This window comes from Ochotona curzoniae, unplaced genomic scaffold (assembly GCF_017591425.1).
Source record: "Ochotona curzoniae isolate NIBS_2020 unplaced genomic scaffold, NIBS_Ocur_1.0 contig_2754, whole genome shotgun sequence".
Classification (NCBI taxonomy): domain Eukaryota; kingdom Metazoa; phylum Chordata; class Mammalia; order Lagomorpha; family Ochotonidae; genus Ochotona; species Ochotona curzoniae.
Genome location: NW_024465582.1, coordinates 19,111,780 through 19,172,727, shown reverse-complemented (window position 1 = coordinate 19,172,727; position 60,948 = coordinate 19,111,780). Strand labels below are relative to the sequence as shown.

Below are 60,948 nucleotides of genomic sequence, written 5' to 3'. Positions count from 1 at the left end.
AAAAATGTATGTACAAACCCTAGACCTCCTAATTCAGAAACTGTGTTCCCATAAATTCTCTAATTACTGATGTGTGTGAGAGGCAATGATCTAGAGCGATCGCAAGTAGGAAGGACCAAGAGCTAAGGCTAAGTTCTTCCAGTAATTACCTGGATTTTTGACCTGCAACACGTGAGGCATAATACTGTCTCCCCCACCCCTTAAACAAGTGATGTCCTTGAGTACCCTTCGTTTCTGGATTTGGACTCATCATTACCGTTTTCCATGTAAGTGGTTCCAAGCCTTTGCACTATTCTTGCAATTTTAAAAAACTACATTTTCAAAATATTTTAACACATCAGGATATTGAAGGTGGTCTGATACACATAAAAAACAGAAATGAGGTTATGGAACTCAGATTGAAACTATTTATTATAATCTCTAAAATAATTTCAGTTGGCACAACTGCTGCTTAAAACCATATCAGTATCAGGCTCAGAATTTAATGACAACCAAGCAGTTCACAAAAACACCTTGAGCAATAAAACATGCTTAATATTTCTTTGAGAAATGTCCTTCAACAACATGCATAACACAGCGGGAGTTCCACAAAACTGTTAGAAGGCGACGCTTGAGGGCCTAGGTTCTGCATTCCCACTCATATTGCTGAGCATTTCCGACATCTGTGAAAGGCTAATTTAGCCACGTTTCATATCCTTCCCCATTGCAAAGGCCTTTAGGTTGCAACTTGCCTTCTTAAGGAACGTTCTGGGTCATTTCTTAGGAAAATAAAACCATGCACACTTTTGGGGGGGAAATCAAGCTGCTGCGACCTTTAGTTTTTACTTAATATACTCCAATGAAGAGTCACTAAAATTTTTGGAAATTTATGTTACATTTTTAAAAGTACAAATTACTAGGGGAAGGAGTTGAAGTTATTTACCAAGTGCTGGGTTCTCTTAAAGTCACAGTTTTCTGAATAAATACATGTAACACCACTACATTTTTTTTTAACTCTATTATAGCCAGCCTGAAGAGAACTTTATTTTGGGTTGTCACTTCAACATCTTAAATAGTATTTTTCCTTTGCTATTATTAAACTCTTTCTTTCAAAACATTTCTAATTGTTTTTATAGATATTGGTTTCACTGTGAATGTTACAATACCTCAGCCTGAGTTTGGTTTTGAAAAAAAAAAAAATTAACATTTGAAACTTCAGCTGGTCAAATCAGAAGGAGAGGGGTTACTGTAATTTTATTATACCTTGTATTAACAATAAACCTTCTCACAGAGAAGAACATACTTTAAATACCTTACGTCATATTTACAACAATAAAAATTCACATTTCATGCTTAGTGAGACACTTCAGTCACCCATCAAGTAGTCTTCATGGTTACCCGAGACAGAGCCCTTTTAGTATCTGGGCCTCTCCTGTGCTCCAGATAAAAAACTCTTCATCAACCCTTCCACCTTCCTGGTCTGCTTGGAAATGGGAGAGTTGGTCCCCCTAGCCATCAACTTGTGACCACAATCCAATGTGCTGTAGGCTTTGGGACGTGTGCTGATACCAAGTTGCTGGAAAGTGCTCAGGAGCCAGGGTGTTCTCCAGCCACAGGATGAGAGTTCTGCCGAGCACAGTTAAATGCTTCCTTTATGTGTCTATTGCACAGATTTTTTTTTTTCTTAAGGTCCCAGAAATAGTGCTGCATTTCTTTCATTGCTATATACATTTTTCTGATAAGTTCAGTGTTTCACTGGGAAATGTGACTTGTAAGGAGTTCCCCTTAGGGGCAGGCCCAGCCCTGTTACCCCCACCAACTTCATCCACCAGTAAGACACTCTCTGAGTCCTGACCCTGTGAGGACTCCGAGGTCTCTGATATTCGCAAAGTCCTCAGGGAGGTGGTGTCTGCTTGGGCCAGGCCCACCCCAGGCACACCTGGAAGCAAATTCCTGCCTCCAAGGCTGCTTTCGCTGAGCTCTGGCAGGTAGAGGAGGGTCTGGGATGTGCTGCTGATCTCCTTCAACTCTCTGGAGAGGAAGGAGCGAGAGTGACTGGACATGGCAGAAGATGTCCTTCGGCTGTCTGTGCAGTGCGGTCCTGAATGGTCCCTGCGGGAGCCACCAATGCGGCAGAAGAGGCATTTGATCTTCTCTATGGCTTTGCTCAGCACTGTCTTCCGCAGGAGGATGTATATCCAGGGATCCAGGATGGGGTTCACAGAGGCAATTCGGATGGCCTGCAGATCGGGGTTCTGGCTGATTTCTCGCACCAATTCTGGCTGATATAGCTGGTTGATGAACACTCGCACCTGCAAAAATGAGATTCCATGTTTAAATTTTATCGTTCTTTAGTTAGGAAAACATGGCAATACTGTTAGCTACCTCAGGATTGGTAGGCAGTTGGCCTGTTTTCTGGTAATAAATATTGAGAAAAGAATCACAGAAACCAGCAATTACAAAAATGTGATATTTATGTTTAGAGTTAGTATAACTTGAAATATTTTTGTAACTATCTGATGGGTGTCTTCCTCAGATCAAAGAGTATGAAAAGGCAGTGTCTGTGTGTATTGTGTATGCATCACATCTGCTTCAGAAGCACTACTTTCTGCGAGCGCTGTGAGCTTGTTATGAAATAGCTTTTTGTTTCCAGAATCACTGATTTCTCTCATTCCAACTGACATTTTTTATGTTTCAAATAAAATTCATCTTTAAGTCAACTATCCATCTGATCATCACAGAAAGGCTGAGATCCCAGATCCTAGAAAGAAACTTTAAACCCATGTTATGATTTCCTATCATGATCATAGAACAGTTTTTTTTTTTCTCTAGCTCTGTTCCCCAATTATATTCATCTGGTATCTGTGCCTCTTCCTGGAGTCAAAGCCTTCCAGTCTTTCCCCTCTAGTTGCATTTCTTACTGCCATCAGTCACCAACTTGGCCTTCACACCTGCAGTTCCTCTGCTCTGCGTTCCATCTTCCAGACTGCCACCAGGGAGATGATTTCTATAGTAGGTATCTGGGTATGCGACTCAGCTGCCTAGCTATAGAAGGCCTGCTTACAAACTATAGTTTTTCAAGGCCGGCCTTAACTGCTACTCACAGGATCCATCCTTCAATCAGAATCCGTGCAGCTTTGAACTAAAACCTAGTCAAGGACTGCAAGTGCACCGTGGACACCAGCCAACAGGGATGACAACTTAACTGCAGCACACATTGAGCTCTGAAGTAAGGGTCCTTTGTCAGCACGTTACATGTCAGGTATGGCATAAGTGAATTAAATGCAAGAAGACTTTGGCAATCTTGCTGACATTTCGAAGTCTTATTTTTGTCAGCGAAGAAAACCTGCTGTTACTATAAACAGCTGTTATCATTCTTTCCTGTGTTTTGCCATTTAGCAATAAGAGCTTACTACATCTTAGGCAACACGATAGGTTCTGTGGACCACAAGTTGCTTTAGATTGTAAACTTCTTGAAGACTGAGATAATAGTGCAGTGAGCTCATTTCAGGGCGATGAAATGAAATGGGAGACAAGCTCATCTGTGGGGCCAATCCAGGTTGATGGAAGATGAAACTAAAAATGGGCTTCTTTTGTTGTGGACTCCTTGAAATCCGTGCATTGTTCTTCACCAGCTGCATTTCCCTGTCACCTTTTGGAAATACCTCAAGGGGTGCATTGCTGCTAACCCAGGGCCTCAGGAGACACTGCCTGGATTTGAAACTTGCTGGGTTTTGATGGATGTTTATGAGTTTGCTAAATTTAGAGTAAGGAAAATACATTTCAGATGGAAGTAGCTGCATGTGCAAAGTCATGAAAGAATGAAACGGTAAATTTTCTGGGAGCTCCAGATATGCAGCCAGAAAAGAGGAGAAAGGTGGGCCCTCTCTGTTCCTGGAGAAAAAGGCACTTGTTAAATGAGAAGTCTCAAATTCAGACTCCAGGTCTTTTTTTTTTTTTTTTTTTTTGACCTGGATCTTTTAGTCACTCCATCATCATTTGCATAAAAGTTTCTACTTTATATAAAATAATTGTTTAAGATAATTCATAATTTAGTAATTATCTCTTAGGAATTTTTTAAATTTTTGTGTTTTGTTTATTTTTATTTGAAAGGCAGATTTACAGAGAGAAGACGACAGTCTTCTGTCTACCAGTTTACTCCCCAAATGTCTGTGACAGCCAGAGCTAAACTGATGCAAAGCAGGAGCCAGGAGCTTCTTGTGGGTCTCCCAGGTGGCTGCAGGGTCCCAAGGACTTGGGTCATCCTCCACTGCCTTCCCAGGTCGTAAGCAGGAAGATGGACGAGAAGTGGAGCAATCAGGAATCCCATATGGGATGCTGGTGCTTCAAGTGGTGGATTAGCCTGTTATGCCACTGTGCTGGCTCCACTTTTAGTAATTCTTTTAGCTTACAAAAAGAGTTCAGAATCCCTGAGAAGCTCCATTAGAAACCTTAACAGGAAGAAAATCACTCACTGAACTAACGCCTGTATCTGTTAACCTGGAGCAGTGAGGACATTGCTCGATTCCCACAGTGTAATGATGAATCACCACCACAGGGAAGGGACGGCTTAGAAAGCGATGCTGCAGTTAGGATAAGAGCAGAGAGTTGCAAGCATGGCTGCAGAATCCATCTTTCAGCATTCTCGTGTGAAGCTGGATGAATGCTACAACTGTATCACTGCGTCTTCCTTCAGAGCAGTTTTTATTTTTATTTGTTTGCTCTCTGTGAGGAACTTAATTGACTGAAAAATCTGACCCAAATCTATTTTGGCCGCAATACCTGAACCGAACAAATGATGGTTTTATTTTGTTTCACTTAAATATTCTTTTGTTTCCCCTCAGGGATTACTGTTACTGTTTCTGATAGGAAAAAACATATTAAATAGTATATGGTTATTTTTTCTAAAAGCCAAGAAATCCTGAAAAACATCCAACCCTGTATGTTTTGGTAAGGGATTATGGCCCTGTAAATATCGGTGAATAAAATAATCTAATGGCTCTGAGATGAAATTAATAATTGGATCTCCAGGAGACAGCTAACTGAAGAATTAACTAGGGTGCACAGCAGTGTTAGGGACTTCCACAAAGGTCATGGAATATGGAACTAAAGCCTAAGCTGATGTTGGTGCAAACTATCTTTGAAATCCATGCATACTTGAGGTTTATGTGAACTTGAAAAAGTTCATGAAAAATGTATGTTATGACAAGCTGTATTGTACATTTCAAAACTTATCTGCACAAAGTTAATATTTAAAATTTTTTAATCAGTCATTTAAAAAATTTACTTGAGAGGCAGAGAGGTAGTGATAGAAGCAGACAGATCTTCCGTCCTTTGGTTCGCTCTCGGACAGGCTGCAGCAGTGGCTGCTGGGTAGAAGCAGGTCATTGGTGCTGTCTCTCAGGATGTGAGCAGCAGGCAGAGCGAAACCCACACCCGGCCACTCTGACATGCCATGTGGGTCAGTTGCCTTCTCCTAAACTTATCTTTTATTTCAATCTTCTAAGAATTTAATTTTTTTATTAATATAAAGAGAACAGATTTCATAGGTACAAATCCAAGAAAATAATCATACTTCACCCCTCTCCCTCTCCCTTCAAATTACCCTTCCTTCGTATCTTTTTGTTTAGGGTGTCTTCCCTTAGAAAGCTTTTTGGAAATTGTACTGGAACAAATGCCAATATCAAGACAAAGCAAGATTAATTTTTTTCTAAATCTTCACAAAAATACATGAGACAAGTAACCGTAGTTTTTCTTCTGTGAGTATATTGAGGTGCCCAGTGATGCTTGGGAAATGAGTAATTCTCTCAGACTCGAGACTTTTCTGACGAGTTTGTTCCTTAGATCTGGGCGTTTTGAAGCCTGTAACAGGTCCCTGGTGCTGCTGGAGGCCATCGGAAGCCCTAGGTGCCAGATGACCTCCTGGGAGCTTTTTCTGTGTTATGAAACTGGCTTTTGGGTTGACTTACAACTTCAGGAGATGCATGAGGTTTATAGTTTGCTCCCCTCACATGACGTGTTTCTGAAGGTAACAGATATAATGAATTTTTGCCTATTAGTGTCAAGTTCCAAGTGTCCTGCTAGCGTTTCTGTGAACTTGGAACGTCCAGCCTCTAGGTGGCAGTGTTGCTCCTCCGGGGGGTTTTGGTACCACAGTCTCCTTAAGCATTTTGCCAGCTATCTCCAAAACCCTTCCAGAACAGAATCTCAATTAAATCGGAACCTTACATTTCTGAGATTTTAAACATTGAAATGCTTTTTTGCTGATCACTTCTCCATTGCAGTCTCAAAGAAACCATAGTTACTACTGAAAGAATGGTAATTTTCGAACAGCTAAAATGGAATGGAATCAGTAGCTATTTAAGGAATGTACTAGAGATTACCATCATAATCAAAGGTGAGGAGGAAAGGGAAGACGTCTAACTGCCTCTGTGGTAGTGATTAATTTTGACGGCTAAAGAAGAGAATGAGAGGAAGCTGTAAGGAAAGGCATGCTGTGTTTTAGAGCTCCATGGGGAGAAAGCTTCCAGGCTGGGACAGGCCACGAACCTGGTCACTCCATTAGACCTTTTCTGTAAAGGGGAGCTCACAAGGTAGCCAGAGTGAAAAGAGGAAAATTCCAAATTCAAGTTAGAAAAATTGTTTAGAATTTGTTAAATAATATGAAAAGAAATCAATTTGAATGGCTTTCAGTTTGTGCCACTTTCTCCATGGAGATCTGCTTCAAGTAAAAAAAAAAAAGGATAAAAATGAATAAATCTCCATACTGTTGTGTAATAATTGAATAAATATAGCAACAACCTCTGCTTCCAACAAGGCTGCTGGATTTAGTCTTCCTAAAAGGAGAAAAATGCACAGCAAAACTTCAGTGTCATAGGAAGGTGAGAGAATTTTCTGGAAATCTTGTCCAATAGGCCCTATATTTTATACAAATAAACATATCCAGGCGGCTCGCAATGTTGGAGGCGAGTGCTGCTGATCAACAGAACCTTTGAGTCAGGGCAGGGAAACCTTGCATAAAATTAACTGACTATAAATATCCTATTTGCTTTCCACTTTTCCAATTTTGCAAGTTAGTCATTTTTCCTTGGCAGCTGCAGCTATGTGCATGTGATCATCATTAATATCGGCAGCTGGTATTTACCACTTCTGGAGGATTCATGGTTAGAGTGTAGAACTGTGGGAACTTAATGTGGAGAAGGTGTGATAATTGCAAAAGAGGATGGGATGGCAGGGCAACTGTGAGGGAAGCTGTTGGTGAAAAGCTTTGCAATCCAATTGTTCCCATCCTGCCTCTGCTTTTTTATTTATTAAACTACAGATTATTAAAGTTCTCACTGAGGTGCACAGCATAGCATAGTCGGTGCTTGTTATTTTTCTTATAACCCACAAGTTAAAGCTTGGCCACAGTGGACTATATTTGAACACTTCAGGTAGGGTAACTCTAGTCTAAGCGACATGTACTTCCAACTTAAAAGAATAATCTGTTTGCAGGGAACTGTCCAAACAGTAAGCCTTCCCATAAGCGACAGGCTGTATGACTGCATGTGTGAGCCCATGCTCCTGTTGTGGGTGCACAGGATGGATGGTATCTGTGTGTCCAGTTAGCACCTTGTGAAAAGTCCAGACTAGACATGGCTGTCAGCAGAAATGCTTACCACTCTTTTTCTTTTTAGATGTAGAGTTGTTGACAATATGGGGGCATGAAAGAGCTCTGTTCTTGTTTCTTCCAGGTTACTAACTGGCCACTTAGCGTGGGCAAGTTACTTAATGTCTCTATTGGTCAGTCTCCATATTGAAGTTTAAACTCTAACATCCTAACAGGAGAATGCAAGGAAAAGACTTTTGTTAGTAGATGTTTAATAAAACTAAGGTTTGACAGGTCAGTAAAGCATGGTGAAAAGATCATTAGATGAGAACTCAGCTGTAGCCAGCCCTCAAGTTGTAGAATTGTGTAAGTTCTTCCTCCCTGCTGCTGGCGGTGCTGAATGTTCTGGGCTGCCCTGTTTTCTTCCTAGTGCTGTTCAAGAGTCAAGTGAGACAGCTGCTGGATGTGGAAATACCTTGCTTTTATGTATTCCTCTGCAGGCTTGAAGGTATTGCCCCTGGATCAGCAATTTCCTGTTATTTCCAAAAGTTTGTTTCTAGGAACTGCTGCTTATTTATGTATTTTTGCAATTTAGCCAAATCAATTTGAAGCATAACAAATTCTTTAGATTATTCTGCAATTGTCTCAAGCATATGGCATTAGTCTTGTACCTGAAGCTACCACTTTGACTCAGCCGTTATTTCATAACCCCACTTCCAGTTTTCCTCTTGTAAACGAAAGTCTATCTATTTACATGGTTTTCCTCTGTTTTCATAAACTTCTGCTGATGACATGCTGTGGAAGCCTCTAGAAACAAGTTGCATATAATGAGCAACCAAATAACTCCTCACAAGGAGCCCAGGTTTTACCTGAGGGAAGCAGAAGGTTAATCAGGCTAGCTATACTACTGTCAGTGATGAATGTGTCTTACCTCAGAACAGGAAGAAAGAAGGCAAAGAGAAAAGCAATAAGTATAGTCTTGACCTGCTTGGCTGTGCATGGGAGAATATCTTTAAACCCTCTTGTATAACTGTTTGGCACTAAGGCAAATGACTTAGTTATAATTTTAAATCTAAATGTTAGCATTGAACCTTCAAAACTGGGCAACAGAAATTGTTCTAGCAATAGCACAGAACATGGGGACTTTAGGAGACTGTCTTGCTTGCATATTTGTAAAGAATACAATACCCGTCACTTTTGAAATCTTAAGCTGCAACTTTCATTTGTTCTGCTCCTTCTGCGTCCAAAAAAAAAAAAAAAAGGAAGCAGATGATAAAGAGTGGTAAAGAGAAGAAGGGACAGTAGCACAAGAGCCACCTTCCTACCTAAGCCCTGTGGATTGTATTTAAACCCTCTTGGTTCCCTGACTACAACCCACCTTGGAGGTTCAGCACATCTCCCTGTGATTCATTTACCAACCTTTCCCGAGTTTCTATTCCAAGCCCAGCTCCATTTACGACACATACACATACCTCTATCTTGGAAAACAAAATTGTCTTTTCCTTCTGAGCCGTCAGCCACGCTGGAAGAGTCATAGTAGCTTCCCTCCCAAGTGTCCACAGAGAACAACTTGGCTGCTTTTCAGTGGCTGCTTGCGATCCCTGTGTACTATGTCAAGATTGCTGAAACTCCAGATGAACTGCGTTTGCTCTGCTAGTTTTTCACCAGCTTTCTGCATGATTCAAAGGGTTTAACAACCAATTTTATTTCAAAAAGCTAAAAATAGGTGCTTCCTTACTCTCCTTGGAACAGAAGATTGGCCCTACTACTTTAATGTCAGAAACTTTCATGTGAAATTATAATCTCAACATAAGAATGTGATGAAAGAGCATTATGAAAGTAAGCCAAGGATGACTGGAATTGTGGACAAGTTCCCTGCTGATTCTTTTCATACTTCTAAATGAATGACTCCAGCACTTATCACGAATTTACAAATTACATGGATTCTGGAATTAAATTTTAGCAGCCAAAACTAAAAGCTCAACTCTGAAGCTACTACAACTTGTACAGTTCCTTATTTCTCACAAAGCCATATTAATTCTTGACTAATAATGATTGCTTATTAACAAGCCAGTTTCAATTTTCAAGTAAATTTGCTTAATATGTGCTTACGTTATTGACACTATACAGGACAGTATATATTTTTAAGTATGGTTAATTTGTGAGTCACATATATTGTTCTTCTAATTTCCTGCCTCCCTAGTGCTCAAGTAGTTTCAAATGCTTTGTGATAAATGGCCCTAGATGTTAAGGGCAGGTCCCTCACTTCAATCCAAGAGACGTAATTAAGGTTTGGATGCCTCTGTCGATTGTGGAGGAAAAAAGAAAAACAAAATTTCACCTGTGGCTGCAGGAATTGATAGCTCCACAAATCTACCTGCCAGAAGTGCATACACATTGCTGCTCTTCCCGTTGTAACTTCTCAGTTCCTAAAAGTGGATGTTCTCTAAACAATAGCCCATCACATTGTCATTTACAATTCTCTGAAACACGAGGCAGAGTCCAGGACCCTGCAGGCCCCAGAAGCAGCAGAGCAGTTTCTTTTAAAATCTCTCTTCACTAGGAGTTGCCATTACAGACATATTTATGTGACTCAAGTGTGACTTAACTCCGTTAATTATATTAGGTCCTGGGATAGCTTAAAGGCTATCCTAGTCAATTATATTTACTTCTGTTTATACAAATTGGCGAGAAGCTACTGTATGCTGGCTCTCAGCCACCTCTGAGTTCCTTCCACTTACAGTCATTTTTATCAGAGATATAATGTTTTTACATCAAAGATCCCTGGGAAGGGAAAAATAATAGCCCATTACATTTATTTTCTCTTGCTCCAATAAGCACAAGGAACAGCAGTCATTTCTTTCTGAGCTGGCCATTTGGAACTGCCAGGAATGTAATGGTTTGAGAGATGCAGAACTCAGAATTAGTTGCATTCGAGATCAACTACAGATCAAGTATTTAAGTTCCTCTGCCCATCTGCTTCTAATGCATTTTGTTTTAATGACAGGCAAAACAGAGAACTGGGTAGCATTCTGTTTATAGTATTCTGAAATGTTAAAAGGAGATGTCCTACAAATGGATGTTATCAAAACTCAAATGCATGTTGTACAAAGACCAAAATTAGCAATATTCTAGAAGGGAGATGTCATATGAGCAGGGTTGGAATCAGATGGCCTAACGTCTATTAGAAGCCGTGGGGCTGTGGCCTGGCAATAAAAGACAATTATCTCTAAACCTGCTTCTCTGACTCTCAGTTTCTCACAGCTGTTGACAGTTCTAACTTAACACCGCATGCACATCAGCCTGGCCATACCTGGCCGTGGAAATTGCTTCCCTGCCCTTCAGAGCACTTGGAGGGACCCAAGTCTGGGACATGCCGAGGGTGGTCTGCATGGGTCAGGAATCTGCCGTGACTGCATGGGCTCTGCAGGACTCCTCTAGGCAGGACACTATGAATTGAGGGAAGGGATTAAACTATACAGCAGCCCACAAATCTCTTCCAGCTCTAAACTTCCAGATGATTCAGACAAAAACCTCAGCACTAATAGAAAAGAGAGAGAGAGCAACCTGTGGAATGGTTGACAACGTTTAAGGCTCTGCCTTTCGACGGGTAGACAACCATGCTAAGTCATATCACAGGGTTCCTCCCGACGTGTGAGCAAGAGGGGGAGTGTTCCCGGAAGACTCTGGAGGCCAAAGTCACGCAGCAAGGGTGGGGGCTATTCCAAGGGAACATACACAGGCTTTAGGAGAAAGCGGCCCTGGGAATGGATTTGAAAAACACCTGCTAACCCTGGTTACACTTAGAATGTCCTGGGGCTTGTTCCTGGTAGCGATATAGGAGGATCCTAGCGCTGCTCTGGAGTCAAAGGGACACAGGGGGGAAAATCCAGGAGCGGAGCCGCAGCCCCAGCCACTCACCACGAGCGGGATGGAGCAGATGAGCACCACCAGGGAAGTGGCAATGAGCAAGATGACCATCTGGATCTCTGCGCCGGCGATGCGGCGGAAGCTCCTGCGGCGGCGAAAGTCGCTGAGGCGCGGCACAGCTGGGGAGGCGGAGGGGTGGCCCCGGCAGGCGGCCGAGGCCACGGCGGCGGCCGCGGCGCTGTGCTGCTCCGTGCCCAAGGAGGTGCGGCGCATGAACTGGCGGTGCATGCGGAGCAGCGCGCCGCACACCAGCACGTTGCAGAGCACCGTGGCGAGGATGAGGAAGGAGCTGAAGCCCGCGTACATGTAGGAAAAGGCAGCGTGGGCTGTCACGTTGGTGCGCCAGTCGATAAAGCACCAGGTGTCTGGGAACTGCAACCGCGAGCTGCCCATGCCCATGTTGGGCAGAGCGCAAAAGAGCACGTTGGACGCATAGACCGCGAAAAGCGTGAGGCCGGCCAGCCGCTTGTCCACGTAGTGGCTGTAGAAGTAGGCGTGGTTGATGGCCAGGTAGCGCTCGATGCTCATGGCACAGATGATGCTGAGGCCAGACAGTCCGAAGAAAAGCAGGATGAAGGTGCTGTAGTCACACAGCGCCTGGCCCCCGGGCCACTGGCCCTTCATGTAGGTGGCGATGGTCACAGGGCTCACCAGCAACGTGCCCAGCAGGTCGGTGACAGCCAGACCGCACACCAGCGTGTAGAAAGTAGTCTCCTTCTGCTCCTTTCGAGACTTGCACAGCACCACGATGGCCACCAGGTTGCCCACCACCCCGAAGATGAACATCACCGCCGGAATGGTGACCGGGTTGTTCAGCCGCTCGGCCATCGAAGAGCCGGACACGTTGGCCACGGGAGTGGACATGCTGATGTCCTGCACTGAGCAGCCTTGGAGTGTGAGACTGGGTCTAGGGATAAGGGAGAGAGGCAAAGGCACAGTGAGCAGAAAGGACCACCTGCCAGGAGGAGGTGCTGAGAGCCGGGGAGCAGCTCCGTCTTACTAGCTGGAGGGCAGCCAGAGCCATCTGTAGCTGTCCACGTCCCTGGGCTCCCAGTGCGCCCCACCAGCAGCACCGCTCTACTGACAACAGTATTGATAAGCCAATCATGCCCTCCCCGCCTCTTCCCCTCCTCCCTTTCTCAAGGGGAAAGTGACTTGCTAATTTTTATAACCCGCAGACTCCACGCCAAGAAAATTCCCACTGCCAAGCCATGGGGGACAGTCTACCCTCATTGCCCCCTCTCCCCGCGCTCGCAACCCGATTCCTCTGTACCCAGGGTTACCTGGAAAGGCCTGAGCGGTGGCGGCGCCGGGAGTCCCCAGGTCCTTAGATGTCCTAGACCCTCCTGCAACCTGCTTCAGCTTAGACCCGCTCTCTCCGACTTCTCAGAACCCGGTCGCGGTTAGCGTCCACTTTTCCGGAACTGGGGTCTGAGTGGCCGGCTTTGAAAAGCGTGGAGAGCCAGCCGGGCAACTGGTGGGTCAGTATCGAGGAGTTTTCAATTTCTGGTTCAGTTTTATTTCTTCTTTCTTTAAAGGTCAGTCCCAGTTTTGTAAAGCCCCGCAGGTCCAGTCCGCGGGAGGACAGCGTTCAGGTGAGCGGCCAGGGGCGCAGGTGGCACGGAGCTCGGACCCTGTCTCTGGCCGCTGCCCTCCGGAGCCGCGGGCAGTACCAATGGCTACCGGAGTGGGCGGCTGCCGCTGGGGCCACTCCTGGAGTCCTGGGGGTGGCTCGGGGTCCACAGGGCCTGCGCCTCTGATCTGGGGCTGTTCATCTTCCTCTGGGGCTGCTGGGTTTCGAGCTCCGCTCTCACCCTTCCAGCCTCTGTACAAACTTTTCTGCTTGTTCAAGTTTCCCTGACAGAGGCGGAGACGGATGCCGAGCGGCCCGTGTGCTTATTGGCGGGACTGGAAGGAGGCGGAGCGCGTTCCACCTCCGCGCGACCGGGAAGCGCGGCTGGGCGGAACCGGAGCCCAGCCAGGGCGGGCTCGAAGTTGCGCCGGTTAGGTCGGGTGGCTGGAGGGGTAGGGGTAGGGGGGCGGGACGGGGTGGTGGCTCCCCGAGCTTTTCCGGCCTGGGAGCTATGCAAAGGTGCCGCGGGCAGAGACCCCGGGAAGCCCCGGTGCTTTCCCGGGCACCCTCAAGCCTCTAGTGGAGTAGAGAGGTCCCTCCTCCCTGACTGCGTGCGGCTTCCACTGAGCTGTCTTTCACACCTTCTACCCCTGCGGCCGCGATAACAGTTCTGGGTGGGGAGGACCACTGCTTTATGACTTCACTTTGAAGCCTACACACGGAGAGGAGGAGCCGGTGTGTGCGCGCACGGGCTCGGGGCCAGGGGCCAGACTTGAGTACGCGCAGCGGACGTGGTGGCTGGACGGGTGTGTGGATATCAGGTTTGGGCGGGGAGACAACCAAGATCCATCCTCTCGCCATAAAAGGAGTTGGTTGGTCATGACCGGGCTGTGGATTGTGCCCGATAGGGTACCTTAGGCCAAGCGAGAGCAAAGGGAGTTGCAGCGTCTCCGGGCGCAGGTGACTCAGCCCAACGGTGTGAAGGAAGGTGGCCCTCAGGTCCAGGTGGTCCGGGTGGAGGGCCGTGCGTCCACGGAGATCTTTCTCGTTGTGTGGGAAACTTGTGCCGGTTTCGTGCCTTGGGCCATGTCCCAATCGGGTTGGACATTTACCAGCACAAATCCTTTGAAAGGCTCCTGGAGTGAGAGCAGAGGCGCAGATCAACCCAGTTTTCAGGCGTCAACTCCCTGCTTGGGAGAGGTTTCTTCGCTTTGCCATTTACTGTGATTTGTACGTTGTGTAGCTTGTTGTCTGGTGGGGAACAAGGTGTGTGCTTGTGTGCGTATTCATCGAAACTGAACACAGGCAAAGAAGATGTAAAACTTAGTGGTGTAATCAAAATTTCACTTTTTTTTTTAAACCACGAGGTGAGATTGTATGGATCTTCGCACCGTTTCAATTCCTAGAAAAATCTTTTCCATCTGCTGTAAACAGATGCATTTTAACATAGTAATTCTCCCCAGAGGTTAATAACTGAATTCTTATGAAAGCATCTTTGGGAATTTATCTGGTTGTCCAGTTAGTTTCATGAACACGTGAGGAGTAAGAAAAAGAAGAGGAAATAACAGATTTCAACTAGTAATAGCTCCTAAAATGCCTAAAAATCACATTTATTTGTGTAAGACCCCATATGAGTGTCCTGACCTAGTGTCTCTTCTATTGCATGAAGTATTTACTCATTACTATCAGAAGGAAAAGCAAACACATTTTCTAGCTGATACAGAAAGAAGCAGTGGCGATTGGCCATTTGCAAAGTCTCCCTTTAACCATCGTGCTTCTTTGGTGTGGTAGCCTGGCGGGCTGTGTCAGCACAGAAGACAGAGCAACAGTAGAGAAAAGGAAGCTGCACTTCTGTTTCCATCCCTCACCAACCACAGGGCTGTACTATCACCTATGACAGTTGCTTCTTGGTAAACACATGGCAGGGGTGGGAAATGATCTGAGAATTCACTTTCTGTTCATAAAAATCATGCTTTTCTTTTTTTTTTCTTTTTTAAGTTTTCTTTGCTTTTAAGGCTCTTCAAATGGAACAAGTAGGATTGGCATTTTTCCCCCCACAATGAAGAATACATTAAATGCAAAATGCTCAGGCAGTGAGTCACTATTACAGGTTTTAGCTTGTCATTGATAAACTCAGCTTATCAGCCAAGCTATTTTTCTTATTCATCCTTTAAGTTGTTTCCACAATAGGGTTCAGGAAAATGGAAATAAGAACTTAATATACTAGAAAAAAATGTAAATGAGATTTCTATATACTTCCTTTTGGTGCACGATATTCTTTAAGCTTAATTTGGAAAATAGGGACAGGTGTGGTTGTGTATCAGACTGATCTTCTGACCTGTGGTGCCAGCATACCTGGCGGGTTCTGGTTCATGTTCCAGCTGCTGTATTTCTGATCCAGCCCCTGCTAAGGTGCCTGCGGAAGCAGAGGATGGCTCAAGGGTTAGGCCCTGGTACCTGTATTGGACACCAGGAAAGAAACTCTTGACTCTTGGTTCCCAGCTTCGTTAGCTCAGCTCTAGGTCATTGTGGCCATTTGTGAAGTGAACCAGGGGACGGAAGACCTCTCTCTGTCTCTCCTTCTCTCTGTGTAAAACCTGCCTTTCAAATAAAAAAAGAAAATTTGGGAAACAATTATTTTATTTCTTTAGATTGAATGCTGGGACAGTAGAGTTCAATTTTCCTCTCACCCTACCAGAAATCCACATTATAAAGGGAAAGGAAAAACTGTCATAACTATATGGGCAGTTCTTGCTGTTGTGTGAAGGGATTTTCATTTTTGTTACTGATTTTTAGTTTCCCTCATCATTTATTCCTTAATTCCTACTTCTGTGCACTGGAGGGCCCAGTTCAAGTTTTAGAACTGGCTGAAATCAGTTTGATTGTTTTGGCTAATTATTTGGCCTTTTTTTTTTTTTAAATAATCGTCCTGGAGTGGGTTAAGAGCAGAGGCTGCTGGGGCGAAGGCAGGGAGAGGGGACTCCTTGGCACAATCACATTGTCTAGGTTGACTCTTTTTTGAATTAAAGGACGCATGAGCCAGCCAGAAACTGTGTTCAGCTGGTGTAAATGGGCCAAGAAAGAAGGGTGAGGATTCCTGGGAGGAAGGCAGCAGCATGAATCAAACTTTTGACTTGGCTGCTTTCACTGAGCTTCAGCTGATAGGATCTTCCTGGATTCCTGAAGCACTAACAGTTCATGGAGGAAAGCCTATGCCAATTGTGTTTGCTCTTATCTTTCATGACCAGCTATGCAGACACTCAAAGCAGAGTGCAAAAGGCATCTATCTGGTGCGAGTAACACAGTGCCTTTGGACACACTTGTCTCCTGCTCATCCATCCAGTTTACCCAGTAGATTACAAAGATGACATTGACCTGACCCAAGGCTTGAAAAGAGGCCCAGAGCTGCGGTGGTAGACATAGATGACAGGACTGCCTCTGCAGTCGGGTGTGTTTCAAAAGTGTGGAGTCCTAATTGTCATCATTTCCTAAGCATGTATTGTATGCAGAGTCTAGTGCCAGGAGTTGCTACCCATGTCAGTACCATGCTTAGCTTTTCATGTTGCTAAATTATTGCTGTGGAGGCTCATCATCACCAAGTGATTTTTTTTAACTTTGTTACTTCAGGCTACCCTCTGATCTGAGAGTAAACATTCCTGAAACTGAAGCCTTAATTTGTTTACTTTTTTTTTTGCCTTTTTTTTTTCTACATAGTCTCATTGCCCATTTTGGATTGTACCAATGAAAAGAGCAAAATTATTTAGCTACTCCACCCATTTTTCAAGATGCAGGAAGAGTAGAGAAACTTTAATAGTTTTAGAATCTCTTACAGGAGGGATGGTACCTTCTCATTATAATTCAGATTCTCCTTACAGCCCTTGCTGTAACTTTTAACACTTCCAAAGATACATAGAAACTCCCTAGTTTAATGACCAACCCTGGCTCTGTCTGTACTTGTGTTAATTTATTATGTTCTACCACACTGTATTTTCACACTTGCATTCTGATGCAGTCTTATTAGCAACTTACTGAAAATGTTACCTAGTCGTGATGGAGATCGCCCTGCCTCTTCACCAAGTCCAAATTGTGCCTTTTGGTGGCTAACATCAGTCCACGTGATTGAATTCCAGCCCATGAAACAGAAATGAAAGTGATGTGTACCACCCTTATGTGTGATTCCTCTAATACCCTGATCCTACAGGCTCTCTTTCTTCTTCTGAAAACAAAATATGCTGCAGTATGGCCGAATCACTAGCTAGGGAAGGGGACATCGTCCAGCCCCAGTCATCTCCACTGGACTCTGAAGCGAGCAAGAAATAATCCACTGAGGTTTGAGGGACTCCATCATTCAGCAGTTTGCTGATTAATATAGAGGGATCAGCAACATCTCATTCCAAGGATTGAAAATGTGAGCTCAGAGAAGCCTTCTGAGGAGCTCCAGGTCGTAAGAATGAGTAAATGTGTCCAATGCGTAGTCTGTGTGAGGCACAGTGCAACAGGCTATATGCATCTGCCATGTAATTCTCACCTGTAATGAACGTACCAGGAATTCCATTAGGAGATGCAAGCAAGCAGTGACTTAACTACCGTGCCAGTCTTCTGCCCTGGAGTACTTTCCTAGTCAGAAATGGAAGGAGGAAGATCAACTATTCAAAAAGATATATTGAAGAAAGAAACTGTTCTCTGAGAGCCATGAAGACTCAGTTTCCTAGATCCTGTAGCTACTGATGTCTCATGAGTCCTATGGCACATAGCTGAGATTCTATCCTACAAAAACTGATAGTGTGCTAGACCAGTGCTTGACACACCCAAAGTAGCATGGGCATTCAAGATGTTACGTCCTTGAACTCTGTGATCCATTCCAGTTCTAACTGGCCTCTGGTGTCACAGCAGTCTCTTGCCTTCCAATAGCGATATACGAGAGACAAGCACACAAGGTGCTGGGCCCAGCCCATTGGTAAGCCCTTCCCTCCTGTTGTCCAAGATTTCTGAGAAATCTAGAAACTGGGAAGTGAATACACATGAATGAGGAGCAGTGGAAAACGAGAAGGTAGCAGTTTGAAAAGAATACACTGTGACTTGAGAAAATCTGTCAGTGCAGCCCTCAGCCCATCTATGCAACTGAAGTTCAAAGCTCTTATCTGGGGAAGGGATAAAGGAGTGAAGTATGATGGCTTAATGAAGATAATGCCAGGTTTTCCATCGTTTTGAAACTTAAGCTGGGCTTGCTCCTTGCCTTAATGGGTGTTGATCAGAAAGGAAACTAACTATATAACTGCTGTAGGTTAAGAAGAGTTGAAAGCATGAAGATATGAGGAAGGTCAGCTCCTTCAGAATAGACTGATGAGGTGGCCTGTTTGTTTTACAGGAAACCTTACTGTTAAAAAACAAGTAACTACAGTACTTGATCTAACAAGAAATGACAATTGATTGCTCACTTAAGTATTGATTTTTATTAATGTAAGCTTTTTTTGGTTGTTGTTTAAAGATGTATTTATTTACTTGGAAGGCAGAGTTTCAGAGAAAAGGAAAGGCAGATCTAACTCTGTCTGCTGGCTCACTCCTGGATTCCTGTCAGGTCTCCCAAGTGGATGGCAGAATTCCAGGGAACTGGGCCGGCTGCTGCTGTGTTTTTACGTTAATAGGGAGCTGTGTCAGAAGTGGAGCAGCCTGAACCAAAAAAAGAGTTTCTGTTGACAGATTATTTTGAATATGTGTTTCTCTATAAAAGTGTCAGTTAGATATTAGAGAGCCAAATGACTGCAAAAAGCTGTTCTGCATAAAGATTCATTCATTAAATTTAACACAATGAAAGCAATGGTATTTTGGCAATATCTAGTTTGGGGGCTGAATATGGTTTATTTTCCTTCCCAATCCTTAGTGTATAAGAGTCAGTTGTTGGGTCCGGCGCGGTGGCGCAAGTGGTTAAAGGTCCTCGCCTTGCACGCCCGGGATCCCATATGGGCGTCGGTTCTATCCCGGCAGCCCCCGCTTCCCTTCCAGCTCCCTGCCTGTGGCCCGGGAAAGCAGTCGAGGACAGCCCAAAGCTTTGGGAACCTGTGCCCGCGTGGGAGACCCAGAAGAGGCTCCTGGCTTCGGATCGGCATGGTATCGGCCATTGTGCTCACAAGGGGAGTGAATCATCAGACGGAAGATCTTCCTCTCTCTCCTCTCTGTATATCTGCCTTTCCAATAAAAAAAGAAATAATAAAAATAAATCTTTTAAAAAAAAAAAGAGTCAGTTGTCACTGAACTGTGAAAGTTTAGTACCCGAAAGAGGGCAGACACTTCTCAAAACTGTCTGTCTTAATGGTCCATCTTCATCTCTGTATCCATCAGTGTCACAGGGATTTGAAAAGGTGCTGCCAGTTCATTGTCTAAAATGTGATTCCCTCTGAAACTAATTGAATTCTCTTCAGTTCAAACTTTGGCAACAGTTAGTTATTATATAATTATTCCACTTATGGATTAAAAAATTTAAAAAAAAAGCCTAATAGATCATAAAGTAAGAATATATCACTTGGTTTTTTTCTTTTTCTGGCTTGTGGTCTAGTTATTTAAAGATGTATTTATTTTTATTGGAAAGGCAGAGTTACACAGAGAGGACAGACATCCTCCTCAGATGGCTACCATAACTGGAGCTGGGCTGCTCTGAAATCACGAATCAGGAGCTTCTTCCAGGTATCCTGCATGGGTGCAGGGACCCAAGGATTGGCCAGCCTTTGCTGTCTTCCCAGGCTGTAAACTGGAAGCTCGATTGGAAGTAAGGCAGACAGACTGGTGGTGTCCATATGGATGCTAGCACCACAGGCCCTTACATTTTAATTTTGTTCCAAAATTAAACATTTAAAATGAATACCCCAAAAAGAACAGAAATAAAGTCTTACTTTCCTCTTGAGGAGGATCTACTCTAGATGCTATGTTATCTGGCTTCATTAACTTCAGAAAGCTATTCACAGTGTCTTTGCAACTCTCACTTGTACAGTCACCTACTTTTGTGGCACCACAGTGTTAGAAATGCCCATTTCATGAAGTGCTCATTAGTCCTTGTTTGTCAAGGTCCAGGAGTCTTTCCTTTTGGCCTGGATGGTAGACCATTCAGCAAGTCAAGTCATTCGACCTTTGCAAAAGGCTTATCTTAAGAGATGAAAGACTTAGTGTCTGGTGTTCTAGTATAAGGAGTAAAACTGACATCATTTGGGTGCTGGTTTGAGAGCTGTCTCCTCAACTTCTGGCCCATCTCCCTGCTAATAGCTTGGGAGATCAGCAGGAAAGTGACCCAAGTGCTTAGACATCTGCACCCCTCGAGGAATCTCCTAGCTCCTGGCTTCGGATCAGCCTAGTGCAGGCCATTGTAGCCATCTGTGGAGTGAACCAGCATTCTGGAAGCTCTCTCCTGGCACACTCACTTTAACTCTTTCAAATAAACAGTAAGTAAATATCTTTTTAAAAAAGAGGAACAATTTAACAATGACCTTTCAAAGATTCAGTGATATCATCTTTAAAGGTTTTTCCTTGGCATTTTGAAAGAGGCTCCTCTCTTGGCTGAACAGTTTCCCACCCGCTACCCTCACAGTTGTTTTTCTGAGATAATTGTGCAAGCAGCCTAGAGGATGGGTCTGTTGTATACATATTTACCAAAACCCTTTCACTAAAGTGAAGGACATCAAAGACTTCTACAACCAGATCAAAAAAAACTCTGCTTGCCATAGAGTGTTCATGTTTGTACAGGTAATCTCAGGATTACTGTCAGGAGGACAGAGGGGAGGGAGGCACACTTGAATTTTAGGCACCTGGGAGGACCGTTTCCCCTTGTAGAGCCAATATTACCCTATGATCCCTGAGCCACTGTGTTAATTGTAGGGAAATTTTAAGTGGGGGATACTAACATCCCATTTCCCCCTTTTATTCTTCATAACGATAAAAACATTTTCCTGGAATTCAACCTAAAGGTCATTCTTGGGAGTTTCCCTTTTTCTAATTTGTAAAAAAATATTCTGTTTGTCCAAGGTGAACAAGTGTCATGTATTTCACAGTACAGATTTAGGATCGTAGTGATTCTTTGTACCTCCCCACTTTCCTGCCTTCTTTCCTTGTGGTATCCTTCTTCCTTCTCCCCTCCCCTCCCCTCCCCTCCCCCCTCCCCTTCCCCCTCTTTCCTCCCCCTCTCCTCCTCCCCCCCTTTAAATTGTCATGATGGGGAGCTTCCTTTGCATATACCCTCCCCCTCTAAGATGCCTCTGAGCGACAATGGTGATGGCAGCACTGCTGATTGAAACTGCAGCTGTGTGTTGTACACCACGCAGCAGTCCTGGGAATCTGGAAGGCTAGGCATGTGCAAAGACACCTGCTCTTTTCGTGATGGCTAGGGAGCCTGAGCATTTTTTCATATGTCCAATAGCCATTTGAATTTGTTCTTTTGAAAAGTATCTGTTCATTTCCTTTGCCCATTTCTTCACAGGGTTGCTTGTTTTGCTGTCATTGAGTTTCTGAAGCTCTTTGTAAATCCTGAATATTAGTCCTCTATCCTATCACTTGTGTGGTGTGCAAAGATTTCTCGCATTCCATTGGTTGCTTCTTCACTTTGTTGGTCTTTTCCTTTGCTGTAATGAAACTTTTTAGTTTGATGTAGTCCCATTTGTTCATTTTGGCTTTGGTTGCCTGTGCTTTTGGTGTCCTTGCCTAGAAGTCTTTCCCCATTCCTATATCTGGAGAGCGCTTCCTATGTTTTCCTCTAATAGTTTGATGGTATCTGGGTGCAGATTTAGGTCCTTAACACATTTAGAGCTGATTTTTGTATCAGGTGGGCTCTTGCTTCTTACTTCTGTAAGTTGCTATCCAGTTGTCCTAATGGCATTTGATGAAAAGATTAGGCTTTTTCCCTGGATTGTTTTCAGTTTTCTTGTCAAAGCTTAGTTGGCTGTGCATGTGTGGGCTCTGTTCTGGGGTTTCTATTCTGTTCCATCGATCTTCTTCTGTTTCTGTACCAGTGCCAGACTGCTTTAATGACTGTTTATCAGCCTACATTCAGAACTCTACCAACAACACCTGCTGGTGTAAATGTGAAAAGAAAGGTCCTCTCCTTCACTGCTGGTGGGAGTGCAGGCTAGTGTGACCACTATGGAAGTAATATGGAGAGTGCTTAGAGAACTGAAAATAAACCTGCCAAATGGCTCAGCTATTCCACTCCTAGGAATATATCCAAAGCAAATGAAATCTGCAAAGAGAAAGGGAACTGTAAACCTATATTTATAGCAGTACAATCTACAATAGCAAAGACATGGAAACAACCTAGATGCTCATCCAGAGAGCAGTGGTTAAACAAACCGTGGTACATTTATTCTGTGGAGTACTATTCAGCCATTAAAAAGAATGAAATTCTACTCTTTGGAATTAAATGGTCCCAACTAGAGACCATTATGCTCAGCGAAACAAGTCAATCCCAAAGAGACAAATATCATATGGCAGCCTTCATGCAAAATACAAGATAAATAGTCCTTTTGATACTGTTTTTGCTGCATCTCAGGGGAGTTTATAGAGTTTATAAGGTGGATATACAGAGAGGAGGAGAGACAGAGAGGAAGATCTTCCATCCAATGTTTCACTCCCCTAATGATTGCAGTGGCCGGTACTGAGCTGATCTGAAGCCAGGAGCCAGGAGCTTCCTTCAGGTCTCCCATGAGGCTGCAGGGTCCAAAAGCTTTGGGCCATCCTTGACTGCTTTCCCAGGCCACAGGAAGGGAGCTGGATGGCAAATGGGGCCACCAGGATCAGAACCAGCACCCATATGGGATCCCGGCACGTGCAAGGCGAGGACTTTAGCTGCTATGCTACCATGCTGGGCCCTTCTTTTTAATTTCTTCATGGACACATTGGTCATACAATAGCATGTTTTTAAACTTCATTTGTTAATTTTCTGTTTTTCTCTTTTTGATTTTGTTTTGTGACTTTTCATTTAAAGAGATGTATAGTAACTGTGTAGTAGAGACAGTCACAGACAGATGTGAAGATACAACGCACTGTGCATCTCTACTTCCAATCAGAGATGGACTCCCAGTGAAACTGCTGAATGTATCTTGATAATAGGATTCTAGGACCTCTGCCGTTGTCCATGCTACAATGTTAAGATACACTTAAATAACAGAATGATGGACTTATGACTGATTGTGAAGAACTATAACTATTGTAATAATTTGGGGGAATTCAGTGGGGGTGGGGGCAGGGATTTGGGTAGGGGGGAAGGGAAATTCCAGATCCTATGGAACTGTATCATGGAATAATAAAAGAAAAAAAAAAAAAGAAAAATTTAAAAAAAAAAAGAAAAGAAAAACATGAAAAAAAAAAGCACTAGCAGATGGAAAAAACCCTCTAAAATTAACAATTAAATTTAAGCCATTCTTTCTGGAAAAAAAAAAAGACACCTGTTCAAAACGATGTGCGGGACTTGTCCCAGCAGAGCCTCCCTTCTGGCCTTTGTTCCTTGTGTCTCTGTCTCTCCCTTCTTGCCTTCATTTCTCACTGTTTTATCAGCAACTGCAATAGCGCACATTTCTTAAACACTTGTCCAATACCAACCAATGTGCAGAGTTCTTTCAATGAGTTATTTTCCCTCCTCTGCAAATGAGGAAGAAGTGAAATAGTTTACCCAAAGTCCCAGAACTCTTAAGTGCTGTTAAACAAGTGTTTCAACAAGGTAAAAGTTATCATGTCATAATAATGTATTCAATCTGGTCACCCATTGCCCGTCCCTGTATCCCTGACAGCAGAAATTCTTCACAATAGTGCTGATTTGCTTTTATAGCCACTTATTTTAATTTTCCATTTTATGTGATTGTGTTTTACCACTTCTGCAGCTGTCAGGGGGCATTGATAACAGCTTCCATGATGTTGAAGTGATTGACTCACTTCCTTGTGAAGCTCTAGATTGTTCTGTTCACACACAGCCAAAATCAACTTTCCGGCTTAGGTTGAGCCTGTGTACATGATAAAATGGAGTTATGTAAATAATATGAAAGAAATCTAATGAATGCAAGTTGTATGCCAGGAAGTCACTGAGCCCTGAATACATAAATTAGCTAAAGGCAAATCTTTGATGTAAGTCTATGAGGGGTTTAGGGTAGCACCGTTTTCCCATCTTACAGAGAAGTTAACAGAACCTTTGAGAACCTTTAGTATGACAGTGGAGGGTGACTGGTACTGATTTCCTAACCAATCAATTGCAGGGAGGTGGAATAGTACCATGAATGGGATGTTAGTCATTAGCCATCTGTAGCTATATGTGTCGAGAAAAATTCAGTACCTGAAGGTCTCTTTCCTTGTGTTGTTAGTTCTTTTTTTTTTTTTTAAAGATTTATTTTATTTTTATTGGAAAGTCAGATATACAGAGAGGAGGAGAGACAAAGAGAAAATCTTCCATCTGATGATTCACTCCCCAAGTGGCCTCAATGGCTGGAGCTGTGCTGATTTGAAGCCAGGAGCCTCTTTGGGGTCTCCCATTTGGGTGCAGGGTCCAAAAGCTTTGGGCTGTTTTCAACTGCTTTTCCAGGCCACAAGCAGGGAGCTGGATGGGAAGTAGAGCTGCTGGGATTAGAACCAGCACCCATGGGATCCTGGCACTTGCGAGGTGAGGACTTTAGCTGCTAGGTTACCGCTCTGGACCCATGTTGTTACTTCTTTAGGGGTTATCTGGTTTCCTAGCTGTGTCATTCTATGAATACTTAAAAAGGCAATATCATTTTCATTTTTTCACATAAGAACATTTGAATAAAGAGGGAGAGAGGAAAGGAGTGAGAGAAGAAGAGAAGGAAGAAAAAAAGATGTGGGCACAGGGAGAGAGTGACAATGAGAGTAATCTGATGCCAAGCCAATGGCAGGTGGTCTCACAGCCACACAGATGACGTGTGATGTTAAGGGCATGTCACTCTCCAGGTACCACCTAGTTTAGAAGTTTCCAAGACCACAAAAGCAAACAAGAAAGGGTTATCTATGTGCCATTAGCTACTGTTAATAATAGAGGAGATTTGGAAGAGTTATTATTCCATCTACTGGTTCCCTTCCCAAATGGCCACAATGGCTGAGGCTGGGTCAAGCCTCAAAAGTACCCCAGGAGCCTGGCACTTCATCTGGGTCTCCCACACAAGTGACTGAGGTCCAAACACTTGGACCATCTTTTGCTGCTTTCCCAGTTGCATTAGTTGGAAGCTGGATCAGACACAGAGCAGGCAGGACTCAAACATAAATACACATGGGGTGCAGACATTGTAGGTGGAAGCTCAATGTGCTGTGCCACAGTGGTTTTCTTCTCTGCAGAGTGTTTCAGAAATGAACACTATAATTTCAGTAGCTGTATATTTGTAATAATATATTACAGAAAAATATCCCCTATGATTTTATAAATATTGTTACTTAGTATGATGCTAAGTTAGTGTCTGTAAGAAGTGATGGGATTTAAAGAAAATATAAAATGAATAATGGTACAGTTAGCACATAAATGTAAAAATTTTACAAAAGTGGTAAATGAGTAAGGGTTAGAAATTGCTTGTTTGTAAGTATAAAGGTAATCCAGTGTGCTTAAACCAGGACAATAGTTTGGATACATATGCATTGTATTGGTGAGGTATAACATATTACATGCATAGACTTTGCCAGGCTCTGCTGCTTTCTCTGTTACCTTAAACAATCACTTGGCCTCTCTGTCCCTTAATTCCTTCTCCTCCTCCTCCCCCCATTTCCCTTCCCTTTTTCCTCCTTCCCCTTCCCTCCCTCTCCTCCCTCTCTCTTCCTCCCTCTTCTTTTTTAGGTCAGGGCAATCATATTGTCCTTTGTTAAACGGATTAATACATAAAAAGTGCTCCTTTACTGCCTAGTACTTACCTTTCAAAAACTGTTAGCGGTGTTTATTTCTGGACCCAGGATAATTCTTGGTCAGATTACTAAATTCTTATTAATATTGGTGCATTTTCAGGGGCCTGCCTTGACTATTCTGCATCCAGTTATCCCTTAAGAAGGGACTATCAATTTAGGTACGCTCTCTTCTTGGTTTTGCCAGAGAAATTCTTGATTGGGATCTTCATCCCAATGCCAAGTGGTGGCTGAGCGGATAATGTCTGTCTGTTTTTTTTTAAATTATTTATTTGTTTGAAAGCCAGAATTAGAGAGAGAGAGAGAGAAAGAGAGAGAGAAGCACTCTCCAAATGGCTGAAAAGGATGGAGGAAGGCCAGTTCAAAGCCAGGAGCCTGGAGCTTCTTCTGAGCCTTCCACATGGGTACAGGGTACAAGCACTTGGGCCATTTTTCACATCCCAGGCACATGAGCAAGGAACTAAATCAGAAGTGGAGTGGCTGGATCTAAACTTCTGCCCACAAGGAATGCTTGTGCCTTAGGAGATGGCTTTGTCTGCTACATCTGAGTGCCAGCCTCAGGGATGCATTCCTGTTACAGGATCTTTATGTCATGATTATAGGCAAGAAATAAGTTTTTCCTTCTTTCTTTCTTTCTTTCTTTCTTTCTTTCTTTCTTTCTTTCTTTCTTTCTTTCTTTCTTTCTTTCTTTCTTTCTCTATTTTTACAAAATCACTGTAACAATATGAGCAGTTTTCATCTTGGCAAATTTTGGGGGAACTGGCATCGTGACTTTGTAAGTTAAGCCATTTACCTTGATGCTGGCCTCCCGTGTGGGTGCCAGTTACTCTACTTCAGATCTGACTCCCTTCTAATGTGCATGGGAAAGCAGTAGAAGATGGCTCCAACACTGGACTCCTTCCCCCGTATGGGAGATCTGGCTGAAGCTCTTGGTTCCTGCCGTAACCCCAGTCCAGCTCTAGCAGTTAGAGCCTTTTGGTCAGTCAACCAGTGGATAAAAGAGCATGCTATCTCTTCTGCTGTCTCTGTAACTCTGCCTTTCAAATAAATAAACCTTTAAAAAATGTTGGTAAGCCTTATTTGTCCTATGTTATACCAAAAATATTTATGGTATTATATTTAATATAAATGTATATATAAGTATATAAAATATGATGTATTAAATAACTCTAATGGTAATATCTGTGTATAAAGTACCCAGCTTAGATAAAATATTAAATAAGATGTTGACAAATTGGAGTTTCTCATGCTTTTCTTCAGAGGAGTTGAATATTCTGGCTTAGTCATTTCCTTGCTTTTCTTTTAGTTTTATACCATATACAAATTATTACATAGATATGCTACCATTTTCTTAAGAATTTCCCCATTATCATTTATGTGAATTGTCATTTTTTGAGGATAGGGATAAAACTTTGTGATTTTCATTTCCTTGGGCTAGATCTGAGAAATAGAATTATTGGGTCAAAGGATGTAACTGTTTTCAGAGCTTTGGACAATACTGATTGTCAAATTGCTTTCCAAAAGGCTTATATCTGTTTATGTTTTCAAAAAGCAATGCAGAAGAGAGGACCCATTTCAGTGAGTTATTCTAAATACTGAGTGTTGTTAACTTGAAAGACAAAACTAAAATGTTTCAGTGTAACTGCTAATGAGGTTAAATTTTTAAAGAGTAATCACTCAAAACACACACACACACACAGATACACACACACACAGATACACACACATTATTTGAAGAGCCAAGAGAAATAGAGAAGCAAAGAAATCAGCTGAGTCACTCCTCAAATGCCAACAGTCTCAGGACTGAGCCAGGCCAGAGCCTTTTCTTCTTCTTCTTTTGAAAAATTTGTTTTCAAAGAGCTAGAGTGGGAGTGGGAGGAGGGAGGGAGAGAGAGACGTTCACAAACACAGAGTTCTGCCATCTTCATCTGCTAGTTCACTCTCCAGATGGCCACAGGAGCCAGCACGGGGCTAGGCTGAAGCCAGGAGCCAAAAGTTTCATGTGGATCTCCCATGTGGGTGGCAGGGACACACACACTTGGGCTGCTTTCTGCTGTTTTTCCCAGGCCATGAGTGAAGACCTGGATGGGAAGTGAAACTGCCAAGACTCCAACCAGTGCTCTTTAGGAATGTCAACATCATAGACTGTGGCTTCACCTGCTGCTCCATAATGCTGGTCCCAGGACTTGGATTTCTGAAACCCCAGGAGTGACACTGATGTATGCAAATCATTTCTGGACCACACTATGGAGATGTTTGCATACAGGAAAGGTGTTTCTTCTTCTTCTTTTTAAAGACTTACTTATTTTTATTGGAAAGACAGATATACAGAGAGGAGGAGAAACAGAGAGGAAGATCTTCCGTCTGATGGTTCACTCCTCAAGTGAGCGCAACGGCTGGAGCTGAGCCAATTTGAAGCCAGGAGCCAGGAGCTTTTCCAGGTCTCCCACACGGGTGCAGGGTCCCAAGGCTTTGGGCCGTCCTCTACTGTCTTCCCAGACCACAAGCAGCGAGCTGGATGGGAAGTAGGGCTGCCAGGATTAGAACCGGCGCCCATATAGGATCCTGGCACATTTAAGGCAAGGACTGTAACCACTATGCTATCTAGCTGGGCCCAAGGAGAGTGTTTCTTCTTGAAAACTTTTGTAATTATAGTTACTACCCAAGAAAATTCCTCCATAGCATATGACTTTTATTTTGCAAATAATGCAATCAAAGTAGTATGTGTTTGATGCTTTCTATCTTTCTAGATTTTCTTACTGTAAATTTACGTATGTGGCATTTGGCTGTATAGTTTGTGCAAGAACAGGAAGTGTCTAGCTTAAAACACACCATTTCACATCAGCATGTTTGAAACATACCTGGTATATTGGTTCAGGCTTTTCAAAGGGTCCCCCTTAACCTGACCGTCTTTGTTTCCTCATCAGTAAAACATGGGGAGTAACAGAATCCACCCTTCAAGGCTGTGAGGACTCTGGATAAGTTAATATGGGTAAAGAACTCAGTAATGCCTGGGACATACTGAACATGCAAGGGGTATTATCTGTTACTAGTTTAAATAATAAACTGCTACATTCTGTAAAATGTGTCTTTTCTAACATACATGAAGCATGTAATACATGCCTTCTGACTTTGAAGTCTTCTTTCATTTTACCTGCATAGTCACTGCCACCATTTTGAGAGATCTAAATTTGAACCTGTAAAATTTAGCACTGGTAAAACTAATGTTTACTCCTATATTTCTCAATACTGCTTCTCATTTCCTCTGCGTCATTTCTAGTAAATCATTAGATAAGCTTAGATACTATTTCCCGTATATAGGTATATTTTCTCATATATTTAGATATAGATTTCACATATAACACATATGTGCATAGGCACAATTCTCATGAAATAAAACCTATTAGTTATTGTTTCCTGTTAGAAAAAGATAGAGCTTTATTGCCTTAATGATTTTTTAAAATCTTTTTTTTAAGGCCTGCTATGCCTTCCTTTAGTTGCTGGTAAATGATCTACATTAATTATCATGACTGTAGGCATAAAGTATCACAGATCCTTAAAGAAACCAGCCAGATTGTATCACAATAGTCTTTTGATTCCTAAGAACACAGTTCTTGGCCATAGGAAAGGAGATTAGTCTGATATCTATTACTTCCTACATGTTTTCTATAATCTGGCCACCTTGGCTTAAAGAAGACTGAACTTGCCCTCACATTGTTGGGAATCATGGGTAAAGTTTATTAGCTTTACCTTAATTAAACTGGTGCCATACAGCAGGAGTGGTGATATCACTGCCCCTTTGTTGCTCTTGGCAGTACTGCCCTTTCTCTTTGTGATAAGTTACCCACCCTTGGCCTCTGATTATCCTCTACAAAAACAGGCTATTGCTTTGTGAAGCAGAAGGGGAAGTGTAGTACAGTTTAATTTTCAACTGCAAGGGTAGGCATATTGTGTCAAGAACAATAAATCTGAACAGTTACTTATCTAGTGTTTAAGCAGTTCTGGGCTTCTTTTTTTTATGACTTTATGGAAGGCTGTCTACTGCAGCCTGCCACTCTGCCATGTCTGGCAGGTACCAAGATTCTAAACCAGACTGAGTCTCCAACTCCAGAAACAGGGTAGGATATATCTGCTGGGTCATCACTCTAGGAATACTGAAGCTGCCCATACACTGTTATAATGGTGTTTTCAAACAGGTTTGTCTGTTTAAATACAGATTCAGAACATGAATGACAATACAAAACCCTGCACATGTTTAAAGAATGCAACTGGATAAACTTGGAGATAAACATATACCATAGAAGCATCACGACAATCTATGTCATAGATTCACCTGCAAAAGTTTCTTCCCACCCTCTTTATTTGCAATTATTATTTGTGCAAAAAAAACCCCATTCAACATAAAATCTGCTCTGTTAGCACATGTGTTAGGTATACAGTCTTGATAGCTATCAGGGCCATGTTTTACTATATATCTCTAGGGTTTATTTACCTTGCTTAACCAAAAGCTTCTACTCTACAATTCCACAATTAATAACTTTGTGTTTCTAAGATTCTTCAATTAAAGAAAAGATTTTACACTACAAATATTGAGGATGATTTTGTGAATGTTTAGTGGGTAGATACAGTTTTCATTTTATAATTTTATATATGTATTATTTGATTTAAAAATAAGTAGTATCTGTTATGTATGTAATAAAATGGACAAAACAAAGGCACTGGCTTTCAAATGTTTATAATTTTGGAGAGGTATACTGATCCTGGGGGGTAACAGTCCTAAAAATAAAAATAGTTGTTCAAGTGTCTCGGTGTATTTCAGAACTGTTCTCACTAACTGTGGCATGTATTCCTATGTTCAACATGATTAAGTAGAGAGAAGAAAGGCAGAGAATGAGAAGCCTGGGACACCAGAATGCTTGAAGCTCTGCTGCTAGGGAACGGGCTTTGTGGGAGAGGAAAGCAGGTCTCTCCGTGGCTGCGTTAGTGTGCTGGGGCTGCCCAGACCGAAATCCGCGAGCTGCGTGTCTTCACAGAAGCTCATGTTCTCACAGTTGTGGGGGTTGGATGTCTCTGATCAAGGTGTCAGCCTAACATCTTTTTCTTTGCCTTGCAGAGGGTCACTCTCTTGTTGCCACTTCTAGTGATCTTCCCTTTGCCCTTTTGTGCCCCTGGGATCTTTCTTTGCATCCAGATCTCCAGCTGAACAGATGGGATCATCTCTGTAAAGGTTTTATTCCCCAGTGCAGTTGCAATCTGACAGTAGGCCTTCAGAGCAGAAACTTTAAGAGAAGGTTGGGGGCCTGGTGCAATAGCGTTGTGGTTAAAGTTCTCGCCTTCACCGTGCCAGGATCCTATATGGGCGCCAGTTCTAATTCCGGCTGCTCTGCCTCCCATCCAGCTCGCTGCTTGTGGCCTGGGAAGGCAGTAGAGGACGGCCCAAAGCCTTGGGACCCTGCACCCGTGTGGGAGACCTGGAAAAGCTCCTGGCTCCTGGCTCTGGATTGGCTTAGGTCCAGCTGTTGCAGCTGCTTGGGGAGTGAATCAATGTATGAAAGATCTTCCTCTCTGTTTCTCCTCCTCTCTGTATATCTGCCTTTCCAATAAAATTGAATAAATCTTTTTTTTTTAAAGGAAGGTAGGACACAACTCAGTCCTTAATAGTGAATGCATTCATTTTAGGTTTCGTTTTTTTTCAGTTTATTTGAAAATCACACAGAGAAAGGCACACGTACACACCCACTGCCCTCTGGCTGAGTTCACTCCTCTAATTGCCACAACAGCTAAAAATGGGTCAGGCTGAACTGAAGCCAGGATCCTGCATCTCCATCTGGGTTATCACAGGGTTACGAGAACTCCAGTGCTGGGGCTGTCTGCTGGCTCCTGGGGGGCACAGGTGCAGGACACTAAATCAGAATTAGAGTAGCTGGGTTTCAAAATAGTCACTTAGATGTGGGGTTTTGGAAGCTGTAAGAAATAGATGCCTACAGATTTGAAAAAAAATTATTCTTTAAATTATTATTTCAAATTGCAATGAAAATGACTGTAAGCTTTTACACTAAAAACAACTAATGATCATTTATTGAAAAATAACATGATTTCCAACATACTGTACAGAATAAAGAAAATTAAAACGTAAGATCAACTTGAGATGTAAGCAAATTTATGTTGTGTAGTTGGTGACCAAAGTATAAACAATGGAATTATAGGCTTATAGCGGAGGGAAATGAGCTTGCTAAGAATGCTTGCAATTGCTACTCTTCGGGTGATTTATTTTGAAAGCTTTCTGCAATTATAGTCAAAGAGACCAACTCCCTCTATCTTAATTTTTGAAAGAAAAGCAGACATAGAATGAAAGTATAAACATGAAACGTACTGAAGCTTTAATGAAAGTTATTATTTAGTAACAAAGGAAATACTTGCTTGGTATCCAATCTTTGAGAAAGTGCAATGAAAGTGCTTTAATCAGAGTAACAATCTAGCAAAATGTGTATTTGATTATACCAAAACTTGAAAAGTGGTATAATAATAATTTTTATCATTACAATGATAGTAGACAATATAGAAAGCTTCCCAATTTTAAACTTTTTAGATATCCCATGGGCTCTTTCCATTCTTTAGTATTTGAAATGCTGAATGCTCAGTAGTTTACAGCAGAATGTTTTTCACATTTACCCAATCTAAGATGACATGTGCTACACGCTGCCTGAGTTACATTTTTCCTAGGTTCAAATCCTGTCTCCATCAGCAAAACACAATTGAGATGAGCCGTAGCAAAGTCAGGATTATTCTATGTTAACAAGGCTAGGCAGCACAGACACTTTCTCATACATTTGACCAATTTTGTAAAACCAAAGCTGTCTGTAGAATTATGAAAATTACCAGATGATTGCATGGTTGATCTTTAGATATTTAATTAGTAATCAGATATTTTTCTTTGATCCCCCAAATATTTTAACCTGAAATATTTAGATAATCAAAGTTGAAAGGTTGCTTTAATTTCTTTTCTTAATTGCCTAGTAATTAATTAATTATTAGGTAAAGCATAAGTGGTAAAAACATGAACTTTTGAGTTCACAGCTCCTGACCCTACACTTAGCCATAAACAGTGCATATTTCCTCACATGTCCAGGCTTCAGTTTTTCATGCACAAAATGGGTGGCTATTAGTATCTACCTCCTGGAGTTTTCTCAGATTGAAATGAGTTACTCAGGGAAAGCTGTTAGAAAAGTGCCTTGATATGTTGATACATCGTAAATGTTGTAAAGTGTGTGCTTTTTCAAAGATTCTTATCAATTTATTGAAGTAAATAGTGGACACCAACCACCTCCTCAGGCCTTCTGTACTTTGTGATGCTACTGACTTAAATAAAAGCTATTTCATTGATAATTTTTCACTTTTAAAAATGTTTCCTGATCTAAATCTGAGCGGGTGTACCAGCTAGACAACAATGCCATCCTTCAGAAAACATGACTCACTCAGACCTTACATAAAATGAGCTGCACAAAATGAAGTCCGGACTGTATTCATTGCAGTTCCCTGAAAATAAATCACTTCTGTTGTTTGATGAGGGCAGAACAAGCTTTTTCCAGAATTCCGTAGGTGTGGCCTCAATGCTGAGAGTTGCTTAACAGAAAGCAGTGAGCTTGGACTTGGCAGATGGTTGGGAGAGATTGCTGGGTAGCCTTTCTAGGATTAAGCAGGATCAACCTCCAGCAGTTAGGATTAGCTCCTCACAGACAGATCTGTGTGATTGCAGGGAAGTCAGGGCATGGGTGCCCCTGGAGTAGAGGACACTTTCAGAGACAATCCTCAAGTTCATTGCAGGGCTACTATTAAAGGTCCCAGCACTGCCTGGCTGTGTGCATTCAGGCTTATCATTTAATCTCTTTAGGTCTAAGTTGCAACATGAAGAAGTGAATAGGGCAAAATATTCTTTTAAGCTCTGCCCCTACCACAATATGCTATGGCTCTGCCGTGGTAGTGGAAGCACAGTCAAGAAAGCAACAGTCACACCTTATCATGAGGGCAGAATCAGAGTTTATGCAACAATAAATTAATTTATACATAAAATCCTCTCTTCTGTGGTTGCAAAATTACAACTGGAAATGAGCTTATTTTTGATTTGTAATTTAATATTCTATTTTTTTTGCATTTGACTTTTAAGAGAATGAATCTAAAGAAAAGGTGTTGACAGTCTGTTTCCTAATCTATTGTTAGGACCTCATCCAATTCAGTTCTAGCTTCTAGCTTTCACATCTTCTATATGCTATGGTTATAATTGATGGCTAGCAACATATCTCTAAAATACCAAGGCTAGATTAAATTAACTCAGTCATACTTAGAAGTAAAATGTCCCATTGTACTTTATATCTGTGCTAATATATTTTACAAAGCCTTTTTGATCATAGCTACAAATCAAGAGCACTGTTTCATCGAATTTTCACTAACAACGTATATGCATTTAGGCAAATCATTTCATTAATTTTTAAGCATTCAGTTCATTCAAAGATAGGATAAGAGAGGAAAGGCAGTGTATAAAATATTTTATTAATAAGTTAAGTCCTCTACTTTTTCTTTCATCTGTTTAAAGATCCCTTTTTTTTGGTCATCCTCCCCTATGATGAAAAAAATAAAATGACTTCTGGCCCCATTTACAGTCTCTTTATTACCAAAGGATTCTATCATAAGCTGTCATTTGCAGTGACTAGCAAAGAATATGTTGACTCTTCTCCTACAAGACTTACAATTGGTGATTTCATCACCTCTCTAAGTCCTGGCCGGAGAACAAACTCTGAGATTAGCAGATAAGATTAAATTAAGATGACTGAAACTTGAGTTAGTTGCCTAATGCATGTATGCAATTTTATGAAATTCAGCCAGATATATGGCAAATATATGACAAACTAGGCATAAGGTATATTTCTTAACTTAAAAAAATGTATTCTTTTAGCAAAAGATGTGGTATTACTGGCTATCATAACTATTCAGAGAAATCTTAAAAACACAATGGAGTGAAACTAAACCATAACTGTGTTTAAAAGCCCACAAAAAGGAGAAATGTGGGTTTGGAGTAGTTCACAGAGTATGGTGGGGGATAGTCAACCAGCAGAGAATCTTTAAGGAAGAATAACAAATATAATTCTTTTATATATTAGTTGATTTAGTAAGATATTTGTTGACTCCAGTGTATTGATCTTTTCTTGGATTTGGTGATGTAGCAGTGGGGAAAAATTTTTGTCCACACAGAGCTTGCATTATGATAGAGATAAGAAATATTGGATAAATAAAATACCAATGGTATCAAATGATAATAAAGGCTATGAAGTTAAATGGATATTGAGTACTATAGATGTAGAGAATGCTCTGAGAAGTGAGAGTGTCTGGCTAACCCTTTTAGTTACAAATGAAGAAGCTGAAAGTTGGAGATGGTAAATAACATAACATAACTAAGGTTATTCAGTTTGTAGCAAGAAAAGAATAAAACCCAGACTTCCAATTCCTAGGTTGGGCTCCATCACACACACCTCGTAGCTAACCAAGTTTCACAGTTACAAAGAAGGAAGCAGGTAGGTGTTGCATGGGATCCAGTGGGGCAGATACTTACTTTTGGTGAGAAGAGTAAAATATGGTTCGTTGGGAAAGATAGTGACAGATTTCAAAAACCAAATAGGGAAATTGAGATTTGGTATAACGATAGGAAAGATGTGAATAAAATGGCCTTTAGAAAATGTAATATTTATGGGAGTGGTAGATTTAAAAAATTGTATCTTTGTGTAGCACTCTGTTCTCCATTTCCTTCTCTTTCCTCACCATTCACTGAGGAATAATTTCTATGACCAATGCTCTTTACTGTCAAGTAGAACAATACTGTTTTACGAGAATATTAAAGATATTATCCTATGGTTTATCTTCAAACTAGAAATAAAATATTTTGGATAAGCACAAATATTTTAGTGAAGGTCTGCATTTAGAGGTTAAATTACTTATTATATGGATGTTAGGTTTAGATAAAATGAGCAAGTTGAATCAGGCACAGATGAAAGATGCTGTTATGCGTACTTTTACCATAAAGTGCAAGTTAAGTACTTAAGCTCCTTCAGGACCCAATATATAAATTATAAACCAGCTCATAAATTGACTTAAGTGCAGCAGTTCATGTTGCTGATTCATTTTTATTTTAAGTTTGCAACAACTCAGAAATGTAGGGGCAAATGAGAAAGGAAGAGAAAGAGAGGCACATAACCGAAAGTACAAATATACAATTGCAGATAGAAATACACCATTTCGGTAATGTAAGTGTAGAAATTTATGTTATTGGGATTTTACTTTCCTTCCAAAAAAAAAAAAAAGACCAATAGTTATAAACAGGAAGAAAATATATACATTAGAATACTTTTCAGAAGTTCAATGATCAGAAAATTATCAATTACAGTAAATAAATCTCACAGTTTCACTATTAGAAATGGGTATTCGCTTTGACCTTGGTCTGAGCACATCTTAGTGTGGAATGTGATGGATATTTTGGCAAAGATCCAGAAGATTGTGTATAAAGTTGTATAACCAGGGGACTGTGAAACTTATCTTAGGATGATGGGATATCTTCAAGAACCCAGACTAACTTGGACCTAAGAAAGTACTTAGGGAAATATGAGATCCTCTGTATTCCTAATGGATGTTTAATGCCATACAAAGAATTCTTAAAGTTTTATGTTTAATTTTTCAGTTAGGAATTGGGGTCACAAACTTTAATGTTAGCTTTTGGGCCGTGGCCTTTTCTGATTTTCTACTAAAGGTTAGGATTGTTTGTATAAGTAATGCAAGAAGGCTGCTACCCAAAAAAGATGCCTTCTGCATATTCCTTTTATTTCGGGCTTCTGGTCACCTTTGGATTACTGATCCAGGTGGAAAAAATTTCCTCTAAGCGGTCAGAAAAATAAGTGTCACTGAATTTAAGTGTACTGTTGGAGGTCAAAAGAGGAGTCAGCCTGAAGCCTTCATCCTGAATACATGGAATATGGATAGCAAGATTTGCTTACTCATGCTCAGTGTTTATGATTGAGATAAGTTGAAAGGTATGGGGGAAAAGCTTAGATTGTTTCAAAATCCAATCAAGGGTTTGTTATATAGTAATGCTTTTGGCTTATGGCCATGGTCTGGAGTAAGTGGTCAAGAAATGATTTCAATCCATTTACTGCATTTAGTAATAATGTGTTAAGTGTAATAAAATGGTAAAGACACAAACACTGTGCATTCTAAGACATGGACATAAGTTATCAGGGAAATCAGTTTGTTTAAAGTACTGCATTCCATGTTGCGGAGGTGGGATGGGGATTAGCACATTTAGGCAACACATATGCTATGTATATTGCAACGTGGCAGTAGGTCCATCAGGATCTGGGGATCAACAACAGGGCCTTGAAAAACGTGTTCTGTGTCTGCCGGCATGCCTGATGTTGGAGGAAATGAAATTCCTTGTTGCTATTGTGTGGCAAGGGCACTAAGTACTAACAGAGTGCTGTGCCTGATGTATCACCTGAGAAATCTGGATACATTTTCCTAATGGCCATTAGGTTCTTCAATAAGAACAGATTTCTTTTTCCATTGATATGATTTATAAATGGTTGTTGCTTTCTAAGACTAGTGTACGTTAGTTTTGTTATTCCATAAAATACTAGAGGTCATGAATTCTGGAATGTCTACTTGGTGAAGCTGTTCTGTTGCCAAACCACATATGCCCTAAGATTCTTGAGAAAGGTGGAGCCTTGGTCATCAGGAATAGACAGGGACAGTCGGAGTTGCTGAATCTACAAAGATAGAGGAGATAGAGCAGGGTAGGAATGGAGAATGGGCATGCTACACAGGGAAACACTAGACGGACAGAGCAGTAATTCTCAAACCTTACTGCACGTGTAATCACCTAGTGAGCTTGAAACCAAAACAAAAATGTTGATGGTTGTGGTTCTTTCCAGAAATCTCTATGGATGGTCCCAGTAGGGATATTGTGTGTACAGTTTGGTTAATTACAGTGGACCTTGGCTTAGAGCCTGGAGTGTCTTGTATGATTGGAGGACATGAGTTTGGAGGGAAAGAGGGTTCGCCCTCCTTCATGCATAGCAGTGGTGGGTAGGCAGGGTGTGTCTTGGAGGACTCTGAAAACTGGTCTTATGCTCACGTAAAAGTTGATGTCAGGTCCTATTCTTTGTTTTGTTTTTGGGGGATAGTAATAAAGTTGAATAAGGTAGTATTTTGTGATGTTTGGTCTATGGGCAGGGCTTCTTAGAGTTGATTGAGAATGGAGATAAGGCTGCCAGTTAAGGGACTACTGCAGTTACCCAGTCATGAGGCCTTTAGTGGGAGCCAGGGGAGCAGAAATACAGGCACGAGAGCCAGTGTTACGGCACAGAGGGTTACACTACCACTTGCAACATGGGAACCTCATAGAGTGCTAGTTGAGTCCTGGCTGTTCTGCTTTGATTCAGCTTATGGCTTATGTACCTGAGAAGGCAACAGATGATGACCCAAGTTCTCAGGCCTCTGCTATCCAGAAGAAAGACCTGGAGGGAGATCCTAGCTTCTATCTTTAGCCTGGCTCAGTCCTTTCTCCATCTTTCTTTCCCTGTTTTTTTTTTTGTTTGTTTGTTTTTCTTTTTCTATCACTCTGGCTTTTGAACAAATAAGTCTTAAATACACACATAAATAATTACAGATATAGGATGGAAGAAGCTCTCAAAAGCAGCAATGCTAGACTGTATATTTTGAGCACAGTAAGCACATATGAAATGAATGAATGGAAGGACTAAGAGGAGAGAAGTGCCAATGAGGACATCAAAATATGAGGGTGGTAAACTTTTTATTATTTAAGTGTATGAATCGAACTACAAGATTAAATGATTGTGTCAGAATCACACCAATGGTTACACTTGGGTGGGTAATAGACCTCAGACTCCCAACCTTTACCTCTGTGTTCTTCCTGTAGATGTGACAGATTTGATCCCCATAATTTCAATGTTAAGACAGGGAGGAAAGGTTCAGAAAGGAAATGAGATGTTTTATTAGGAGTAAATGAAGTGTTTTATGGAAACTTGTGTGCTGTGATTACACCATAACCATCCTTTGTTGTAGCAACAGTTAGCTTGCCTTTGATGTTGGGATCTCAGGTTCCTTCCACTATACCCCTCACCCCAACTTTTCCCGGTTGTTTGGGATGGTAGCAAAGCCTTTGACCTCCCCCCCCCTTCTCTTTCACTCGTTCTGTTTCACTCTGTCTCTCTACTACACACACAGAGGTTTCCTTAATACTCTAGAATCATTGTTAGCTAAGTGAATCCCTAAAGTTCTCCTAGCTATCACACTGATTTTGTCAGTGAAAATACTGAAATGTAGAGAGCACAAATGATGTCATTTTTGTATAAAAAAGTAGGATAGCACAGAAATGTGAAAGAAAGAGGATCCATTGCCAGAATTAGGTTGGGGTTATATGTGCTGTCTTTTAAATTCCAAAGTGGCATAACCCTGTTGCCAAGATTATGTTATATGGCCATTTACCTTTCTCCAGGGTCAGGTTGATGCCCTAGTTCTCTTTTGACCTAATTTTGATCTTCTAGAATTGTGCAGGGTTTAATTTACCTTGGGAAAAAGGGAGGCAGTGGTTCCTTTTCTGGAACCTTCTCTTTAGGGCATCTGGCACATAGTTGGAATTGTCTACACCATTGCCAGGTCCAAAAGGAAGATTAGAAAAGACCATGGCTCCGGTGTCCTGGTCTGCATTTTATTTATATACACAAAAGTGATGTAGATTTATGTTATTTCTCTTCAAGGACATTTTCTGTGTTAAAAACTTGGCTATTTCATGCTGGTATTTCCCTCACATAAATGCTAAGTGCACCATTTCTCCCAGGATTTACCTCCCTACCCATCTTCCCAGGGCTGTTGTGAAGGGGTAGATGAGTAAAATTCAAAGTGACAGCTGTAGTATTGTTTTATATGTCCAGTGGAAACAGAGTCTAGATTTGTATAATTTTTCTGAAGTTGTAACAGTTGAAAAACTGTTCTAGTAGTTGGCCTTTGCAACATTTGTCTAACAATGGGAGGAATTTCTCTGGCATCTAGGTTGATGGAACTCAAGGTAATTAACAGATGTGATCTAATTAATCCCCCCAATCCCTGGATGTGGAAGCCAGCAGGATTTATCCACCTGATACCTATTTAGGATTCCTGGGATTATCTTCATACAGCAAGGTGTGCCTGTGACTTAGCCCCTCATATTCTCCTCCTCTGCAACTGTAGTTCTATACAGACCTTGTGATGAGAGAGGAGAAGAATTATATTTCTTGGGTTCCTACTCATGGAGTAAAATAAAATCAGAAATTTCAGGTCAAAATGTTCTGGAATTTCTTAATTGAAGAATGGTGGAAATGCAAGATGAATATGAATGAGGCTTAGATTAAGGACAAGCATGTGATTTATATTTTGCAACTCATGGCACTTAGGAGAATGAAAGGGGGCCTTATTAATAATTAATAATTACCCTATTGCTGACTTAACTTGGATAAGTGTGGGTAAACAAATGTCATCTAATCTTAACCACCACCATGGTGGTGGCTGTGGAGTGTTATTTCCCATAATTGAATGCTTGGCACATTTCATTGATTAAATAAATGTATAATAAGGTTTATTGTAGGCATTGTAAGGGAAGTAGACATTTAACAGCTATTGATACCTCCCTGGAAGGATTTCCAGTATTGTGAAAAGAGATGACTCTTAAGTGTCAGATCAATGAATACTTTTATTTTCTTAGTTATATGCAGCCTCCGTTCTCATGAATTTTCATCTCACAGATTATCAGCACTTCCTTATTTGAAAGGAAATGTTGTAATACCTTTGTTAACCTCATATTTCACAGAAATTCAGTTCTCCTTACAGAATATTTTTTCTTTTCCAGTTTATTATATGGATGTTTTTGATTGTATTCTTCTCATTGATCATAGTAATAATGGCTCTGATATAAATAGTTTGATGAAAATAAAGATGATTTATTATTAAATTATATCCACTTAATCTAAGTAAACATGTTACCCAGTGTAGTGCTTTTTCAAGTTTACAAATTCCTCTGATCTAAATAGTCACTCTAATGTCCTCCAGTGCAGGTGCTTTCTTTGTGTTGTTCACAAGGAAAACTGCAATATCTGGATGAACCTCTTGCATGTACAGGCTGCTCAACAAACATTTTAAGTGAATCACTTGCCTATAATATTTTTATTTATTTATTTTAATTTAGAGAATTCTTTATTAAAATGAAGCCTTCCATGAGCTTAACAAACAAAGCAAATCATAGTAGTTTTTCGTTTTTATGGCTAGAAGGAGAGTGTGTTCAAGTTCATATCATTTCTAATAACCTCCATCACTTAGGGCAGATCTGAAAACTAGTCACTGAAGACATAGACTCCTGCAGTTAGAAAGAGCATGAGTAACCAGAAAGCAGAGAGCTCTTTCTGTCTCTAGATGAGGAGGTGGAGCCTGGTAGGTCTACGTACTATGTCTGAGGTTGGTGTGACACTCCTAGAACTGAAACTCAAATCTCTGGGCAATGTTTGCCTGTTATAGCTAGACCCAGATTTAGAGGATTGGGAGCAGGGATAGTCAGGCCATTCTGGAACAAGCCAGTGTGCCAGGAAGCTGCACATTACTGGAAATGTAAGAGAGATGAAAGAATTGTTTGTGTCAGGACATCTCCCTGAAAGGATATCAAATTTGATTCAAACACACACCCTTTTAAAAGCTTGGTTAAAAAGCTGCATGCACTTATTTATTTGAAAAGAAGAGAGATAAAGAGGGAGAGGGGAGGGAGGGAGAGAGGGGCGAAGGGAGGGAGGGAAGGAGGGAGGGAGGAAGGGAGGAATGTTCATTCTCTGGGTCACCCTCCAGTTGCTGCACCAGCTAAGCCTGCAGCATGCCAAAGTCAGAGTCTGGAGCTCAGCCATGTGGCTGGCAGTTACACAAGCACGTGCGTGATCACCGTCTGCCTCTCAAGGTGTGTTAGCAGGCAGCTGGAATTAGAATTGGAGGTAGGACTGGAGCCCAGCACTCCGGTATGTGATGTATTTCAAGTAGCAGTTTTAGCCACTAAGCCAAATTCCCTCCTTGAAAGAATTATTTTAATTAGATGTATGCATAAGAGGTGAGAACTCATCAAAACATATGTTTAAGAAACTACTCCTGACTCTAGCTTCCTGATACTGCATTGGAGGTGGCACAGAGGGCTCACTGCTGTGCCTGCTTCACACCTGGGAGACCCAGATGGAGTTTCCACCGCTAGGCTTCAGCCTTCTAGCAAACAGGGACATTTGCGGAGTAAATAAGTATACAGGATAAATAAGCAAATAATTAAAAATCTAGAAATATGTTGTGTTTGTATAGGTCGTCCCTTTTTTTTTTTTTTTAGATTAAAAATATTTGAAAGGCAAAGTTATAGAGCAAGAGGATAATATACACAAAAATCTTCCATGTGAGGCCTTGACTGGTGCTAGGCCGGGACAAAGTCAGGATCAGGCTTCACCTGGGTCTTCCACATGAGTAGCTGGGGCCCAGACACTGGGGCATCCTTTACTGTATCAGTGGAGCAAACATGTGCCCATACAGGAGGGGTGTGGATGTTGCAGGCAGCAGCTTAACCTGTTATGCTACAATAATGGTCCCATTGGTGTGTTTGTTTGCAACTGAAGGACCTGTGTTAACAGCACAGTCTACAATTAGCCTTTAATTCAACAAACATTATTAGCACTTATTGTTAAGCATTGTGTTGCATGGCAGAAAAATAATAGCAGATTATCTTTGCAAATTGGCTGTTAAAGGGTAGAAAAAGAAAAAGTATATTTTGTGTGCATGCAGTACTGATTAGGAAAGGAAATCAGAGCTGTATGTTGGGCAAGGACTTTGGGTATCATGTAAAGCTAATGCAAGTTTTAGCCATGTCTCAGTATCTGAATGTTCAGGGGGTATGCCACGAAGACACTCGTTGGAGATTGTCTTCTGATTTCCCTTCCAAAAATATTTTCCTTTTGGCAAACCAAGGTTCTGAAGGGTACTTTGCCTGTCTTGATAATATTTTTATTTACTTGAGGTTTAATGGTTCATTGTAGCAACTTGCTTTATGGCTTTAGTTTTGCCTTTGATTATATAATCTTTTATTATTTTATCACTGACCACTTCCTTTTGATTTTGAGATGAAGAGTAAGACATGAGCTTATGGAAAAGAGAGACACAGGGAACAAAAATGAGGAATATAGTTATTATATAAAGTGGCAGTTGATGTCCTCAGTAGGGAAGATATTTGTGTATTTTTTTTCAAGGAAAGCCTTTCTCTTTTTTAGAGAAGTCCTTCTAGACTGATCTATGACGTAGCCCAAGTTAGAAAAGATCATTTAAACCTCAAATTACCACTCCAGGAAATCTAGAAGATTCAAAGGGTAAGTTTCCCTTCTAGGGGAAAGTAAGCTGTTCCAAAGACAGCTCAAGAAATTTCCAGATAATGGTGCTTTCTCACTTTCACAATAGATAGCAACTATGTCACCAGCATACCCAAGTCAGATACAAAGACCTCCATCTAGAACATTGGAGCTTGGATGTCCCAAATAAATGATACGATTTGTCCCAGTGTTGCTGGTGAATGTCGTGGATGAAAACTAGACCAGAAAGAGCACAATAAATAAATGGTGTTTAAAAAATATAAACAAACCGCATTTAGCTGATGAATGAGTATTTCAGTGACAGTACTTGCTAAAATTCCAACAGGAAATGTGAAGTTTTCAAATCATATGATCTTCAATAGAGAAGGGGCAATATTGAAAATGTATAAAAGTGGCGTGTTTCTGTAGTTGAAATGTCTTAAGAATAGAAGGATCCAGCTGTGTTTCTAGTTGGCAATGCATTGTAAATTGTTATTTGGGTAAATTGACTTGGTTATACACAAGTACAGAGCCTCTGAAAAGATCCAGTTTCTGGCTTCCCGAAGAATCACAAAGCAGCTCATGTGCTCCTTTTGCTTGTGCCAATTTGGCTCAAGGCTGATAGGGCGGTTTTTCATGTTTCTTCTTGGTGTGTGTATGTTTGTGTGTGTGTCGGGAGTGGGGCTCTGATTTTCTTAATAGAATGCTTCTGCTATTCCTTAAGTAGATCATGCTGTTACCTAAAACAGTCTCTTTACTTTTTGTGTAATTGGCCACTTGGTGTTCCTAATTATTTTGAAGTTCTCAGTATGAAATCATCTGCAGCATCTTTTACGGTCAGTCACAATCTTTGAAACAGACATATGAAAAACCTTTTGCAACATATCTGTTCCTGACTTCCACTAGTATGCATTCTTGCTACTCTAGATAATGCTTGGCCTCATTTAGAGTGGTGAATTTCTTTTTAAAATTGTTTATTTGTTTTTCATTTGAAGGACAGGGTTACAGAGAGAGGAGAGACACAGTGATTTTCATCTGCTGGTTCACTCCCCGAATGGCCACAATGGGCTGTTCCTAAGCCAGGAGCCAGAAGCTTCTTCTGGGTCCCGTATGTGGCTGCTTCCCCACTGCCTTCCCAGGTAGGGAGCCGGATCAGAAGTGGAGCAGCCAGTACTCAAACCAGTGCCCAGATAGGGTGTTGTCACTGCAGGTGGAGGCTTAACATACTACACCATGATGCCAAACCCAAGACATTTCTTTTCAGTTAGTAGAAGGATGAAGGAAAAAAAAAATCCTTAATGTAAACAGAAAAATGATAGTGAAAAATCTCCCCTAAATGTTAAAGCATTTATACTTCCTATTTCAAAACAAAGTGCAATGGAGCATGTTTTTCTTTATTACATTTGTAATAAAGTCCTATGTAAGAAGAGACAATACAATAGAAATTATTTTCTAGAAACTCAAGAGATTGACCCGCCTAATGACTATTAAGTGTTTGTTCTAATCTTGTCATAGTTTATTATTTTTTTTAAAATATTTACTTATTTTTATTGTAAAGGCAGATATACAGAGAGGAGGAGAGACAGAAAGGAAGATCTTCCGTCCGATGGTTCACTCCCCAAGTGACCACAATGGCCAGTGCTGCGCCAATCCAAAGCCAAGGGCCAGGAACCTCCTCCAGGTCTCCCACTCAGATGCAGAGTCCCAATGCTTTGGGTGGTTCTCGACTGCTTTCCCAGGCCACAAGCAGGGAGCTGGATGGGAATTGGAGCTGCTGGGATTAGAACCGGCCTTTGTATGGGATCCCAGCGTGTTCAAGGCGAGTACTTTAGCTGCTAGGCCACCGCACCAGGCCCTAATATTGTCATAGTTAAATATCTTAATTAAATCACGTGCTATTTCTCCATCATTAGAGTATTTCCAAAGCTGAAGGAGGTCTGTGCTGAAATTTAAGCCTATGTTGCTTCTCATGGTGTTTAGCTGTACAGGCATTTGCCGTAAAGAACCATCGCATCATTTTTACACATCCAGATTCCTGGCCTTCCTACTTACCAACACGGACTGATCTTGATGCACAATTCTCTTGTTCAAGATAATAATATCTGCTTGATAGGCTTGTTGTAGCTGTGAACCAAAGCTGCATTTAGGGAACACTCAGTAGATGTTAACCATTGACTGTTTTTTCTCACCCATCTGTTTGAATGAAAAATAACCATTGCCATTATCTTGTGTATTGGCTAAAGCTCCTATGGTGGTTTTTCTAACTTAACCAATTTCATCCATTTATTTAACCATTCATTCATCCAAACAAGTTAATTTATGTCCATAAAGAGATGAATCAGAGGGTGGTTCCCTACTCATAAGGATTTCAGTTTAAAAAGTCAGGTGATTAAGGCATTTAAAGCTTCTTTTACTTTTTTTTTTTTTAAGTATCAATTTGAAAGAGAGAGAGAAGGGAAGAGACATGAAAATGTTCTATCTGCTGGTTCACTCCTCAGATGGCATCAGTGATTGGGGCTGAGTAAGCTTAAGGCAGCAGCCTGAAACTCCAAATGGATTGCCTGCATGGGTGCAAGGACCAAGCGCTTGTGCCATGTCCTGCTGCTTTCTCTGCTGGTTTTGCAGGTGTTGCCCACTTAATGTGCTATACCATAGTGGTACTCCTGATGCTGTTAAATGTTGGTTTTTCTGTGTCAAATACCTCACCTTCAGTCATACGCCCCTTTTGCTAGGAGGCTCAGCACGACAGTACTAGCTAAATAGCGCTGTCAATTGGGAGAATTGTAAAGATACCAATGTCCGAGATCTGTGCACACCAACTAAGCAGGACGCTGTTCCTGTGGGATTTGTACTGTTATTTTCCGTGGTACTGTTTTACAGGTGTAGGGATTCCCCCCTCTACTCCTTCCTGCCTCCTCTTACCTCCCTCCCCAACTATTAAAATTTCCCCCTGTATTATTGAAATAGTGTAGTTCTTCAGCAACAGTCATGGGTCCAATATTGTGCTATTTAAGTGTATCATGGCAATATAGGTATTGGCCATGGTGGAAAATCTAGTATCATGTTGTCAAGGAGTATTTAACAGTTTCATTCAGTGCCCTTTTATTTGGTAGGAGGATCTATTAGAGAGTGCAATTTATAGAAGATTTCTCTTATATGTGTTTTATTTGTTTTCAAAAGCAATATGCAAGCTTCTTGTAAAAGAGAGTAAATACTCCATTTTTCCTGACCCCTTTCACTGTGACTGTTACACCGCTTCTGGCTGTAGTGGGCACTAAAAAATGGCTATGGTCAAAATCAGGCTCACTTCTGGTAAACCGACTTTCTTCCTCTGACCTATTTTGTCATTAACAGCTGTGGCATATCAGTATGAATTACTGCACTTTTAGCTTGACTTTCTAACTCCACATTTCAATCTATTTCGTCAGTCAGTTCATTGGAATTTAATCTTCCTTCCTTTCCACTGGTACAAAAAAGTATTTAAAAATATTTTATTTTTAGGCAATTTTTAAGAGGAGATCTTATGTTATAAAGCACCAGTAAGCTTCTTGACAGCCTGGACTGTGTTTTATATCATGGGAACATTATAGGTACCTGGCATACAGTAGGTTCTTGATAGAGATGGGTTGGGTTGATTTAACTGGTCCTCTGTTTAGATTTCAGGTCCTTCAGCAGATTAAATTCTTTTTTTTTTTTCTGCACAGCTATCATTTTATTATCCAGAAATTCTGAGAACTTAACTTTCCTGTTTGATGTCACTGCACCTCTTTTAACTCCAGTTTGTAAATATTGCTTTTGGGTTTTGTCGTGGCTTATGCTGGCTTCTAGCTTCTGTGGATCTCTGAGTAATGTCACATGGAAACAGATCCTTGTTGTGCACAATACGCAATTCTTCTTGTTAGTGTTAGTAAGGAAAATATCGAAAATACTGAGAAGTAAACTAATGTAAAATGCTAGTCAACTTATTTCAATCGATGGTCATTACCAAGAAGTTTTGGGTATGTTTACTGCCAGGCTTTCTACTGTAGGTTTTCAAAAGCATAGATGTCTCTAAAAATCCAATTGTGTAATTTTTATTCTGTTTTCAAATGTTATATGAGCTCTTCATTATATATTTTCAAGTTCCTAAGATGTGAATAAATTACTTCCTGAGGAACTGTAATCTTTTACAGACCTACATCAGAATTGCTTCTCCAATGAACTCTTGTTAGCCTTTAAGATTTATTTTAATATAAAAGAAATAATTTCTACTTTATCTGATCATCCTGAAGGATTCTAGTGTGCATGTCTTCAAAATTTTGCTCTATTCTCTTTACCCTGTTGCCATGCTAACTGTTAACTCACCAATGATCCTATCACATTTGTTGATGTGATAAGTTATGTGACATGCCTTACGTGCCAGTAGAGGCTTACTGGAGGGTTCAACTCTGGCTGTCTTACTGTATAATGCACACTCTGCTTGGTGTGCTGATGTGGACACTTAAACTGCCACTTCCCAGTTCTTATAAAGAAAAATGACCTCAAAGAAAAATTAAAGTTTAATTGTTTGGGTAGAAATCCTTACTTGAGGGTTGATTATCTGTAAGCAAGATGAAGCTATTGCCCCAGGTCATATACATACTTTCAAAAGAAGAGTTTTTAAATACATATTTATCTTTTACTTGTTCGTAAGAAAGGAAAGTAGTGCATAAGACTGGCTTTGTGGTACAGCAGGGTTAAGCTGGCATCCCATATCAAGAGTACTAGCTCAAGTCCCAGCTGTTCCACATCTGATCCAGTTCCGTGTTAATGTGAGAGTTATAAACTAATGTTTTTAATTTAAAATTTTAACTAATATAAAGAAAATAGATTTAATATAATTTTTAGGTACAATTGTAAGAACCATATTTCTCTCCCTTCCCTTCTCTCTTTCTCAATCCTCTTTCCTTCCTTTTAAAAATTTCTGCAAAAATAAATTCTCTTTTATAAAGATTTGTCAATTTTTGTTGGAAAAGTATATTTACAAAGAGAAGGAGATATATAGAGAAAGATCTTCTGTCTCCTGGTTCACTCCAAATGGCCACAATGGCTGGAGCTTAGCCAATCTAAAGCAGGGAACCAGGAACCTCTTCTTGCACTCCCATGTGGATGCAAGGTTGCTAGGTTTTGGGCCATCTTCTATTGCTTTTCCAGGCCACAGGCAGTTACCTGGATGGGAAATAGAGCAGCCAGGCTATGAACTGGTGCCCATATGTGATCCCAGTGCTTGCAAGGTGAGGATTTAGTCACTGAGCTACTGCGCCAGGCCGGCAAAAGCATAATTTCAGTCTACTATATAATCACGGGATTAATGCAGTACTAGTCATAATCAGCAAATAAAAACCACAATTCCACAGAGTTAACAATCAAATGACAAGATGTCCACTACATTCCTATACATTTTTCCATAGTTTGTATTAAAGAGTAAATTTGCAGCATTTTATTTAAAAAATATTTATTTGATAATTTAATTGAAAGGCAGAATGAAAGGAAGATAAATCTTGTATCCACTGGTTAACTTCCCAAACGCCCATGAGTTGGGGCTGGGTAAGGTTGAAGTTAGGAGCTGAGACGTCAGCATGGGTACAGGCAGCCATGTTGTTGCCGCAGCTGCTGCCTCTCAATGCGTATTAGCTGGGAAATACAATCAGAAGTGAAGCCAGATGTAGGTTCTGCTACTGGATATTGGCATCATCAGCAGTATCTTAACTGTGTGCCACCCCTGCTCCCATCATCATTGATTATTTGATGAGTAATAGAAAGATGGATGTTAGAGATGAAAAACATCCCTAAATCGATGATCAATAGCATGCACCTTGACAGCTAGCTTTTTTCAATTCAAATAAGTATGGAGAAAAATGCTGTCATTTTATAGATGAGATTGGGGACTATAGGGTGCTTAAATGACATCCTCCGGTGGCAGCTAACTAAGGCACTGAGTGAAGTTCAGAATGTGGTGCCACAATGCCATTTCCATTTTCTTTGCCATCTATGTAAATGTAATTCACTGCAGCTCAGTGGTCAGAATTAAATTACTTTCTGATTATATGACCAAAACATCCAGCTAAATAAACTACCTGTATACTGTAGGGAATGTTTATTCTTTCTGGAAAAGAGTAAAGCAAATGAAGAAATGCCTTAGCATTCAATGTGAGACTCATAATACCAAAGTACTTCATGAAAATGATAAAAGAACTGAATCCTTTTCAGAGACAGACTTTATCCAGATGTGACATTTGTCAAAATATGACCACTTGATGAAACTCATTACGATGTGATACTGTCCCTTAGATTAATAAACTCATGATACAAATAAAACTGACTTAAGGTCAGTTATTCTCAGGATTCTTGTTTTTGTCTTGTTTTTCTTTTTCTGAACATAATGCTATTTAACCAAGTTTTTATTTTCTGCCCTGAGATGCTGAAAGGAAGCAACTGAAGTGCTTGCAATGGTAACTGGACAAATCAACGGATAATTTAAACAAAGTTATTTTGAGTAAAGGTTCCAGTAGGATGGAGTTGTCCTAATACAAACCTATCACATCATATCCTTGACAGGTTCCTGTGTCACATTTTGTTAGTGTGATTTCATTGCTATTACAGAAAAAAGATCTAAATTCTCTGCCTCTCTCTTCTTTCAAATACTGACACTGTGGGAAGTCCACAGAGGAACCACAAGAGAATTGAATGGTGCTACAATTTAAAGGTAACAGGTAGATATGGAAGCAAAGGATGCAAAACAACCAAGAAAAGTCCCAAGTCATATTTTGCTTTAGCAAGAACTCGGAAGTGACATCTACAAGGACTAAGAACATGAAGATTGAGGCCCACGAAGAAACTTAGTGATCCATAGGATTTCAATTTAGTTTTTCTTCCATATTTCCCCTCCAGAAAATTTTGAAGTGTCTCAGTTTTCCCATTAGTGAAAAATGGGAAAAATTATTACTTTTAATAAAGATTTATTTATTTTTATTACAAAGTCATATATACAGAGAGGAGGAGAAGCAGAGAGGAAGATCTTCCATCTGATGATTCACTCCCTAAGTGAGCGCAACGGCCAGTGCTGTGCCGATCTAGAGCCAGGAGCCAGGAACTTCCTCCAGGTCTCCCACACGGGTGCAGGGTCCCAAGGCTTTGGGCTGTCCTCGACTGCTTTCCCAGGTCACAAGCAGGGAGTTGAATGGGAAGTGGAGCTGCCAGGATTAGAACCGGTGCCCATATGGCATCCCAGTGCGTTCAAGGTGAGGACTTTAGCTGCTAGTCCATGCTGCCGGGCCCGGGAAAAATTATTGAGAAAAGAAGGTTCTCTGTTCCTTCAGAATGTTTCTGAGGATGTTCCATTGGCTAATATATTCATTAATCTAACCATCATCTAATTCCCAGCCTAAGGTTTTAATTGGAATTTATTTAATCAGCTTTTTAAATTTTTCTTGATTTTTCTATCAAGTCAGGAAAGTCACTAGCAACTAAATTTATGAAAATTCTTGCTGTAATAGGATTTGAAATTCATGACACGAGTTAAACCTCATTTCTCTTTATGTTGATTCATATGATCATCATCCTAACCATGTAATTATGTAATTTTTTTAAAGCAGCATTTGCCAAGTGCATTAGTAACACCCTGGTTAGTAGAAAAAGGGTCCAGAACCTTATTAGGAACAACATTCTGAGTATTGTAAAAGCTTAAGCTGTATTCCTTTCATTATTGCCTCTCAGATCATGCATACCAGGCTAAGGTATACACACGGAAGTTGCAGGTGATTCATGTGGCAACAATGATGCTTAAACTGCTCTGACAGTTTGTTGCCTCCATGTTCAACTTCTGATTAGTCACTATTTCATTGTCTATTGTGACTTGCCAGACTCAAAGCTTAATGCAATACATATTTCTTTTCCCCCTTATTTCCTATTATACCTTGCAGCTGTGAAATCTGGAAGATATGGCCTCTGAAATTTTCTGGAATGGAAAGTAAGAGATGAGAGTTACACTGACTTTCACCTACTCCAGTCAAAGGTGACATGTCATTTCCAACTAGGGTCTTTTGGCTAGAATATTAGTGATGTAAGGCACGAACTATGAAATATGCGTAAACTCATGGCAAATTTGACCACCACTATCTTTGACACATTTGAGTTTTGTGCAAAGCCCTGATTATTTGCTTCAACTCAGGGTACTAAGTTGTGTCAAATACTGTCAAATTACAGATAAGTCACTAGCTACTTTTATGAGAAATTTTTTCTAGGTTTATTTTTAAACTATTTAAAATTTTTTTATGTTATATATTGATAGGGGATTTCCCCTCCACTCCATTTCCTCTCCCTTTAATGATTTCCTCTATATTGTAATAAAATAGTATAGTCCTTTAACAATAATCTCAAGTCATCATTCTGCTATTTAAATGTATCATTCTTTTTCTTTTTCTTTTTTAAAATTTTTAATTTATTTTTTATTATTATCACTTTATGATACAGTTCCATAGGCTACTGGTGATTTCTTATCTCCGCATTTCTCGCCTCCTGAGTTCCTTATCTCATTCAATTGTAAAGTACTTCTAAAATATATGTCCATCATTGGGGCATGGGGCACTGGCCGAGAGTCCAGCATTCCTGATTCAGATATAGTACACAGTTTTATTGTTAGTCATTTTGTGTTGGACAAAGAATGATATTATATTGTTTCTCACAATTGATATATTAGTCTCATTTTATAGATTACTGTATCCCTCAAATGCAAAGTCATAATAACAAAATCAAAAAATAGAAGTAGAAATTTACAACTGCCAAGAAATTAAATAAATGTTACTAGATATGACCAGATTTCATTTACACAGCTATATACTCACTTCAAGAAAAGCCACAACAAAACACCTCATGAAGTTAAATAAAAGGTACTAAATGTAACTGTAGTGAAGGAATGAAAATTAAGAAACCTTTTGAGACGTGCTGTGCTGTAAGATCTAAGGAGTTTGAGACTTTAATGGAGAAAGTGTTTTTTGAAGAGAAGACAAGACAAAAACAGAAACCATCAAACCCATTGCAATATAGTTTTCATGTTATTTGTTAGTGAATGTTGTTAAATTATGAGTTAGATTGGCTAAAGCCAATTGTTTTCATGGATAAAATGTATGGGTTGATATTTGGGTCCTGTCATTATAGGAAGGGTTTGTATCATTGGTTTAGTTTTCTGTTGTCATTTTCTTGGGATTGTTCTTTATTTGCTTTGGTTTTTTTTTTTTTTTTTTAACGAATTATTGTTTTTTATAGGAAAAGGGGATATCCAGATAGGGAGACAGAGAGGAAGAACTTCCTCAATGATTCACTCCCAAGAGAGCCAATGCCAATACAATGCCGATCCGAAGCAAGGAGCCTCTTGGGTCTCCACGGAGTGCGGGTCAAAGTTTGGGGTCTCAACTGTTCCTGGCCACAGGCAGAGAGCTGGAAGGGAGGGGTGGTGCGGGATGTACAGCGCATCTGGGACCGGGCGTTCAAGGCGAGGACTTAACCACTGCGCCACACGCGCGGGATAAATAATCTATAGGAATTTAAATATATATAATTTGGCTTTATATATCTAATAATATTCCAGAACACAAGAGGGAGTGGCTGGAAGCAGGGCTGTGGCTAGAATTTGGTTGCCCATATAGATGATTTCCATTTTTTGGATATATTTCTAGGGATGGGAAACTAGTATATATATGGTTTATTTTCATTTCTCTAGGGCATTCTAATGCTTATAGTGGTATAAGTTAGCTCCTCCACCAGCTAGTAGGACGGCCCTTTTCCACTGAAGGCAGAGATGATTTTAGTGGCGGTTCAGAACTGACGGGTAATCTAAGGAGTAGGTAGAATTGACATCACTTTTCTTTATATTTTTGCTAGTATAGCGCTGAGCATTTTTTTATATAAATTAGCTAATTGAATTTGTTTTTTAAAAAATGTTATTCATTTCTTTGCATTTCTTTTATAGATTATCTGATTTGGGATTTTTGAGTTTCTGAAGCTCTTTGTAAATTCTGGATATTAGTCCCCTGTCAGTTATGTAGTATGCAAAGATTCTGTCAGAGATCCTTGTAAAAAAATAAATTAAATATGAAGAGGGATTTAAAAGTAAAATTGATGTTTACCCTTTTTTTATATCATGCCCTCTAAGATCTTTGGGCTATTTCATGGCAACTCAACTAAAAAAATATAAAAATCTCAATTGTAGGTTTTGTGATTATATTAAAAACCAGTAGAGTTTCTTTTTAGTTTTTCTCAGTCCTCCTCGTTGGAGATGCCCATATATCAATAGTAATGGTCAATATATGTTATTATTTAATTTGTTTATTTAATCAGGGAATTTTGCATTTTTTGAGGAGAAGCTTCATTAAGTAGGCTGGCCCCAAGTTTATATTTAAGGCCTATATTTCTTTCAAGAGATATGTGGACTGAGATTTGTCTTGGTTTGAGAACTAGCTCATAGAATGTTGCATGTGGTCCCATCTTTATGTGGAATCGTATTTCATTTGTATTCTGTTTATTGCATCTTTCATCTCTGGAAACCCAAAAAGGACCTCATGTATTTTTCCAGAGTCAGTTTTTAAGTTGTGCCTCTGAGATACCAATAGTCAACAAATGAAAGCTATGAGAAACAAATCTTAAAATTTTAAATATTTGGTTTGTGAGGATATATGTTGTGTAAGTGTGAAGAGTCCATTTCTTTTTTGTGTAGCTGCATCCTGACTTACTATAAAAATCCTAGCAAAACTGCTTCTCAAGAAAGCACTTTCTTTTCCATATTTTACAAGATTGATTTATTTATTTGAAAGACAAACTTAGAGAGAGAGAGAGAGAGGTAGAGTCATCTTCCTTCCACTGGTCCACTCCCCAAATAACTTCAATGTTCAGGACTAGGACAAGTAGAAGTCAGGGTTAAGAAGCTTCACCAGAATTTCCATGTGATGCATGGACCCAAGGGCTTGGGCCGTCTTTTGCTGCTTCTCTAGACATACTAGCAAGGAGCTGGATTGGAAGTAGAGCAGCCAGAATGTGAACTGGCATCCTTAAAGGATGTCTGTGTTGCAGGCAGTCGGTTTTACCTGTTCAGCCACAATGTTGACCTCTTTAGGAAGCAGTTTCTTTAAGAAACTGTACTCTCCTGCTGGCTCCATCATTTGTAAAAAGTAAATGAAAATGTGAGTAACTCCTCCTTGAAACTGATTACTGGATGTTCTCTGAAAATAAATCAATCCTCTTTGTACTCCAAAAGAGTCCAGAGAAGGGCCAATCATTTCAGTACTCTTCTAAGTCAAGTGGATGACTGAGGCTTCAAAATTTTTAGTGGCTTAGATTCTAAATAGGATAAAAGCAGAGACTTCCATGCCTTGTAAGTCCAGGTCAAAACTGGTAAAGCATCACTTTAATTACCTTTACAAACTGTAGAAACAATGCCAGAGGATTCCATATTGGAGAGAGTAAAGACTCACTCCCTGATGGGAGGAAGGCGAAGATTTCTCCCATCGGTTCCATTTCTGGGCTTCTCAGTTTAGAAAGCCATCAGAACTTAGAGCCAGTAGCCTGATCATTGCTGAAGGCATTGGCCAAATTTATTGCTGATAAAAAGCCTGTATCAGAGACCTATTGGAGTTTTCAGTTCAACAAGGGATTCTCTCTCTGCAACAGACTCTATAACACAAGTCTCTACAGCAGAGAAGGGGGTCATATTCATTTTACAGAGTGGCTTAGTTCCCTGAACGTGATAAACCAGAAGCAGCTCTTAAGCACATGCCAAAACTGACGAAGTGCCACCTTCCTCACTTTCTGCTGATTGAAGAAATTCACCAGAGCAGTCTGATTTTATGTTGTAAAGAAAGTAATCTCCTTGGTGGGGGAAATTACAAAGGATTTGTGTCATTCTTTAAGGCATGGACTATACACTAAGGTAGGCAGTAAGTAATCAATAATGGCAAAAATCACCGTTGATTTCTTTGTTGGAGGGCTCGTTGCAGTAGCCTAGTGGCTAAATCCTTGCTTTTCATGGGCTTGGATCCCATATGGCTGCTGGTTCGTGTCCTGAGTGCTCCATTTCCCATCTGGCTCCCTGCTTGTGGCCTGAGAAAGCAGTATAGGATTACCCAAGGCCTTGGGACCCTACACCTGCATGGGAGACTCATAAGAAAAACCTGAAACCTGGCCACTAACTTTGGCTCGACTTGACTTAACTGTTGGGGAGTGAATCAGCAGAGGGAAGATCTTTCTGTTTGTCTCTCCTTCTCTCTGTAGATCTGCCTTTCCAATAAAAATAATAAATAAATCTTTCAAAAGAATTCTTTTTTTTTTGGAGATAGAACATTTAAATCTATTGTTATTTGAAAGAGAATAATGTAAGGGGAATAGAGACAGAAAGAGATAGAAATATGTATATATGTGTGTATATATAGAGGGGTGGGGGAGGAGAAAGAGAGAGAATGAGTTTCCATTTGGTGGTTATACCCTGGATGTCTGCAGCAGGCAGGGCTTAGCCAGACTGAAGCTAAGGACTGAGAACTCTAATCAGGTCTCCTCTATGGCGGGAACCCAACTATCTGAGTCATTAGCTCCTGCCTGCCAGACTGTGCTCCAGCAAGAAGCGAGCTAGCATCTGGAGCAGAACTGGAACCGCAGCCTAGGCACTCTGACATGGAATGCAAGTGTCTCAATCTGTCTTATCCACCACCATACTTTTTGATTGAAGGCCAAGTAACAGATACGATGTGTTTATATTCAGCAACAGTTACATAGATGATGTAATTTCAAGGGTCACACAACATGAATTTATCAGTCAGCTTCGTCCAATGCTTCAATTTTTGTAATCAGAGTTACTCATAAAATTTTTTAATATTAGGTCGCGACAGAAGGTCATTTAGTGCAATCAATTAAACTAAGTGAGATTTTTCTTAGTAAGGGGTATAGCATACAAACTAGCTAATTTCATTGTGACTTTGGATGAGGACTGCATCTTGGGAAATAGAAGACAGAACAAATTCATTTTGTCCGGAAGGGAAAAGATAGGAAAATATTCAGAGTATGGAAATATTTGGATTCTTCTCAGTCTGGTAATATCCTGGGAAGGGACACATGCATGTTAGTCATCTGGAACTGAAGGAGAACCACAAAGTCTGCTAAGGTGTGTTTTACCAAGTTTATAATCTCACCTAAGGAAGAAACTTTAGAACACTTGCTTCATCACTCTGCTCACCAATCAAAGACAAGACTTGTTGGAAACAGTGTTTCAACATGATTGGGAATGAGAAGCAACTATGTTATAAAGTGCTCAGTGTGTGGGTGTGCTTCACTTGTTGTCTAGAGGTCGTTCTCTTTACATCCTTGTACAAGATCCAAGTGTGTCCACTGATAGACTTGGCTGATTACCACCCCTGCCTTTGTGCAGTTCCTCTTCCCTGTCTTCCAAGAGGAGAGAGGGTCCTGTTACATGTCACATGATCTGAGATGGTGCTACTCCTGGCCTGGACTGTTATTTTCAGAATGTGATCCTCATTTGTGTGTGTGTGTGTGTCTTAACAGCCCCATGAAGCCCAGCCTGCTGGCCTTTTAAGCCTAGGGTATGCTGAAACATATTTTTCCTTGTAATTTGCATTTGTTATCTTTGCAAGCTAGATTTAAGGGCCAGCTTTCATCTCCTCATCTTCTGAAAATTATGGGAAAGCTTTCAGGTATCAGCATGCCTCAGCACGTTCTCAAGGAAGCTTGTTGAGGAGTTGGGGTCATTGGAAAGCCAACCAATTTCAACCGGAGAAGGGAAACTGTATAAAAGGGAGAGGGATGGGTGATTTCTCCTCTTCTCCTTGTGCTGGCTGATGTAATTGCTGTGTCTTCTCTTTTTGTTGATCATCTCTTTGCCTTTTGCAACTGCTGTTTCCATCTGCAGTCCTAAATAGGATGGATCTTGCTTTTGTGAGATGTGCTAGGCTCCGTTGGACAATACTCCCCCTCTCCCCTTAACGTGTGCTAATATTGCAATCCTTTTGCGTATTTAGAGAGAATTTGTGAATATAGTAGATATGCAGTTAAATATTTCTTTCTCATAGAAGATAATTTTAAATCATCTTGGAGCATTTTAAAATGTGTTATATGGGGGGTGGTAAATACTATTTTTCTGTGGAAAACCTATATGGCTCTTTGAAACTAGTTAATTACTCTAGGTTTTGCTCTTTGTGTACTTATTATTGAGTTAGCTGATACTATTATTGAATGAGTTATAAAGACAGATTTGTAGTCCTACATGTTGCATTTACAAAAAACTTTATATTTGTATTTCAATAAAACTTAAACAGATTATCAGCACCTTATTTGAGGGACACCTGGTAGACTTTCCCAGAAAAATATGGCTGCTGGTAATGAGTGCATCTGGTCAGGTAGAATTTTGTCTTTGAAATATCATTAAGGCACAACAGGGGCAAATCAATTCCTATTGACTCTCAGCTGTGGTTTCTAATTTTCTACACTAATTTGAGGAGATGGATTTTTAACCCACTTAGCACTTAGCAGTAGACACCTCTGGCCAGCAATATTGCTGGTGGTTTCTGGTACCTGCAAATTTGCCTGCTTTTTAAAATTTATCCTCCTCTTCCCTGTGCTAATGTAGTCAACATAAGAAAATGTAGTCGGGTGTTAGAATAAGCAAGGTACTAGGATGCTAAGTTCAAGAGCATGTCAGACCAAATCTAGGAGCCTGGAACTCCATCCAGTTATTCCACATGGGTGGCAGGGACCCAAGCACTTGAGCTGTTATCTTCTGCTACCCCTCAGGGTGCACACAAACAAAAAGTTGGAATTGGAAGTGGAGCTGAGACTCCAGCCCAGGCACTCCAATACAAGTTGTGAGTGTCTTTGTTAACTTTTTTGCCTCTAATTTTCATGAAATGATTGCTTTTTAGAGAGGCACCCAACAACTCTTTTTCCTGCTGTACGCCTGCGTTATTTTTCTTCACAGCACATGACATGACAATACCGGGATTATTAGAATGTAAATCTATGCAGGTAGACACCTTGCTGTTGACTCTCCGCAGTCTGGAACAGAGTCTAAAGTATAACTGGTCCTGACTTACAGATCACGGAGATTGAGTGACCATCTCTTTTGTATCATTGTGTGTTGTTCAAGTACTTCTCTGAGTGATCAGAGTCTGTCAGAGCATTCATGCTGGCTGTTTATTTAGCACGCTGTTTTAGAGTCATTCTGCTTAAATTGAATAAGGTGAGTTGTTGGTGTTCCCACTAGATTAAAAACCCCAAGAGAAAAAAAAATTTCTCTTTTATGTATTGCAAACAGTTAAGTGTGTCAAGAGTATATAATTGCTACCTTGAAAATTATAGTTTTAATATATAGTATTAAATTAAAAAAAAAATGCTGGTGTTCCAAATCTGGTCAGTAGATGTTTGGTTTATCTTTTACAGTTTTGCCTCACGTGATGTTTTAAATTTAAATGAATTGTCAGCATTTTAAAATTTGGAATATTTTATACACTTAAGTATAAGAAAAGTAGTTAATTTGACAGCACTAATTCATCACTAGCTACAGCTAAGTTACTACTCCTAGTTTAGCGGGAGCCCATGTTTTCTCAACAATTGCAAGGTTATAGTTTGCACTTGGCTAACTCATGTTTTTATTGGGCTGTTCAGTTTAAGAATTTCAGTTTGTGATCACTTTTCTCAGCAAATTAGAATTTTTGTTTTTTTTTTTTGTTTAGGCAAACTCTAACAATATCCTATTTTTCTTCTATTTATTTATTTATTTATATAAAAGGACAACTTCCACATACTATCACAATACTGATTTAAGAGCTTCGTGATATTTCCCGCCCTACCCCATCCTTTTCACTTTCAACACCTGCTTCTTTCTTCTTTTTTTCCCTAGTTTTTACAGTAGCATACAATAGTGATTTTACTTCACAATCAGAAGTTTAGTAATTCATTAGGTAAAGATATCAGCGCAAAGCAAGTACAAAATTATAACCAAGAGTAAGCAAAACAAGCCAACCAAACAAATACAAACATGAAACCTACTAGTTCTCAGGTGTAAACAAAGGCTAGATGCTAAGTCTTACAAACATTCCCATGATTGATTCTGGGCCGCTAGTGGGACCATGTTTTGGCTGAGGATGTTGGAGGATAGATAGATGTACTACCCGTGGAATTAGTTCTCGTGAAAGGGCTGATTATAAAGACTAATTTAGCCTAGATCATCTCTGTGCTTCATGATTTGCTATGGGGGTCCCTTCTCTGGTATCACCAGACTGCCAGACCAGCGGAGCCTGCCTGATCTTGAACTCAGAACCTCCAAAATCATGAGCCCAAAGCAATCTTCCTTCATAACCAGCGTATCTGAATAATGTTATAGGAGAAATCCAGTTGGAATCTGACAGAAATGTAACACTGGAAGATACTAACTTCCCATAGCCACAGTTTACTCATCTGTAAAATGGGTATACTATGTACTAGTATCAAAGTATGGTATATAGGAATAATTGTGTATTGAAAGAATTTTCTAACTAAAGAGAATATCTTAGTGAATAAACTGGTACTCCTTTATGAAGGCTTTTTAAGCATTATTGCCACCTTTGTATAGTAGAGTAGTAATCAGTAACTTGACTGAATTTCCTTTTTCATGGATATATAGATGTTAGTGAAGAAAAAAATTAATGTTTTTTTAAGCAGTAAAAAAAAATCACTGTTTTCACTTTTTGTGAAAATGATTCATTAGACAAGATTGGAAATTAATATTCTTATTTAATCTTTCTCACTCTTGACTTGCCTTGTTTTCTTAAGTAGAAAATGTTAGTGGCTATTTTTTTTTATATGAAGTAGCCTTGTTTGCATTTCCATTCTCCACATCCAACCACTTGAACCTGACCTCAGCTTGTTTGGTTCATATTGTCACCAAATTAATTGTCTAAAAAGCATAATCTGATCATGATGTCTGACACTTAGGTTAATACAATGTTCTATAATGTTTCTCAAAGATTTTTTTCTTTTCTCCTAATCTGCTTTCCTTGTCTTTACACTCTTTGATCTATCTCAACCAATCCATGTCCATCCTGAATGTACCTAACGCTTTTGTTCCTCCACCTGTGCTCCATATTGATGTATATGACCATTCATTCCACCAATATGAGGAATTCCAGCACTTCTCTTTATTCTTGGTGTGTTTAAGCCTTCCCCAATCAGTTGCTCCCTGTTTAAGTCATTGAGCCACTCACTTTGCTCTCTGACTCATTATAGGTGTCCATGTGGCTCAATGTGTATGCTTGGAAAATTCATTGCAAAGTCCCTCAGCTCTGATGTTCTCTAACTTTGGCCCTGTACTATCAACGACATTGAACTTTTCCTCTGAGAGCACTTATTGGCTATGAGCCAGTATTATCACTGGTAATAGTATCATGCCTGCAAAAAACACCTTGGGTGGGAAATTGTTAGACTTGGTTCCCATTTATGACTCTGCTATTTACTACCTATATATACCAAATTGATGACCTGACATTTTATTCTTTAAAAGGAATACATGTAAGTTATTTCTTCAA

At 40.5% G+C, this 60,948-nt stretch overlaps 1 protein-coding gene across 1 annotated transcript; it reads right to left on the bottom strand.

Annotated features, from left to right (window-relative positions):
- Positions 1-393: 393 nt before the first annotated feature.
- PTGER4 (prostaglandin E receptor 4) lies at positions 394-13,304 on the bottom strand. The gene is made up of 3 exons (XM_040977488.1): positions 12,781-13,304; positions 11,489-12,404; positions 394-2,291 (listed from the first exon to the last, which is right to left on the bottom strand). The coding sequence occupies exons 2-3, from the start codon at positions 12,359-12,361 to the stop codon at positions 1,701-1,703; spliced, it is 1,464 nt and encodes a 487-aa protein (XP_040833422.1). The 5' UTR covers positions 12,362-12,404; positions 12,781-13,304; the 3' UTR covers positions 394-1,700.
- Positions 13,305-60,948: the final 47,644 nt, after the last annotated feature.

Coding starts and splice junctions, on each gene's coding strand:
- PTGER4 (XM_040977488.1), bottom strand. CDS start 12,361: ATGTCCACTCCCGTGGCCAACGTGTCCGGCTCTTCGATGGCCGAGCGG. Junction 2,292..11,488: donor TCTGCTCCATCCCGCTCGTG/GTGAGTGGCTGG, acceptor TCATTTTTGCAG/GTGCGAGTGTTCATCAACCA.